Source organism: Xiphophorus hellerii, chromosome 8 (genome assembly GCF_003331165.1).
Source record: "Xiphophorus hellerii strain 12219 chromosome 8, Xiphophorus_hellerii-4.1, whole genome shotgun sequence".
In the NCBI taxonomy this organism is placed as follows: Eukaryota; Metazoa; Chordata; class Actinopteri; order Cyprinodontiformes; family Poeciliidae; genus Xiphophorus; species Xiphophorus hellerii.
In genome coordinates, this window is record NC_045679.1 from 2,549,684 (window position 1) to 2,619,464 (window position 69,781).

Sequence of the window (69,781 nt, forward strand, 5' to 3'; positions counted from 1 at the left end):
AGGGCTGTTTAGTGTTTCATTCCTTCATCTGTGTGTGGGAGTGTGGATGGAACAGGTATCCAGGTGTTGTGTCAGAGTTTAGATTGATTGTATTTTAATGCTGATTATTAAATCAGGTTGAGCTTCCAGAAATGTTTCCTTAGTTTCCTGATGTCCTTTTAGGCTTCAGTGAGTTTCTTCAGGTTGTTACTGAGGGATTTCCTTTCTCCTCTCTGTTGGAGCTTTTCCTGTGTTTGGAGAAATGAGTTGTGCTGCAGCAGCACCAACTGTCCTTCCTACATCCACTGCAGTTTCCAATCCAAATGTTGGACTGTTCCTGTCTCAGTGGAGGACAATGTGTGTCTGAGAGACATGTAATGTCCATGTTTGCTGCTGAAAGAGACTGATGGTCTGACCCCCCTCCTCCTTTCAGGGTGGAGCCTGCTGGAGGCCGATTCTTGACACCAGGTCTGAGGAAGTGTAAGTGTGTTTTTCATCTGATTCATGACAACAAAGCAGCTCACATTCAACCATCTTCAAACTGTCACATCACTCATTCAGGAGTCATCATCAAAGTGTCAATAAATGATCAATAACTGCAGCTGGATTGTGTTTGTTCTCTCCATCAGATTCCTGTCAACTCACCATCAACACAAACACAGTGAGCAGAGACCTTAAACTGTCTGAAGACAACAGGAAGGTGACATGTGTGAAGGAGCTTCAGTCATATCCTGATCATCCAGACAGATTTGATTATTATCATCAGCTGCTGTGTAGAACTGGTCTGACTGGTCGCTGTTACTGGGAGGTCGAGTGGAGAGGAACAGTTTATATATCAGTGAGTTACAGAAGAATCAGGAGGAAAGGAGACGGTAGAGACTGTTTGTTTGGATATAATGATCATTCCTGGAGTCTGATCTGCTCTGATGATGTTGGTTACTCTGTCTGGCACAATAAAAGAGAAACTCATCTCTCCTCCTCCTCTGACTCTAACAGAGTAGCAGTGTATGTGGACTGTCCTGCTGGCATTCTGTCCTTCTACACAGTTTCCTCTGACTCACTGATCCACCTCCACACCTTCAACACCACATTCACTGAACCTCTGATTCCTGGATTTACAGTCTGGCCTGATTCCTCAGTGTTTCTGTACTGAGTTTAGTCTAAAGAGTCTAAAGATTTTCCTCCTGTCAGAGAAACTCTCTCACTGTTGAACAGATAGTTCAGTCTCTACAATCTATTTATTGATGAAACAATTCTGATTGAATTCTTGGAAACTTTTTATTCTTCCCGTCCTATAAAGATGGAAGCTAGAATTATTCCAGGATTTTTCCAGGTTTATTCCTCGATCCTCATGTTTTTTCTGTTTTTTTCCAGTCAAAGCTTCACACTGAATATCAAGATGTTGTTTCTCTTTTTTTCCTTTTATTCATCAGATTTCATTGAAATGTTGATCACTTTCAATCACTGATGATTTTCTGTTTCTATTGGCTCCTATTTTTATAAACACTTCAGATTTGAATATAGGAGTTTATTATAGACTTTGTAAATAACCAATGTTGTTCTGATCTCTACTAAATCATAAAAATGTCCTGTAAGAAATATTTAATTAGTTAAATGAAAATAATCAGACTCAGTTATAATTCAGATAATTTTCATCTGGAGGTTTGTGTTGGTTTTATGGGAGTTTCTCCAGATCTACACACAATAGTTAATTTATGGAAGAATTAGGCAACATTAAAACATGTAAAGTGATTTCTTGTTTAGAAAAACTGATTGGAAAATATTGTAACAGATTTTTACATTCTATTATTATCAATAAAAGCATTTCAATGTAATTTTTTGTCAAGTGTTATTTTTCTTTTTTTGTTACTAAATATTACAAATTTTTTCCATAATTTAGTGTTAATCTATTTTTGTTACATCATTAATATTTGTAATTCTCCTTCCATTAAACTGTTGCTGCTCCAAACTGACCAGATCAAAATAATGTATCAGCAAATAAAGTAAATGTTAACAAATTAGATTTATTGCATAAATCATTTATGTAAAGTAAGAAAAGTTTAGGACCCAGTTCTGACCCTTGTGGTTTTCCACAGGTAACTTCTAGTAAATCAGAATTCATATTATTTGTACATTTTGATGATTTGAGTAACTTTCACCCAGGAATGTGAAATGAACTTCACAGACGATATGAACATGGACTAAAACTGGGTTGTTTACAGGTAAGAAACAGAAGCTGGAAGACTTGAATTGTGGGAACCCTTTAATCCTCATAACTTATAACTATTTATAAAAATTACAGCAGTTTTTGTGAAAAAATAACACATTAAATCCCAAGAAAAGTTAAATGTGTCTCATTTTGTTCATGTATCTACGGAAGAGGATTAGTGCCCCCGGAAACCCCCCCAACAATTCTGACTTTAATCTTTTGAGATCAAAAGTCAGAATTTTGAGATTAAATTCAGAATTCTTAAATTTTTTTAAAACATAGGCCCTAATATTCTTCCGTATGCATCTCTCTAATTGATACAGAAAACACTGCAGCACCAGCTGTGCTGCTTTGTTCACTTGCTGTCTACAGTAGACCAGCGCCCTCTGCTGGTGTATTTTTGTTGATTTCTGTCTGGTCAGCGATGGGTGTGGGCAGCAGGGTGGTGGGAGGCAGCAGGAGGCAGTTATTGGGCAACACGTTTCCCCCGCTGGTGGACAGGAGGTTGATGTCGCTCCACATAGCGTCAACCTGCTGCGTCTGCCTCACTATCAGCTCCTGGTACTGCCAGATGGCGTCCTGGTCCATCCGTCTCCGGTGGTCCTGGAACTGCTGTCTGCCCTGCAGGAACACAAACCAGACGTTAAGAACCGAACCAGCACCTTCCTGGCTGGATCTCAAACCTACCGCTAGGATAAAAGGTCAAGAAAACCCAAAATCAAAGCATAAAATCGTCATTTTGGTCGCAGATGATCAATTTATCAAATAATAAAAAATGTTGTCTTTGAAGATTCAATTTAAGGAAAATCTGGATATTTTTTCACCAATACACTCTTTGGGTTTCCATACTTCAGAGTGATGTTGGCACGCCAATGGCGGCCATCTTGTTTGGCAAACATGTCCTCCTCTCCCAGCTGGAGGTTTGGACATTTTTTGAGTTTCATGCCTCTGGTAAGGCGCTGACCCGTTACGTCAGAGATCATTCGACAAAGTGTTTCCATCTCGCCTTTAGTGCATGAACTCTTTTCCAGAAAAGCCCAAATCTACATCAAGCAAGTGTAAAAACTGAGGAAGTTATTTAGATTTTTTAAAGTTTGAATCAACCTTTTCTAATGCAATATTTCAAAATACGCAGAAAAAAACATTGAGAGAAACATGGCTAATATGGTAAGCTGTTACCTTGTACTTGCCCACAGTAGCTGTGCTTCCATCATATTGTCATGCAAATCTTGAGTGACTGAAAATTTTCATAGTTTGTGGCTCTGGTAAGGCGCTATGTCAGAAATTATTCACCACATGTGTGTCCATCTCCCCTTTAGCCAAAAACCATGTCAAGCTAGTGTGGAAACTGTTTTGCAAGATGGAGGAAGTTATTTTGAATTTTCCCTTTTTCATCAACTGTTTCAGAATGTGGATTAAAAGTTGGTGCTGGAAACCCAGCTAATGTAATCTGTGTGAGAAACTGACTATTTTCTTCTGCCTGGCGTTGAGTTTGGGCTCCAGCCCTTTCTTCTGCTCCCACAGACTCGTCATGTTGAAGAGATGCTCGTTGCTGTTCTTCATCTCTGCCGTCAGAGCCTCCAGCCTCTCCTCTATCTTGGCCTGAATTTTACAGCAAACGTTAGCAGAGCTTGTCTTAGCAGTTTCAGTTCCTAAATGACAGAGATGGTTCTGTTTCTGGAGAACTTGCCTCCCATTCTTGCACATCCTTGGCTTGAACTGATTCTAAGTGCAGCTTCTCCTGCTTCAGCTCCTCCAGCTTCCTGCTGCCCGTCATCATCTGCAGAGTCTCCAGATCCACCAGCCGGCCGAACTTCGTCATCTGCAGCTCGTTGAAATCCCTCTCCAGCTCTGCATCGACACGCCGTTCAGACTGATAGTAAACATGTTTCTGTTTCCGGAGAGCTAAAGAGCTCACCTTGGATCTTGCCGTTCTTGTCCCTGCCCTCATTGACCAGCTTGTTCCTCTGCTGGCGAGCCAGACGGTGCAGGTTCCTCTCATCCACCTTCTCCGCCTCCAGCTGGTGGACGCGCTGCTGCAGCTTGTGCAGCTCGGTGCGGTACAGCACCAGCGCCTTGCTCAGGTCAGAGGGCATTGAGTCGTCGACGAGATACGCTATCTGGTTAGGAAAATTAGAAACAAGTACAGAAATAGAATGGAGAAAATGGACGAAGAAAATGATTTAGAAGTTATCACAGCTAACTAAAAAAATTTGTCGTGCTGAACTTAAAGAACTAAACTTAATTATTAGCTTTGCTAAAGCTAAAGGGCTACACCTACATGGTAGTTAGCAGAAGCTAATGCTAAAGCAACAAGGCCGAGAGAAGCGGCTCCATCATCCATCGCTGCTGTCAGTGGATGTTTTTTGTGCGTCAGATTTATCAGCAACATAATATACCAGAAACATAAAACAAAGATTCTGCTTGAACCTTTGGTATGTGAAAAAAGCAATTAGAAGAGTTAAAATTTTTAACGCATTAAATCTTTGCAATTAATTAATCAAAATTAATCTGTCCCGCCCTAAATCTATTTATATTATTGCTGTTTTGGTTTTATTTTTTAAAAGCTTGTTAAATAATAAAAAATATTTATTCTACTGTATTTTTAAAAAAATAATCTGTTTTCTTTTGACTTGGATGATTTTACCTTTTCACATTTTGTCACATTAGTGCTTAAATATGAAGTGGAAGAAAAAAAAGAGCACCACTGGGTTTTTTTAAAATCATTTTTCAAATAGATTTATAAAACACTTTTTATCACATTTTACTCTCGTAGCTCTTAATAAAACTGTCATAACATCATGTTTTCTTGGTGAATGAAGCTTCTCTTCACCTGATGCAGCCTGAGAGGAACCACCACGTCCAGTTCGTTCATTTTCATCTGCTTCTCCTTGTTGATGAGCTCCATGTCGTCCTCCAGCGCCTTCCGGCTGTTCTTTACCACTTTGTTCTGCAAATACAGAAACCAAAACCCGACGGAAACACCGAGACGATCAGCAGAGCGTCGCAGAGACGCAGCAGAACTGAAGACAGCCGTCGCTGACCTTCTTCATGACCAGATCGTTCTCCTTCCTCAGAGACTCGATGAGCCTCTTCTCCTCCATCAGCAGATCCTCCACATCCAGCCGATGCTCCCGCAGCTCCAGCGTGCTTTCAAACAGCTCCTGGTCGCAGCCTGAGGCGCACAGACACACAACAGGTAAGGGCGGAAAATAAAAGGTTGGAAGAGTTAAGGTTTGGAAAATCTGGATTTATTTTCCACCGATGAACTTCTTGGGTTCACGGCGATGTCAACGCACTCAGGGCGGCCATCTTGTTTGGCAGCTTATGTTTATTTGGACTTTGAATTCAGCTCAACTCTACAATAAAGTGTTAAATTTTTTTGTATTATAAAAAAAGTCATATGTACAACAGCGAGTTAGTATTGTAGACAGAAAAAAAACAGAGGGGTACATTTCTGCTAAAACAAGAAAGTTTCTGAGCTCCAAAAATGGAAAATTTGCTAGAATGAACTCAAAATTTTGGACCAATCTCAGAAATGTTCTAGAAAAAACTGTATTAAAAGTTGAAAATGTTTAACTTTTGTAGACAGGTTTTACATTAAATAAATATTCCTGCCAAAAAACTCAGAAAACAAGAAAATTGTTGAAAAAAGTTAATTTCCGAGTTTCAAAAGTCACATTTTTTATCTTGGATCTCAGAAGTTTACATGTTTTTTTTCTGTAAGATTTCATAGACTCATCTCAAAATTTGTGTTTTTTTTGGCAGAAGTGTCTGGGTTTGCTCAGTAACAGCACAGAACCCGCTGAATGTGACCTTCTGGAGGTTTTTGAAACGACTCGTTTTCCAGATACACAAAAACATTAATTTATTGCCAAAAAATTAATCAGTGTGTTTTTAGAAGCAGTTATGACCCAAATTAAAGTAAAACAAACATGCTAAATATGAATTTTCACAATAGGGCCCCTTTTATCTTAAGACTTTCTTCTGGTTTTGTCTTAATTCTGTTATTATAACTATTTTCTTGTAATGAAACAGAAATTCTTGTAGCCCGGCCCTAAAACTCCATCTTACAACTCTCAGAAATAAAAGCCACTTTTTGAAGATATTTCCTGTCATTTCTAATTTCATTTTTAGAAAAGAAATCGATTAGAATCATAAATCTGATTTGATATGAGAAACGGACGGAGTAGAGAAAGACCAGAGGTTGTTTTGCTGCTGACCGATGGGACAAACGGTGTCGTCGAAAGCAGCTCCGTCCTCCTCAGACTCGCTGTCGTAGTCTTCATCAGACTCGCTCTCAGACTCGGAGCTCTCGTCGCTGTCTTTCTCTTGTCCTACAAACAAACCAGAGTTAAGATGGACGCCTGATCAAAACGAATCCTGCAGGTTCATCGTTTTCCATCACCTTCCTCTCCAGTCGTCTCCTTCTTCCTCACCCGCTTCACCTTCTTCTTGAAGACTTTGGTGAGGAAGTCCTGGAACGGGTTGTTTTCCCCGAGCGACGCCTTGAAGGTGGCGGCCAGCGCCTTCTCTCTCTCCTGCAGCCTGGCGATGTTTTCCCTCTTCATCTCCAGAACGTCGCTGTATTCGTCCAGCTTCGACTGGCGGAGCAGAAACAAAGTCCAGACACTGAACAACTCTCTGCTTCAGGTAACTGACTCACCTGGGAGGCAGAGTTAGTGCGTTAATGAGTTATTGTGAGTTAGTTCTATAGACAGAAAAATAATGTGTTAGTTAATTTAGTGAGTAAATAGTGAAAATGAGTTTGAGCCAGTCGCTGAGTTAGTAATTTATACTGTGAGATTTAGTGTGAGTTTATTAGAATAATGGGTTAGTTAGTGAAATAATGTGAGTGAGTTAGTTAGTTATTGAGGTAGTTAGTTAATACAACTTATTATATTAAGTAAATTAACTTAAAATAATTTAGTAAGAGAGAGTTAAGGCAAAGACAGTATTGTGTTATGAGTTTGGGAGCAGTTAGTGTAAATTTGTTTGAATTGTTTAGCTAGTGACCTAATTTGTAAGTGTGAGCAGTTAGTTAGTTAGTTAGTTAGTTAGTTAGTTAGTTAGTTAGTTAGTTAGTTAGTGTGAATTGCTTTAGGGTAGTTACTGAAAATGATTTAGTAAGTGGATTAATGTGTTATTTATTGGTTCAGTGTAAAAATGATTTAGTTAGGGACTCAACTGTGTGAGCTGGTGACTGATAGGTTAGTAATTAGTTAATGTGAGCGGTTAACAGGTGAGTTAGTTTTAATCTTAAGTTAGAAGTTATTTAGTTGGCAAGTGAAATAACTGTAAATTAGTTGAGATGTTTGTGGGTAAGTTAGTAGGTTAGTGAGTGAGTTAATAAATTAGTTTCTTAGTGTGAATAATTTACCAGGTGAGTTTATTAGTTATTGATCGAGTTAATTGGGTCATTAGTTAATCAGTTACCGGTTTGAGTTTCTGATTGAAGTAGTGATAATAAGTTAATTACTTCTACTTGGTTTAAATATGTCAGTTGATGAGTTAATGTAAGTTTGAGCAGAGAAACAAATAAGAAGCAGGAGGCATAAAAACAGTTTCAATAACTGTATAAAATATAAACGTAGCTTCTGGTTAAGAAAATAAACTTTGGGTGTTTAGGTAATTTAGATTTATTATTTTAATGTTAATAAATCAGTTAATTTAATCAAGACAAACATTTTGAGGCAACGACTTTGCATTTATTTTTACAGCTAATTAGGTTTTACAGTAGAATTAAATTATGTCAGTACAACTTACTGAAAATTATCAGACTAAGATATGCAGCTTGCATATATTAACATTTTTAAATTATGAAAACATATATATTTTTTAGTTTTCATTAAGTTTTTAAAGTGAGAAGTGGGATCAGCGTGGTTGTGTGTTTCCTTCACCATGATGTTCATCTCCTCCAGCACGAAGCCGTCCAGCTTGTCCTGCACAACGCCCTCCCTCTTGTCGAACTGCTTGAGGAGCAGCACCTCCTGCACCAGCGTCAGCAGCCGCAGGTCGGCCAGCTTCAGCTGGCTGTCCAGCTGCTGCTTGTTGGAGTGCAGCTGCAGCAGCTTCTTGTCGAACCGGCTGACCGAGCTCTCCATCTGAAGGAAAACACACAGAAGTCAAACACCCTGCTCTGTTCTCCACTCAGAGGAGAGTTATTAAAGATGGACCTGGTGGAGCAGACAGTCCTGCTCATGCAGCAGCCACATCTTCTTCTCCTGCTCACTCTTCTCATCCTCATCATCAGTGGCCTCTGCTAAAGCCAGGTGGAACTCCTCCTCTTCCTTGTCCCTTTCTCTCTCCTCCTCCAGCTTCCTTTCTTTCTCCAGCTGCTCCAGTAAACCCTCAGAGTCGTCCTCCTCTCCCAGATGCAGAGTCTTCATTCTGTTTGAGAAAAGAAACATAAATAAACTGAGAAGATTGATTCAAATGTAATCTGAAAAAGAGAGGAAAACAGATTCTCCTTCAGTTTGAAATAAATCAGCTTTATGAGGGAGAAACACATTTATTACTGCATTTTAATTGTATATTTCATTCAATTTGTTCACCAATAAGAAACAAACATTACAGACTAGCAAACAGAGATATTCATCTAAAAATAACCAATTAGATAAGCAAAGAAAACAACAAAAATAGAAAATGTAATGGATACATTCAAGGAAAAGACAAGATTCAAAACTTCTGGTAATTGTTGTTATTTAGCTGGACTGAGAACAAAAATGTCTCTTTGGATTCTAAGGGTTGCAGAACTCTGGTGTAGCATTTAGCATTAGCAGTGCTAATACTTATAACTACTGCTTTAGTGTTAGCACTGCTAACATTTTGTTAGCAGTACCACTGACACTAATTTATTTAGTTGCCATATTTTATACTCTCCAGACTGGAAATATGAACATCCTACTTTGTGCTAAATATTATAAAGGGGACCTGCTATGAATAATTTACATTTTGCATGTTTTTATGCTTCCATCTGCGTCTCAACTGATTCTAAAAACAATCCAAGCGCTTAAAAAAATCACAACCAGCCGTTTTCTAGGTTCATGTTTTTTGGTGTCTGGAAAATGAGCCCTCTGAAAAGTCTCTCGACTGTAAGAACCCCATCCGTTACCTAGCAACCCAAGTTTGGTTCCAGCATGTTTGGTCAGCTGGTTTTACCACTGTATGCTCTGCATAATGGCTACTGGAAAAGACAAGTGTTCTTTTGTTGACTTTCCATCCAGAAACAACTTGCTGCATTCTTGTTGGTTGTGCAGGAGGCTTCGCTCCAACTTTTGAAAGATGTACAGTTGTATAATTGCAGATCTGTTTGCAGCCATTTTCATGTGTGATTGTAAAAATAAGAGTTTATTTGGATTTAAAGTCACAAGATGCCCTAAAACAACTAAAATCTCATTTTCTAATAATAATTTTATGCAGAAAATGTAGTGAACATGTTTTGTTTACCCATAGACTTATCCTAACCTGTCCAAGGAAACATAATAGGTCACCTTTAAATATTGTTTATTTTCACGGTGCCCTCTGGTCCCCCTTTAGATCCAGCCCTGCTGCGTACCTTTCCTGTCTCAGGACGCGGTATCGCTCCAGCGTGGCCTGGCTGACCTGCAGCTTCTTCTCCGGCGTTTCTTCAGGCAGCATGGAGACGGACGGGGGAGACGGCAGGCGCAGGTCGGCAGGCAGAGCATGATGGACCTGGTGGAGCTGCCGGGCCTGAGCCTTCGTCCACGACACCAGCTGGACCTTGATGTCTCGCACCTCCACGATCTGCTCGTTCTTCTCATTCTGCTTCTCATAAATCTGGGGAAAAAAGCTCAGAATCAAATAATGAGCTGAAATTAATGTTAAGAATAAAAATAAATCATTTTGTAAAAAAAACCATTAAAAAATTAAAACTTAAAAAAACCAGCCCTTATTTTAAAAAACTTATTGGGATCTCAAAAAATTTCAGCAAAACAATTTTTCAAAATACCAGAGGAAAAGTAGGGGTTAGATTTTTTTAAATTTTGATTCATGAGAAGGGAATAAATTATTTTTGACACATATGTAAAAGAAACATTACTTTTTTAAAAATGTGATTTTTTTAATAAAATAATTTCAGATCAGAAAAAAACTTGCCTAAATAGAAAAATACAAGGTTCGTAAACTTTTCTCACAGTGAAATTCAAGCACTTTTCTAAGTTTTCAAACTTTTACAGAACCTCATTTTGGAGATAAAATGATATGTTAATATATAATATTTTTTATTTAAAAAAGGTATTCTTTTTATTTACCTTTTCATTTTAAATAATACAATTTTGGGGAAATTTAAACTATCTATAATAATTTAATACTTTATCATATTTTACTATTTAAGTTCAGTAAATAGTAAAATAAATCTGTTTTTGGGACAAATGAAACCATGGTTTGGCTCATAAAGCCTGAAACGGTGCATAAAGATAAAGTTTGAGCGTTTTTGTACTTCCTCGTTCAGAACCACCAGCTCTCTCTTCTTCTGCTCGGCGTTCACCCTCAGCTGCTTCCCCCTGATGAAGTCCCTGATGTTGTCTTTGTCCTCCTGAATGGCCTGAGCATGCTGTGTGTCCATATAGTCCTCCTCCGGCTTGTCTGCATAACTGGGACACCAAAAAGCTGATTTTTCATCAGTAAAACAAATATAAATCCAATGATTAAAAGGGGCAGCATTAGGCACAAAGTGCCATTTTGTAGCATATTTGAGTAACTATGTTACCTTCAGTTGTTATAAAAATGCTGCATATATCAGATATGACTGAAAAACAATTGACTTTGTAATTTAATGCCTTGAAATTGGGCCTCTGTCTCTTTAAGAAGCTCCTGCTCCTTCTGAAGCTCTGCCTTCAGGACGTTATCCCAACATCTCTCCTCTATTAACCCTTTAACAAAGTTTCTACCAGCGTTTCTCTGAGCAGTAGCTCCTATAATGAGCTCAGCAGGTGTTTGCTAATTGCTGCTGGCTAGTCTGAAGGAGCTGAATGGGGGAGGAGCTGAGACTCGAAGGCGGGACGACGTGAATCGTGGCCATGCAGATTTAAGGATTTCTTAAACATGCATGAAAGAATCAAATGTTATTGATGGGGAAATAACATTAGAACATGATGGGAAGCTGAAAAATGTCGATTTTATGTAATACTGCCCATTTAAAGTTGTTTCTTCCGGCTCTGCAGTAAACAGACGGAAGCAGAAACCTGATTTTTGACTCACATTCGGGCCCACTCCTCCCTCCTCCTCAGTATTTTGGCTCGAGCTTCCTCTGCTTTCTCTGCAGCCTTTCGGAGCTTCTCTTCCTCCCGGTCTCCCAGTTTGATCTTGGCTTTGGTCAAGGTCAAGGTGGGCCGCGGTATCGGCTTCTCTACAGGGATAGAGCGCGTTACTGCAGGCTGAAACATGGAGATATAACCATCAGCCTGACGCTACCGACCCTCTGGTGGACGCACGTCTCTGCTTGACTCCGATCTGAGCTTCCTCCGCTCCGGGAGAGCTTCTATGGCTATGCTGACCCTGCGCTCCACCCGAGGATTTTCTTCTGGAGTTAAAGGCTTTGGGAACTCTGGGAGAGGGTACGTTGTGACTTTGTGGTTGCTGTGTATCGCAGAAACACTGATGAGGTCGACCTGCACGGACCTGTCAGACCTGAAACACACAGACTTTTAAAATTTAGGTGTTTTTATATGTGATTTGCTGCATCTAACTGTGTTTTCAAACTGATCTGGGATTAACATGGCAACGTTTGTTACATTTTCAGCTGCTGTAGTTCACATTCACTCTGCTCTGAGTCAAACAAACCAAAACCTTTGAACAACCTGTTCCCCTCCTCGCCTGTGGGGGCGCTGCTCCAAGAACCACTCAAGGAAACAACACAAATACTTCCAAAAAAGACACTGAACACAACTTCCTTATTCTTGAAATGGAAACAAATGGAATGGCGTCAGATTTTAGCAGTTGTTTCTCAAGCCCTTTCTCTCGCTGGCACCATGACAGCACATTTGCTTTGGTTGCATTTACCCAGAATGCACTGCTCTGTAGTCCACTTCCAGTTTTTGGAGCAGTCTCCAGTCCGCTTGGTGTTCACATGTACATTAAACCACACCAAGAGTTCACTTCAACTAAACCCAGACCAAAGAGATTGATTACGAATTCACACCCCACAAAACAAACTGGACTTTCTTAGCAACTGAACGGGAGTCGGATTAAAGCGAACTGAACTGAGCTGGTGTGAACGCAACCTGAACTCTTTAAGAAGACCAAAGTTGTTTGTTTCCCGGTGATTTTTCCAGGATGATTTGTGGTCTAACAGCCTGGTGCTGGTTCTGTTTGCGTACCATTCCTTCGGCTTCTTCAGCGCGATGATGCAGCGCCCCTGCTCCCAGGCCATCTGCTTCCGGACCTCCACCAGCCTCAGCGCTATCTGGTTCTCTTCTTCTTCGTAGAACTGCCGGTCCACCACCAGTTCCTGGACAAACATAAACCCAGGCAAATGCACAGAAACAAACTCCAGTAAATCAACAACACTGCCGTGGAAACAGGTTTAAAGCTGATAGAAGATGCTTTCTTGAACGGGTTAGGATAAGTCTACGGCCTATTCAAAACATGCTCATTAATTTTAACTTTGCACAATTGTATATTTAGATAATGAGATTTTAGTCTGTTAAGGTCAAAATGAACTGTTTTGCAGCATCCCAAACCCCAACTTACAAGTAAAAATGGCTGCAAACAGATGCGCAAATTAAAATCTGAAAAGTGTGGTGTGCATTTGTATTCAGGCACACTTAACCCAAAATAAAATCTAAATTGGTCATTAAAGGTGATATCTTTATATTTCTGAGATAATTGTGACATTTTTGTGTACATTTGTTTAGTTCTGCGATATCTTGACCTGAAGCCGTCTCAGTGCTGCCCTCTTTGTGTTGAAGGGTGGTACTGCAGCTGAATTCTGCTGCTGGTTCCAGTACCTGTGGCTTCAGCAGGATGTGCTCAGGCAGACTCTCGTTGTCGCTCTGGATCTCTTTGAATGTCTTCTGAAGCTCCAGCAGGTGTTTCAGCATCTCTGCTTCCTTCTGCTCGGCCTCCCGACGCAGGCTGTCTTTCTCGGTCTTCTGCTTGGCCGTCTCGATGCTGGGTGGAGTGAAGGTGGAGGTTGGCTGAGAGACAAACAGCTACCACAGCTTCTTCCAGGTTTAAAACTCAGAAATCAAGAACATGTAAATAAACGGAGAAAACAGCACCGACTCCTACTGCTGCTCTGTAGTTAGAGGGTTAATATGTGAGCAATAAAGCTATAATAATATGCTAATATCATAAAGTTACTATTCTCCATTATTATTATTATTATTATCAATTATTATTTCTTATAGAAGGAATGTCCTGTGTGCCAAAACAGCAGCAACGTTAACAAAACTCAACAACTGTAAAACTGAAACCATGAGTGAAAGGTTTGCTAAAAGATCCCTTCCTGAAGCAGAAGCTGCACAGGAAGGTGTGGAATAAAAAATGTAATCCTGTTGAGGGCAACATGTTATGTTGTAGCACATGTTGCGTCACAGACTCATGGCGACTATCAAAATGGCTGAATTTTGCACTTTAGCTTCCACTAAATACCATGCTGTCATGTTTCCACCATAATACTGCTGGTATTGCGCTTTACCATTAGCTTCTATTAAATACTGTGTCGGTATGGCGCTTAGCATTAGCTTCTGCTAAATACCATATTGCTATATAGATTTGGCATTACCATCCATTAAATATTGCATAGGTATAGCATGTTAGCATTAACTTCTGCTAATTACTATGATGGTAAACACTTCAGTATTAGCTTCTGCTAACTATTGTATTGGTTTGTGTTTTAGCATTAGCTTTCACTAAATACCATGTTTGTTATAGTATTTTAGCATCAACTGAACTAGGGCTTATGGATAGCGCTTTATGGTTAGCAAAGCTAACTTTTTAGTAAACAGATCCCAATACTGGGAGCCAGTAGCTAAAAACCTATTCAGAAAAACAATTATCCAGTCAACCAACCCATGAAAAAAGAGAGCATGATAAACAAGTTAAATTATACTCACCTGTAAGCTGCTGGGTCTTCGATGTCCAGAGCAAACGGCTCGGTTTCCACACCCGCCTACATTTTACATGAAAAACAGCAGCACTTTTCATGTTGACGTCCTTTATTTCATGGTTACATGTTCATTCATCAGATTGAGAGCAGAGTATCAGTAAATGCAGGATTTCAGCTTCACTTTATAAGAACATCATGAAGGGAACGTGAACCGACCCGAGGTGAAGGAATCTTGGCCACTTTGTCCAGAGTTTTCTGCAGCTCTTCAGGTGGAAGCAGGCAGAAGGAGAAGATGTTCCCGTCGTCTCCGGCCGTCAGCACATACAGGTCGTCGAAACTGCAGCGCAGGTGTCGCAGATGTCCATACTGGTTGTCATGGACGCTCAGAGCCCAGTAAGCCTTCATAGAGGTGAGGTCGTAGTCTTCAGGCTGCAGAAAGTAGATCCTGATGGCGCCGGACTGCATGCCGCAGAGCATCAGCTTCCTTTCAGAGCTGGAAAACATGAGGGAATACCATCATAAACACTAGAGCAGTGCAGGAAAATGTCACCAAATGGATGCTGTCTGGAGGATGTAGGAGGGCAATGAAGGTATTAAAATGTTTTATTTGGGACAAAAGCATGTTTCTAATTAACAGAGCTGAGGTTCTAGAAGGATTAGGGTAGGGTTAGGGATACCCAGAAGGAAACACTTCTGCAGAACAGGGAAACATTTCATTTGACTACAGGTGTTTTTCCACCTGATAGTCCTACCGGCTCAGGATCAAAACTTCATCATCTGTTCCATCTGCAGCTGCTGTGGTTCTCTTTCTCTCTGCTTTGAGTCAAACCAACTAAACCCTTTGAGCAACCTGTCCCCTCCTGGCCTGCAGGGGCGCTACACCAAGACCCACTGAAGGAAACAACAAAGAAACCTCTGAAGAAGACACTTGTTCTCAATATTCTGGTAATGTCCAAAACACACAATTTCACAATTGTGGCGTTTCTAGTTAAAGCCATACTTGAATATGTTTGTTTACATAATATGTTAATAAAAAACAAGCAGCGCCATCATTCACTTCCACTTCCTGTCGTCGTCTTCTTCATCCTTTCTGCCAGTAGTAACTGGCTGATCATGAGACTCGTGATTCAGTTTTATGAGATACAATAATTTCAGTACAGCTGAAAAACCCACCTCATCCTACCACCAAATTATTTTATTGAAAAAACGTGAGTTTATTTGGAATTGGTGTTTTTCCATAAAGCAAACTTACTTTCATAATTCCAATTTTCACAGTTATATGGTCAAAGGAAACAGAGACACTGAGTATTTCTTCAAAAAATGTAAATGCCAAAAAACAGCTGCGTGTAGAAGCCCAAAAGGAAGTACAAAAAAGTACCAACTGTGATGAAGCGTGAAGTAAAACCTGACCTGAAAGTCATGGAGCAGAACGGATCGTTGTCAGCGTCGTTGATTTGTAGGAAAGCGAAGGGTTCGTCCTGTCGCTGCACAGCATCATCATCCTCTTCCTGATCCTCTAACAGTTTGCAGTGATACAGGAAACCTGCGTCGAAGCCTCCCTGCAGGAACAATTAGATGCTTCAGGTTTCAGCGAGTCAAGTTAAGACTTTTTAAAACCGTTTTAATGCCACCTTGAATAACATTTTCCCAACAGAAAAGTCATGAGAGCAAAATACATCAAATAATCCTGCTACAATAAAATTGAAAATTTATTTAAAATAAACTTACATTTTAAACGAATTTAAGACTTTTTAAGGTCTTAATTTTAGATGCAAATTTAAGACTTTTTAAGGACGCGCAGACACCCTGGGTTTTTAGCATTTTACTGTCGCTGAAGCATCTTCAGTTTGACTTATGAACTGTGGATAAAGCTGACGGTTTGTTTCTGATTTTATCCAGAATAATTAAAATATGAATAGTTTCGATCCGTTTGTACCATTGAGAGCCAGAACTGTCCCGGCTGTGAGTAGAAGCCGCAGCAGAGAGGACTGGGAGGCTTTGGGATGAAGATGGGAGGCAGCTCTTCCTCCTCTTCCTCCTCCTCCTCCTCTTCTTCAGGAACCGTAATCCCCGCCTTCTTCAGCTCTTTAATCTTCTCTTCTCGCTCTTTCCTCTTCTTGTCCTTCACCGCCTGCCGTCTTCTTATCTCCTCGTCTCTCTGAAAACAGAGCCGGATCAGAACTGCCCTGCAGTGGATCAGAACCGCCCTGCAGTGGATCACAGCGGCGAACGGTTAGTTTCCACACCTTGATTTTGGACTTGATGCTCTTGAACCTGAAGGAGCTCCTGGGCAGGTTCTGGAGCTGGAAGGTTTTGGTCGACTCGTGGTCCTCCGGGTCGGGGCAGGGAACCTCCACGGCGTGGCCGGACTGACACAGGATGAGCAGTCGGTTCTCGTTCTGAAACAGAAGCTTTCATCAGCAGGAGTGTCCAGCTGCAGCAGAACGAGGCGAAGGAGCTGAGACCTACGTGGAAGTGAGGAGACCACTCCAGGGCTTTGACTGGACCAGGGACCAGGATGAAGCCGATGGGGCTGTACTTCTCACTGACCGTGAAGAAGAAAACGGTGCAGTCTAAACTCTGAACAGGAAAGAGGAGATTTAAAAAGATTAGAACTGTAAACATGCCTCTTTATTCATCCAACACAGAGACCTGAAAACGGATTTAAAGGATCTGACATTCAGGAACTTAAATGACCTTAAATGTGTACAAAGTGATTGTTGACATCTAAGGTTACCTGGATGGATTCCCACCAGCTCTGTTCAGTCCACTCTAAAGAAGCAGGATGTCACTTTTATTAAAAAATAGATATTTTTATATATCTGTCAAAACTGTCACCATGTCGTGACAGTTTATGAGTCAGAATCTGTGAAAATTTGCTCCATCTTCTTTGTTGTTATTACTATCTTAAGAAATGCACCAAAACCAACCAATCAGAGCCAGGAGGCAGGTCTTAGCGCTGTCAATCACTCTCATGTTTGTGCTGCTAAATGTGTTAATGGTGGAGAAACAATTTACAGTTACAGGGAAACTGTTTATCCTTCGTTATAACTAGCCTTAGCATTCATAATATTATTAGGATGCTTTGAAGCAGAGCATCGGCGTGGAAGGAGAACAGCTCTGTCTGTATGTTTTCTGTTGGCAAGTCACCCAAACTACAGACACGGTAAATAAATGTTTGCGATTATAATTGCTAAGATCAGGGGGTTTGAATGCTTTTGAGCTGTATTTTCTATATTAAATTGAACAGATTATTTTTAATCGTCCTGATCATAATTTTTAATCAAATCGCTCCATTTCTCCCTGAAGTCGTCCTGCTGACCCATCAGGCACCACGTTTGGCTCCGTCTGGACCGACTCACCCCTGTGGCCAGGATCTCTCCGTTTCGGTCGTACGCCACGGCGGTGACGGGGGCGTTGTGAGGCTTGAAGGCCTGGTTGAGGCGCAGCTCGGCGTCCATCACGGGGCCCCGGCTCGGCGTCGGCAGCCGCTGCGGGTTGAACAGCTCCAGCATACGCACCACTCCGTCCTCAAAACCCGTCACCAGCAAACCTCCGCTCTGGTTGACCTGGGACAAAACAGAACCAGTTACTGAAGGAGCCGCTTCTCTGGCGGCTCTAGCACTAATGAGGCCCCGGGCGGGCCCCTCCTTCTGCTGACCCCCTACAACACCCTGTGACATATTTCAGTGACGTATTTATTTAAATTTAATCAAATAAATAAAATAAAAAATATTGACCCCCACATGGAAATTAAAATTTATTTTAACTTGGTGTTATTCAAGATTCTTCTAAGAGTTGTTGATGCTGATGGCTCCTGTAGCAGTCTGTATTACAGCGGATCTGAAGAACCCTCTGACTGAGGACACTCATAAAGAGAGTTGTCTATACCCTGCAAAATCACAAAATCTTATAAAGTATGTTTTTGTCCAGTTTCTAGTGTAAATATCTTAGTAAACTTGAATTAAAGCAAAACTAACTTTCAAATAACGTTTCAGGAAGAAATACAGCTTATTTTAGGTTAATAATGTTTTATTATGGATTTTTTAAAGTTCTATTTTCATTGGCAAATTATTTCCCTTATACCATGGGAAAATATCTTATCATAAATTAAACAAATTATCCAGTACATAAAAAACCCTGTCCACTTAAATTATTGTGGACTTCAAACAAGTCCCTGTGTCTTGCTGAAAAGCAAAGATATTTAATCTTTATCTCTTATTTTAAGTGTACGATATTGGTACTAGAAACTAGACTAAAAGCACTTGATAAGATTTTAGGGGTTTTTGCAGTGATAATTTGATTGTTTTCTATATTCAGCTTCTTGTCCATCTCTAATCTACCTGACGACTGCTGAGTCGTCTGAGTCTGATTCATGCAGGAAGTCTGAAGTCAACAAATGAATGGTGAGAGAACAGACAAAACCTTTCAGTCTCACTAACTGTGATTTTTACTCTCCCCTTCCTAATGCTGCCCTGAGCCACCGCCCATATCACCCACAGATAAAACATGATAACTCTCACCAGCGGTGGAGCCCAGCAGACCATGGTTCCTCCCTGATTGAAGCGGCTTATTGCAACTTCTTTATTAGCCACGAAGTCAAACACTCTGACTGAACCTGAAGAGAAGAGAAACGAGCAGCTAAAGATTCTGTTTGATAGTTTTTGTGTTTTTTACGTGTGTTGACATTCGGTGTGAAGGAGAAGCGACGTTGGGCTCACGGTCCAGAGTGGTGGTGGCCATCAGGTGGGATTTCTTGGACACGTCCATCCCCTGGATCACCCCGGCGTGGAAGGAGAACAGACACTCTGGATCTGCAGCCTACACAGACAGAAACTGTCAGGATTCAAGTTTCAAGTTCAAATTCTGAAGAATTAAAATAAAAGTTCAAAAAGTTTTTATTGCAGATATTTAAACATAGGTTTGATTTAGAAGGAAGGAAATGGCTGGATGGACTGCTTGGGACCACGTACTAAAATGTTGGCTGTGCTAACCCTAAAGTGCTAATCATAAACTTTAGTTCTGCTAATGCTAATGTGCTATACCAATGTGGTATATAGTGGCGGCTAATGCTAATGTGCTAAATTCTCATAGTTTCAGTTTCATAGTTGTTGAGTTTTGCTGTGGGGCTTCAGTCAGAAAACATTTAGGACATCAGGAGATTTTAAAATGTTTTCGTTCTACATCGATGCTTTCTGAGTACAAGACAACCCCTTCAAAATAAGAGCATTAATATAAACGTCTAAATACTTAAACAATTCTTAACAGTTAATAAGCAAAACTCCAACACAGACACTGAACTTTATTCAAGTGGAAGTTCACAAAACAGGCAACAAAATTAGCACTTTGGAATTTAATATTGAAATGTATTTAGATCAGGGGTCTCAAACTCTAGTCCTCGAGGGCCGCAGTCCTGCAACTTTTAGATGTGCCTCTGCTGCACCACCTGAATAGAATAAATAGGTCATTAGCAAGGCTGGGAGAACTTATCTACACAAGGAGGAGGTAATTAAACCATTTCATTTCAGTGTTTTGTACCTGTGGCACATCTAAAAGCTGTAGGACACCGGCCCTCGAGGACTGGAGTTTGAGACCCCTGATCTAGGGGAAACTAAGAGCACTAAACATTTTTAAAGTTAGCAAAACACTAAATGTAACGTTAGCTCTTCTTTTAGCACAATGGATGGATGGATGGATGGATGGATGGATGGATGGATGGATGGATGGATGGATGGATGACGAACTCACGGTGTTGGTGAAGGACAGGTCCAGTTTCCAGATGGTTCCGTTGGAATCCTGTGAAGCAGCAGAGACATAGAGGACTGAGTGGACCTGAGTGTTGCTATGGTTACCCTGGTTGCCACAGCTGCGCGGTCAGACCTGAGCGAACCACATGAAGGAGTCGGGCACGCAGGTCCGGACCACGGAGGTCAGGCAGACGTTGTAGCCGACCAGCAGCTCGTTGATGGGCTCCACCTCGAACCTGCTGCTGCTGCTGTCGCTCATGGTGGCCATGTTGATCTTCTCAAAGTCCCAGCTCTGCAGTCAGAGACGCAGCGTCACCCGTCTGATCCCCCCCTGACCGGGTTTACCTCCACGCCCGTTTTACCCGCACGGCTCCGTCCGCACCGAACGTCATCAGCTGCCCGTCCTCCAGGGTGAAGGGCTGGACCACCCCGACGTGGCAGCTCCGCCCCTCCTTACGGGTGATCTCCACCCGGATGGTGTTGCCCTCCCACAGCAACAGGTTGCCCCATTCTGTGCCTGAGATCACCTGATAGGGAGACACACTCTTCTTGAAGATGGTTTCACCATCCTAAATAATTTATTTAAACATGTTTATTACATTTCTTGTACAAAATCATTCTTAGATAATGAGATTTTAGTTTACTCAGTTCTGCATTTTGATCTGCTTTACGGCACCTTGTTGCTTTAAATCCAAATACACGACTGCTTAACATTTAACTGTACATTCTTGAAAAGCAGAAATGGAGCCTCCTGCACAACCAACAAGCATGCAGCAAGTGGTTTCTGGATGGTAAGTCTACAACAAAACAATTGTATTTTCCAGCAGCCATTGTACAGTGCATAAAACCAGCTGTCCAAACAGAACTCAGCTTCGGTTGTTGGGTAACGAGCTGGGATCTTACAATCAGGAGGTTTCTGAAATGGCTCATTTTCCAAACACCAAGACAAAGAAAAAAAAAAATCTTAAAATTAACTTATTGCCAAAAGTGCCTGGATGGTGTTTGTAAGAGCTTGAGCTGTTTTCAGGATCAGTAGAAACCCAAATGGAAGAACAAAACGTGCAAAATGTGAATTTTTCATAACAGGTCGCTTTTAAGGAACCAAGGCAGAATTCCAGGATCTTCCAGGAGCGACATCCTCACCTTTCCATCTGGAAGTTCCACGTAGCCCTCAATGTCGGTCGCTGCGGTTTTCCCAAAATGTCCCATAATTCCTTGCAGTTTGAGACCTGTGAAGGTTTCCGCCATTTTCCAAAACCTGACAGAAAGAAACAAAGCAACAAACAAATCAAACGTGTTGCTGGGATTCTTTCTGTCTCAGAGGAAAACAGAACAACTTTCTAATCTGAACTAAATTCTTTGTTTTCTTATTCAATCAATCAATCAATCAATCAAATTTTATTTGTATAGCACATTTCAGCAGCAAGGCATTTCTCTTACCACAGACTGTGGATCTCTGCGGCTCCTCCAGAGGAATAAATAAATAAATGTTTATATATTTAAATATTAATTTAAATTCAAATATGTATATGTAAACATTAAATATTATATATATTAAATATTAATATTTAAATGTAATTTTTCATTTGAATGTAATGCATAAAGTTAATTTTAACGTTAATATAAAAAAATATAGAATGCTATTATGAAAATTAAAACAATTATCTTATATATAATATATTTAATTTTGAACTGAATAATTGTGTTTTATTTAAATTCATATTTATTTATTTTGGTTTCCCTTCCTTTTATTTCTCTAAGCATATTTCTATTTGCGTTCTTTTGTGTGGTTCGGAAAACATTAATCATAAAACATGTTGATTTCTGATTTTTCCAGTCATCAAAATCTGAAAACTTTATTGAAATCTGTGAAAATGTTCCTGCATCAATTAATCTATTCATTTTCTATAACTTGGTTTTTAAATATTCGCATTAGATTCTGAATTATTTTTGTTTTTCTCGTTAAAATAGCCTGTGTTGTCCTTTGAAAGCCGCCTAGAGGCAGGAAGCTGAACTGCGCTGTGAGCGGGTCGGGTCTGCTGCGTACTTGATGTGTCCGGAGCCGGAGGAGGTGAGCAGACCCGGGTTGTGTGGGGAGAAGCTGACCCGGTAAACCTCCTGGGAGACGGCCTTGCAGCTCAGCATCACCTCCTCCTGCCTCCAGTTCCACACCGTCAGCATGTAGTCGGGGGCGCCGCCCACGCTGGCCAGCAGGCTGCCGTCCGGGTTGAAGTCCACGAAGCTGAACATGCGCTCCGTTCCGCCTGGACACGTTCACACTGAGCGCCGCCACAGGGAGGATTATGGGAAAGTATGGACATGTTTACCTCTGAGGATGTGTTGCGGCCTTAGTGAGGGATATCCATAGATTATGATGAACGGATATTTTCCTTTCTCTGCCACAGCAAAGAGCTGTCCGGCCGGATGAACCTGCAAACACACAGAACAGATTTAGTTTGGGTTTTTATACGACAGCGAATCAGGGATGTTGTAGATAGAAAGAAAAAGAGTAAAATTTCATCAAAAAACTCAGTCATTTTGAAATTAATCTCAAAAGTTCTTTAGAAAACAATTTTTGAAACTCAGAAAATGTCCAGAAGAAAAAAAAGACTGACTTTTGGAGTTCTGAAATTTTCTTGTTCTTTCTACAAAATTTCTGAAATTATTCTTAAAAAAAAAAAAAAATTTCTAGTAATTTTTTGGTATTTCAAACTGACAGATTTCTTTATTTTTTTTTACAAATTTTTTTAGATTAATCTCAGAACAATAACCCTTTGAGTAGTTTTTTCTAGCAAATTTACAACTTTTGAAATTTCAAACATTGTAAAGTTGTAACCTGAATGTTTTTCTAGAAAATTTCTGAGATTAATTTCAGTTTCTGAGTTTTTTCCAGCAATTTTTTTACTTTTCAGGCTGAGAAATTTCCAATTTTTTTCTCGAAAATTTGAGAGATTAACCTAAAAACTTCAGACTTTTTTTTCTACCAAATTCTAGATATTTGGCATAAATTTAGTCCTGTTTTTTATATCTATAATGGCCCTAATATTTTCTGTATTTCACAGTATTTTAGGCAGTGAAATCTGTAACTGGGTTCATGACTAAAATAAACGATTCAATCGTTAGTCCTGGGAATCCTGAATTGATTCATTTCACTATAAAATTTAAGATATTAAAAGCAGAACCATGTGAAAATGTGATTTTCTTTCTGTTAGGTTAAAACAGTTTACATCCATAAGAAAGTTAACGTGCTGTATTCTAGTTTCCTCACGGCGATGCCGCCGATTCCTCCGCCGCTGCAGGAGCGCAGGTACGTCTGCTGCCTGGTGGAGATCTCCAGCACCACCAGCAGGTTTCCTGCGATGAACAGCAGCGTCGTCTCGTCCAGCAGCCTCAGGTTGGACCTGCGACCGCTGTCGTAGCTGAACGAGTGACTGGAGGAGCGAAGGAGTCAAGGAGGAGGACAGGAGGAGAGGAGAGGAGAGGAGAGGAGAGGAGAGGAGAGGAGAGGAGAGGAGAGGAGAGGAGAGGAGAGGAGAGGAGAGGAGAGGAGAGGAGAGGAGAGGAGAGGAGAGGAGAGGAGAGGAGAGGAGAGGAGAGGAGAGGAGAGGAGAGGAGAGGAGAGGAGAGGAGAGGAGAGGAGAGGAGAGGAGAGGAGAGGAGAGGCTCCAGATGGGTTCACATGATTCCTGAACATTTAACCTGGAAAAACTGGACAGTTTAGTGACAGATTTAAATATGGACTCCAGGAAGGAAGGAAGGAAGGAAGGGAAGGAAGAAATAGAGGAAAGAAATAAGGAAGGGAAGAAAAATTTAAGAAAGTAAGAAAAATAGAGTTTTTTACAGTAATTTCTTAATTATCTAGAAAAATGAACCAAACTGGTGTAAAATAGCAGTCTGTGTGCAGTTATAGTTATTGTAATAGTTGCTGTTGTGGCTGTTTTAGTGGTTGTAGTTTGTTCTGGGCTGAGAGGTGCGGATACGAGAAGAGCAGCAGGTTCTCTGGGATCTCTGAGTCGGGGGTGACGGTGGGTCTGGAGCGGAGCTCCTCGTAGTTGTAGAGCGTGTCTTCAGACAGACCCTCCTCCAGCGTCTCTCTGGGCTCCGGCGGAACCTCAGGCCCTTCAGCATCGCCTCCTGGATGATAGAGGGAACATCCACATTCACGCCAGGTTACAGGAAACAGCACAGAATCCGTTTCTCAACTACCTTCACATCACAATTTTTTCTCTCCTTTGTCAAATTCAAATTTTAGTTTGGATAGCTTTGCTGCATAATAAATTATTCTAGAAAATGACTGAGATTCTATTGGTGAAAATGTATCATGGTCCTAATGGGTCGTTGTAAAACAAAAAGCTTGTGTTGGAGAAGTTCCTAATAGCCATTGTGTTTGTAGTTGTAGGTCAGAAATTCTGGCTTCTGAGTCAGAAAAATCAACTGGAAGACCCTCAGATTTAAGTCTCAGAATTTTCCAAACGCTGGCTTTGAGATCCAATATGGCCGCTCCTGTAATGTGTAAAATCAAAGCTACATGTAGCGCCTGCGACTCTAAACTAAAGAAAATAAAAAGTGGCATTCGCTTGTAAAATGATCTTCAGGGCATCTTAAGGGCATAGCCATATTGGAATTACCATGTGACGTCATTCTCATTTCCGAGTTCTGATTATAAACGGAACGCAGCAGTCATGCTGTGCAATATAAATTTAGCATAATTATGAAGTGTCCGCAGCAATTTAACAGTAAAAAATCAAAACAAGTTAGTGTTTTAGCTTCCGCATTACATTGACGTCATACATTCTGTTGCTTGGTTAGAATGAAGGCGGAACCTTTATTTAATTAAATAAATATGTTGTCAAAATATTTTTTTGTTAAAAGTGTGAAACGGTTGGGACGCTAAGAGGCAGCAACAGGGTCTGAAGTACCTTCAGTGTGTTCCTGTGTGGAGGACGATGTGTTTCCGGCCTGTCCACCTTCTTCATTTACTGAACTTGCGCCTTCATCCGACATGGTCTCGTTCCTATTAGAAAACAAAATTATTAAAATAACAACATTTCAAGATTTCTTTACCTGTAAAACTAAAATAATCTTTTAAAAGCTAATTTATTTAGTCTGTGTTTTTTCCGTCAGCCGTTTAAAAATTATAGATTAGCTCTCGCACTTCTCCCTGTCTGTTAACGCGTTCCCAGGCAACAAAGCAACGCAAGTCCGTGGTTGCAAAGCATTCTGGTTAATGTAGTTCTCTATGAAAAAGACTAACGCATAAAAAACTTACTGTTAAAATAAATAAACCAATATTACACTTTTTAAAAAAATTATAAACACAATGCATAAATATTTTTAGGTTTTAACCTTTAACCAAAATAACGAAGTCTGGTCCTTTCGTACCGATAGAAATAAATATACAAGACCGGGGGGAAGAGGTGGGATTCGTCATTTTCAACGTTATCTGTGCGCATTTTAGAATATTAAACCCCACTGAACCCCACTGAAAACCTCCTGGTTTTTCCACCAAATATTGATCTCTGAACTCTTCCTGAGTTAAAACATTAGTATTGCTGTTTCTAAATGAATATGAACTTGTTTTCTTTGCATTATTATTATTTGCAAAGAAAACAAGTTGCTTTGTTGCCTGGGAACGTGTTAACAAACAGATAAAAGTAGGAAGGGAGCTTCAAATACACTTTTTGTGAAGGCGGACATATTTTGCGACAGCGACAGATTGCTTACGGCTTTGTCGTAAACCGGAACGACAACAAGACGCATGGGACGGAGTTGAAACAACGTGTCGTACAGCTGAACTGTAAGTTATTCATTGAAAATGTGAAATAATTTGTTACTTTCAGTTGTAATGTATCGTAAACTATTCTCTATATTTACACTTATGGTTAGAAAGCGACAGAACGAGCGGAATGTGATTACAGGACACGGTTTTAGTCAAAGTGTTGCTGTTTACCGAGGGATTCCTCAGTCAAAGACGTTACTTACTTCTATGTTACAACACGGTCACAAACTCCAATACTTTATTTTTTTGTCTCTACTGCTTGCTTGATGCCATTTGTTGATAAATATCCAAACGTGTATTATGGATATCGCGGCTTAAAACGGGAAATATTTTCTGTTCAACGATTCGCTGCGGTGGGAATAAAGTCAAAGGACGTGAAATAAACCCTGCATGTAGAGGATCTTTATTCTAAATATTTTATCCAAAAATACTTTATTTATCACTAGAGGAAATTAAATGTTGAAGTGATTCATGGTATCTAAGGATTTCAAAGAGTCGTTGTGAAGGATCTCCTGTAGCAGTCAGTTTTACAAGTCTGAAGAGTCCTCTGATTGAAGACTGTTGATGTATGATAGTTTCATGACTGTCGCGAGATGCTTACAGCTCAGTTTCCAGACATTAGAGACAATATGTACATTTTATTAAATGACAACAAAGTCTATCTGTCAGTATTCCCTGGTAACATGACCTGATGACACCATCAGCTGTTAGCAACCGATTTTCCATCCATCCAACAATTTCTCATCCATCAAATTGACTTTGTGTTTTTAATTTAAAGAATTATCTTATCATGAACTGAAAACTCTTGAAATTAAGCATTTTAAAGGTCTATTTCATTTTTGGAACAGAAAAAAAGATGTAATTTGAAGCTGTTTTTGCTTTTTAAAAGCGCCCTATACCGGGATCTGCTGTAAAACTGAAACCTTCCTGAAATCCAGCATAGCTTGAATGATTCTGTCCTTAAGCTAACAGGCTTATTAAACCAGAACCAGTGAAACATTCCTTCAGTCAACTGTTGCTTTGGATTAAACTGTGTTTACCTGATGAACCTGCAGGTGAGTTTTGTTTCTGTTTTCCTCTCAGTGTTTCCGTGGATCCCGCGTCACCATGGCAGCCAAACCCCAAAAGCCGTTCTCCTCCCAGCCTGGACGAAAACCGTCATTCAAAGGAAAAGGAAAAGGAAAAGGTGAGACATGTGTCAAATTAACAGGAGTTACACTCTTACATTCAGGTTTGACCTTGTCGACTCGTTCCAGACTTGGCGGGGACCAAATTCGGAGGGAAACCTGGAGCGAAAAAACCCTTCAAGCCGTACAAGAACGCAGAGAAGAAGAGCAGACCAGGAAAACCAAACGATGGCAGAAAACCAGGTTTTTCTAAAGCTGAGAAGAGGAAACGACCAGCAGGGGGCGGAGGTGAGTTTACATTCTTGTTGTAGTTGTGTTTTTGTCGGACAACAACGTTCGAGTCGTGTTTGCGTCTGCGATCAGGTCCGCCGGCGAAGAGGGAGAAGAACGGCAAGAAGCCGCCGACCACAGAAGAAGAGCTGAAGAAGCGACTGCAGAAGAAGAGGGAGCTGAAGAACAACCGGCAGCAGGCGGAGAGGAAGGAGATGTTTGACATCATCAGCCGCTGCAAAGCAGTATGGGGGAATCTCCGGAGGTACGGTGTTCTTAGAGAGGAGGTCAAAGGTCAGCTGGGTTTCCTCCTGATTCCAACTGATGGCTGTTGTTTGGGCCAACAGGAAGAAATGTGACACAGAGCAGAAGACGAAGCTGATGAAGGAGCTTCATGGACTGATCCGTGGGAAGATAAAGCAGGTTGGTTGGTTGAAAAAAAACAAAACAAATAAAAAAAAATTAATGGAAGATAATCACTAAAATAATTGCAAAATTGATCTGACAAATTCTGTGCAACACGTCTTCATCTCCTTCCAGTTGAAGACTTGAGACTCGCAAACAGCAGTTTCTGATTTTGCTTCATATTTTTTTACATTGAAGTTTTATAATTGGGACGACCAAAACTGTAAACATATAATGACACAAAGTTCATCTAAGTCCTGAAAATAGGTCATATTTTATGGCAATAACTGATTTGAAAGGGTCAAAAACGGCGGCCATCTTGAAAAATGACTGTTATTCTGAAACTCAAGTGGCTGATGGGAAATATGGAAAACATACGACCTGAGAGATGGTCATGCTAACGCTGCTGCTCAGACTCAGATTTCTGTCTCCGTTAACGTTGTTCTGATGCGACGGCGCTCCTGTGCCTGCAGATGGCGTTCGCCCACGACTCGGTCCGAGTCCTCCAGTGTTTCATTCAGTTCGGAAACCAGAAGCAGCGATTTGAGGTGTTTGAGGAGCTGAAAGGTGGGCGCCGGTTCTGACCCGCTGCAGCTCTAAAATAAAATGAAATTAAATAAAATAACCGATCCACCATCCTCTACAGACAGCGTCCTCGACATGTCCAAGTCGCCGTACGGGAAACATGTGGTGAAGAAGCTGCTGATGTACGGGTGAGTCAGATTGGACCGTTCGGTTCTCCCCCGGTTCCGACTGAATTAAAACCCCCAAAAACCCAACTACTTCTTCTTCTTCTTCTGGTTCTCCTTCCCGCTCAGGAACAAGGAGATGGTGGCCGCCATCATCCAGTTGTTCGGTGGTCACATTCGCAAGATGCTCCGCCACGCCACCGCCTCCACCATCGTCGAGTACGCCTACAACGACAAGGCGATGCTCGCTCAGAGGCTGATGATCACCGGCGAGCTGTACGGGAACACCTACGCTATCTGCAAGGTCTCACACACACACACACACACACACACACACACACCCACACACACACACACACACACACACCCACACACACACACACACACACACACCTGGCGGTCAGCAGGGAGCTCCAGCTGTGCTAACTGATCCTCTCTGCTCGTTTTCCAGTCGTTGGAGCTTAACACCATCGAGAAGGTGTTGGCGGCGAACCCGGAGAAGCTGGAGAACATCCTGGAGGAGACCAAGCAGGCCATCGTGCCGCTGGCGCAGAAGTAAAAGCATATGCACTAAAAAACAACAGATTAATTTTAGTTATTGGTTAGAAAACGAGCAAGACTGACTGTTTCTGCGTCTCTCCAACAGAGAACAGGTCATCAGGCATTCTGTGGTCCATAAAGTCTTTCTGGATTTCTTCCAGTTTGCACCTGAAAAGCAAAGATCGGTGAGTGCCGCCATTTTCCTGTAAAAACCTAAAAATATTTTTGGTGTAATTTCTAGTGCAAATATTTTAGTACACTTTAAATGAGACAAGATTAACTTACAAGTAGCTTGTCAGTAAGATATAGGAACTTATTTTAAGTCAGTAGTTCTTTAATATTGATGTAAAAACTGCCAGTTCCACTAGCATATTATTTCACTTATAACATGGGAAAAATACCTTGTTTTATGTGAAATAATCAGCCAGTAGAATTAGAACTTTGTCATCAATATTCAAGGGGACCTTATGTTAGATTCACATTTTGCACATTTTTGTACCTCCAATTTTTTCTCTACTGCTTCTAAAAACATCTCAAGTGATTAAAACAGCCACGCAGATGTTTTCTGGCAATAGGTTTATGTTTCTTGGTGTTTGGAAAATGAGCAGTTTCCAAAACCTTCCGAACGCAACATCTCAGCCCGTTACCTAGCAACCCCAGCCGGTCTTACCACCGTATGTGCTGTACGATGGCTGCTAGTTTTGTTGTTGAGAAACCACTTTCTGAATTCTTGCTGGTTGTGCAGGAGGCTCCACTTCTGCTTATCGAATATGTGTGGTTGCAAGTGTAAATAAAGGTCTTGTGGGTTTATTTGGATTTAAAGTGACAGAGGATGGAAAACAGATTATTCTGAAAGGATGAAAATAAGCAGAACTAAGCAACTAAAATTTCAATATCTAAGAAAGATTTGTGCAAATAGGTCACCTTTAAGAAATTATTCACTTAAAACAAGCTCCTACATCTTACTGAAAAGTTACTTGTAAGTTAGTTTTGTCTTATTTCCAGTGTATTAAGATGTTTGCATGATGTTGGATTTAATCTCTCATGTGTTCTGCCTGCTGTGACTCTGAGCAGGAGATGATCGAGTCCATCAGGGAGTCTGTGGTCTACATGGCTCACACTCACGACGGCGCCCGGGTCGCCATGCACTGCCTGTGGCACGGCACAGCAAAGGTGGGTCCAGATGTCCAACACCTCTACTATTGTTACATAAACACAGTTTACTGTTTACTGTTGTTGTTATTATTTGGGATTTCACAATATATCTGCATTTTATGCATGTTTGAGAAATCCTTTAATCTCCATGGTAACTATTCAGCTGTGCAAAATGGTGGACCTGGATGCTAACTAGAAACAACCAATCAGAGCCAGGAGGCGGGTCCCGTTTCTCTGCTACGCTGCAGCTAGCATAACTTGTTGTGAATGCTAATGCTATTTAGCATAGCCACTGATAAAGGCGGAATAAACTGTTTTCCTGTAATACTGAGTTGTTTTTCCATTAACACAATTAGCAACAAGTACATGAGGTTGATTGACAGCGCTAAGTCCCTCCTCCAGTTACAAACTGCAGCTTTAAAGGATTTTCTTTGTTTTGCAGGACAGAAAAGTCATTATAAAAACCATGAAGACCTACATGGTGAAGTTCGCCAGGGTGAGTTCATCGTTGCTGCTGGTAGTCGAATCAAACCATCAGCTGATGATGATGATGATGATGATGATGGTGGTGGTGGACTCTTCGTCCTGCAGGGGGAGTTTGGTCACATGGTTCTCCTGGCGATATTTGACTGCGTGGACGACACCAAGCTGGTCAAGCAGGCGGTTCTGTCGGTACGACCGGGTTCACATTTAGTTTCACTTTATTTTGGTAAAATAACAAGATTACAAAAAAGACAAGAAAACAAAATATGACTTTGCAAAACAATAGTTTACTAAATAAAATAAACAGTAAGAATCTCTTTTCCGCTCTTTTGCTACAGTTTGTTTCTATGTTTTTTCCAGTAGAAACAAACGTTTGTCTCGTAATCAGCCGTTCTAAACGGGTTTGTTCCTCCTGGACGAAGCTGAATCGTTGCTCTGCTTCCTGCAGGAGCTGCTGTCCGTCCTGCCGGAGGTCCTCGGAAACAAACACGGTAAGAAGGTTCTGCTGTACCTGCTGAGGCCCAGAGACCCCACCCACATGCTGCCGGACATCGTTAAGCTGCTGGAGCAAGGAGACGGCAACGCACACAGGTAACCAGCACTTCCTTTCATTTCACAATAAAAGCTTCTGATTGGTCTCTAAAATATAATAAAACTTTAGTGAGATTAAACCAACGTGACCAAATCTCAGTCATTCTTCTTTCTGTCAGTTTCTACCTTTATTTTCTTCTTTTCCTCCTTGCGTCCTTCCTTGGATTTTTCCTTCCTTTCCTCCTTTGTGTCCTACCTTCCTTTCCTTCCCTGGCTCATTCATTTCTTTGGGTCCTTCTTTTCTTTCCTTCCATCCTTGGATTTTTCCTTCCTTGTGTCCTTTCCTCCTTTTTGTTCTTCTATCCTTTCCTTCCTCATGCCCTTCTCTCCTTTCCCTCCTTGGCTCCTTCCTCCTCTGCTCTTTAAATTCAGGATAAATAAAAATAAACACAAAATAAATGACAGCGTGTTGGGAATATTATGGGATGTTAGAGTCTTGACTTTAGATTTTTGGACTTTTCTGCTCGGCTTCACAGATTTTGTCTAAACCTTTCACAATAAAAGCCTCTAATTCTTCCCAGACAGGAAGTAAAGTTCTGGTTTTAGTCAAACATTAAAACTTGGTCCAGTTCAGTGACCTCTAATGACCTCAGTGACCTCTAATGACCTCTGCCTGTTCTGGTTCTGCTCAGTAAAAAGGACATGGCGACCCGCCGGCGGGAGCTGCTGGAGGCCGCCTCCCCGGCGCTTTTGGACCATCTCCAACTGAACGCTGCTGCCATGGTAACGAACAAGGCGGCCAGCGTCACCGTCAGAGACATCCTGGCGTCGGCGTGCGGCGACCTGCGGCCTGCCATGACGGCCGTGGCCCAGCTGGCCAATCAGGAGCTGGTGCAGGGAGGAGTCGAGGGCCAGGTGAGGGGAACCGGTTTCAGTCCCATTTTCTGTTGCTATGGCAATGGTGACATCCCATAATGGGAGGAAACGTCCGAGCTTTATTGGGTCGACCAACACAAAGTGCTGCATCGCTCTGAGGTGGAAATTAATAAAGTTAATTTTGCAACTTAAAAACCTGAAAATAGAGACATGTTTATAAATGGAACCACTTTTACTCTGATTCCACCAAATAAAAACCAGTAAAACCAGTTCCAACAGGAAGTCTGTCCTCCTTTCCTTTATTTACTTCCTTAAGTCCTTGCTTCTTTCCTTCCTAGTAACTTTTCTCCCTTCCTTCAAAGTGTCCTTCCCCTCTAGTATCTTTCTTCCTGTTGTGCTTCCTTTCTTCCATCCTCTCTAGTGTCTTTCTTTCCTTTCTGTTGTCATTTCTTCCTTCCTAGTATGCTTTTTTCCTCCCTTCCCTTCTTTCTTCTTTTCTCGCTTCCTTTGCAGTGCCCTTCCTCTGTAGGAGGAGGAAGGAAGTAATCTTCTTACTTTTCTTTCCTACCATGCTTCCTTCCTTCCTTTTTCTCTAGCATCCTTCCTTTCCTTCCTTTCTTCCTTCCATCCTTCCTTCCTTCCTTGGAACATGTCAGAGTTTCTCTGAGAGTTTGGTGAACTTTATAAAGTTTATAAAGAAATGTGCTGAAAGCAGCGTTTCCATGGAGACGAGGTTGATAAAAAAACAGCTGTGCTGAACTGAAAGGTAAAAAGATCATAAAAATCAACAGGACAAAACTGGAAAATTGGTTTTAAAAATCAACTCAATGCTCAGTCGGTTTATTATTATTGTAAGCAAAACGGCTAAAAAGAAAACAAAACGCGTGGAGTCTGAATAGTTTCTTCTTTCTGTTGCTGCAGCTCCACCTGGCCGAACACCCAGCAGGACACCTGGTGCTGAAGTGGCTCATAGAGCAGGACGCCATGTTGGCCGAGAACGGCAGGGAGGGTAAGACCAGCAGAACGTCTCTCTGTCTCCTCTGATGTCTCTGTCTCCTCTGATGTCTCTGTCTCCTCTGATGTCTCTGTCTCCTCTGATGTCTCTGTCCTCTCTGATGTCTCTGTCTCCTCTGATGTCTCTGTCCTCTCTGATGTCTCTGTCCCCACAGAGTGCTTCAGCAGGATCCTGGTGGACACGGTGGGGACGGAGACCATGAAGAGCTGGGTCAAGGTCAACCGGGGAGCCATGGTGCTCTGCAGGTCAGCTCTGCTGGTTTACTCTCAAATTTAACAACATCTGTCTGTAAAATGAGTTTTTATTAAATTTTTTTTTTTTTTGTTGCATTTTTAAGTGGTTTTATTGTTGAATAATCCGTCCATCAGTTATACCTGCATATACTTTATAAAAAGGAACAAAATCAGCTTCAGTAAGTTCCTCACAACTGTCACCAGATAGGTGAGCTATGTCTAAGCCTCACATTGTTCCATATAATAAACCTGTTTTACCAAAGAGTTAAAAACAATTAGCTGAAGCTCATTATCTTTGCAAGACATACTGAAGGGATTATGGAGAACATCTGGAATGTGTGAACACCATCAGAAGAAACTTTATGCTCACAAACAGCTGAAATGACTGGTGCCTTTAATGTTCTTAATTTAGGACTTTTTAATGTGTTGCAGGAGTCTTGTGTTAATGTTTGTTTCCTTTGCTCAGCCTTCTGAACAGCTGTGACGGATCTGTGGCTGCTGAGGTGAAGGCGGCACTCACCGCCATCATCCCTGAGCTCCGGAGAATCAGCGACCATAAAGGAGCCGAAATCCTGCTGCAAAATCTGAACAAGTAGACGGATGTCTTCAGGTTTTTGTTTTATTACAAACGGACTGCAGATGTTCAAACGTTGCTTCGTTTGGACCATAAGACGTCCAAGACGTCGAGGACGACGTGAGGAGTGGACAGAGTCGGGAACATTTTGGAGAGTTCAGCCATTAATCCTGATCTGCTTCACTGATTTAAAGGATGTGTCGTATAAAAATGACACAAATTCACTTTTTGGTGGGTTTTGGAAAACTTCATAACAGTGGAGCATGAAACCCAAACCTTTCAACGATAACACCAAGACTGCCCAGTCAGCACACACCAGTTTGTGGACTGGTTCAGTCTCTGTTTTTTGTTTTTTGGTGAAATATTGTGATAAATGTTATTAACTGAGAAGAAAATAAAGATTATTGAGATATTCTGGTGTTCAGAGTGCTATTATTATTACTAGTGTTGATTAAATATTTTACAACTCAAAAAGTTTCACCTGCTTGTGTAAAAACATGTTGATTTCTCAGGATGGAACAAATACACAACAAATGACTGAATATATTTAAAAACAAACATTTATGGCACAGCTTTGAAATTACTTCATTTGGTTTCTGCAGGTTCAATATTTAAATGCTGACCTCTGCAGAAATATGTGCCACAAATCCAAAGTGAAGTTTCTCTAAAATGGAATGAAAAGGATTAAAAATTGTGTAGAAAAATTATATATTTTTATTTTCTGTTTATAATTTAATGGTACTTTCATTTACAAAGAGAGAACATTATTAGCTAATATGCTACAGCCAGAAACAAGAGCTTCATACTAAATATTTAGTTAGCAAGCTAAATGTTTTGCTTGGATATAAATTAGCTTCAAACTAAATATTTTGACTTTAAATAGATGCCTCAGCTAAATATCTTAATTATTTAGCTTCAAGCAATTTTAGTTAACCAACTGAATAAGTAGCAAGCTTAATAGTTAGTTTGGATATACATCCATCTTCCAACTAAATATTTAGTTTGAAACTGGAAACTAAATATTTAGTTAGCAAGCTAAATATTTAGCCTCAAGCTCAATTCTTAGCTTCAAAGATAATATTATTTTGCTAACTAATTGTTTACTCTGAGCTAAATATTTAGACTAAAAACTAAAGATTTTTATTACTAAGTATTTTTTCTAATTTTGCTAAATAGTTAGCAAGCAAAATATTTAGCCTCAAGCTCAATTCTTAGCTTCAAAGATAATATTATTTTGCTAACTAATTGTGTTTACTCTGAGCTAAATATTTAGACTAAAAACTAAAGATTTTTATTACTAAGTATTTTTTCTAATTTTGCTAAATAGTTAGCAAGCAAAATATTTAGCCTCAAGACTAAATATTTTGCTTGCTAACTAATGATTCTTGATTTGAACTACTTATCAAGCTAAATTGTTTAATGCTAAATATTAACTCTAAGCTAAGCATTTAGTTGTTTAGAGGCTAATTATTTAGCTATAAGCTAAACATTTTGTTAGCAAGCTAAATATTTATTTAGTGTAGTTATTTAATATTTAGTTTACATATTTAGCTCCAAACTAAACATTTAGTAATGAATAAGTAACATGGTGACAATATGACTTTGAAAAATTGACCACCATTTTTTTCTGTTATTACAAGCTAAAAAAAAACTCAAATTATTGCTGTTAACTTTTGGCTCTAACGGCACTCCATACTCCATACCACCCCAGCTCATTGCATTTGAGCTTTTGGTTTTTTGCGTGCGTTTGTTTTCTCCAGGCGGGTACAGCTGATGGATGGAGGTTCGGTTTTTGAAGTTTAGTACCCGCCCTCCACTCCGTCGTCGTTGGCGACCACGAACCGTCGCCCTCCTGGTTGCTTCGGCTGAGCGACGTCGTCGCAGCAGTCGGCGAAGCGCTTGGCGGCCCTCTTGATGAAGCGGATCTTCCCCCGCGCCCTGCTGACCATGGCGAACTCGTGGGACTTGAGCTTGGTGTAGTAGTCGGAGAACTTGTTGTAGAGGATGGAGATGGGCATGCCGTTCAGGATGACGCCGAACGAGATGCAGGCGAAGGCGAAGACGCGGCCCAGGTTGGTTTCCGGGAGCATGTCGCCGTATCCCACCGTGGAGATGCTCACCTGGACCAGCAGACAGGAGGAGACGTCCCGCTTTACTTTTATTTCTCTATTAGTCCTAAGGAGACGTTTCTACAGCTTGAAAAGTATTTTTTAAATAAATTTATTATTTTTGGATCAACAGTCTTATTTAAACAATTTCATTTATTAAGGGAACAAAGTTTCCTTGATTACTTCCTTCCTTCCTTATTCCCTCCTCTCTTCCCAGTTTTCTTCCTTCTTCCATTATTTCTGTCCTTCCTTGTATTGTTCCTTTCTTGCTAGTCTCATTTCATTCTTCCCTTAATTTCTTCCTTCCTTTCTCCTTTACTTCCTTTATTCCTTGCTCCCTTAATTCATTCGTTCTGGTTTCTAGCCTCCTTCTTTCCTTCCTGGCTTGTTGTCTAATTAATTTCTTCCTAGTATCCTCCTTTCCTTCCTTCCTCCACAACTTCTTTCTTTGTTTCCTAATTCCTCCCTTCTACCTTGCCTTAATTCTTTACTTGCTCCTTCCTTTGTTTCCTTCGTCTCTTCCTAGTTTTCTTCGTTCCTTTATTCCTTGCTTTCCTTCCCTGTCTTATTCTTTTTGTGTTAGTGTCCTCCTTTCTTTCCTTGTTTCTTCCTTCCTTCATTGTCTCCTTCCTCTCTTCCTGGTGTCCTTCCTTCATTCCTTGCAAGTGTTTCCCTCCTTGTCTCATTCCTTTCTTCTTAGTGTCCTTTCCTTCTTTGTCACCTAATTCCTTCATTCCTTGTAAAAGTTCCTCCTTCCATGTCTCCTTCCTTATTTCCTTCCTTCAATGCCTCCTTTCCTTCTTCGTACAATAAAAACATCCTGTAAGTAAAGCGACCTCTGCTCTAGCTGGTGGCAGCGACCTAATGGTCTAGTCCAAGCCTTGTGGAGCGGACTCACCGCGGCCCACCACCAGGCGTGAGGCATGGAGGTGAAGTTGGTGTTGTAGACGTCGTGCTCCACGCTGTACACCATGGCTGAGAACATGAAGATGCCCATGGCGATGAAGAGCAGCAGACAGCCCACCTGCAGCGACACGGCAAGACGTGAATCACCAACAACAACCAAACCAGGTCTGGTCCTCACGTCATTTGGATCCGGACCTGCTGGTAGCACTGCCTCAGAGTAAACCCAAACGCTCTTAACCCAGTGGAGTGACGGGCCAGCTTCAGGATCCTGAAGATTCTCATCAGACGCATGATCCTCAGAACCTGACCCACCTTAGGAGGAAAAACACACAGAAGATCCAAGATTCAAAAAAATCTGGAGCATCAGCGGAGGACACCGCTAACTAAAAGGTTAGCTTTACTAACGCTAAAGCGCTAATCATAAACAATAGTTCAGCTAATACTTAGCGAAACACCAACACAATACATTTAGTATTTAGCTGAAATTGATATCAAAGTGCAACACCAACCCATTATTTAGCAGAACCTAACACTAAATCGCTACACCAACACTGTCTGTATTTTACTGAAGCTAAAGCTAAAACGCTACTCTAACACAATATTTAGTGGAAACTAATGCTGAATTGCCACACAAACACTGTTAGCAGAAGCTAACGCTAAAGGACGACACCAACACAATAATCTTTAACCGATACACCAACAAGGTATTTAGTTGAAGCTAACGCTAAATTGCAACACTAAAATTGTATTTATTAAATTCTAATGCTAAAGTGCTAAACCAACATGGTATAAAGTGGAAGATAATTCAAAAACATTACACCAATTATTTAACGCAATGAAATATTAAAATGCTTTACCAACACGGTATAGCAGAATCTATTGCTAAAGATTCAATTCAAATTATATCTATTCAATACATATTATATAAAATATGTTATATCAATTATATATATTCAAATTATATCTTATATCAAACTTTATGTAACTGAAAGTTTACAAAACACACAAGTAAATTAGCGCTTTAGAATGAAGCTACATGCGCTAAATGTTTTCAAAGTTAGCTAAAGTGCTAAAAGAAAATTAGCTCTGCTGTTAGCGGATTAGTGTGGAGTGCTGTTACCTTGCCGACGCGTGCGACAGTCTCGATGTCCCCGGCGTGGCGGTGGACGTCCTCGTCCTCGAAGCACTCCAGCAGCATCTGCAGGTAGTGCGGCAGGATGGCGACCAGGTCCACCGTGTTCAGGACGCTGCGCATGAAGCACTTCAGGTCCGGCGTGGAGACCAGCCGCAGCAGGTACTCCAGGGTGAAGAAGGTGATGCAGAGCGTCTCGATGCCCTCGCCGTAGAACCGTCCGCTGGGCTGGCCGGACGGCGTCTGCAGCAGGTCAGAACCACAGGTGAGCCAGAACCGGTTCAGAAACGTTTCCTTCTGGGTTTAAATACCGTACCTTGTACTGCATCTCGTCCACGGTGTTGAGCGTCATGGCGACCAGGGAGACCAGCACGAAGAAGGAGGAGGCCACGCCCATCAGCTTAGCGGTGATGGAGGAAAACGGTTTCTCCGTCAGATTCCAGATCTTCCTCCGGGTCGGGCCGAAGGTCATGTGATCAAACATGGCGTCGCTTTCCTCCAGCTCCAGCTGCAGGGCAGAGAGACTTACTCTGTCAGGATCCGACCGTTCATCCAACCGTTCATCCAAATGTTCATTAAACTTTTCATCCAACTGTCCATCCATGTAACTGTTTGTCCATCCATCCATCCATCCATCCATCCATCCATCCATCCATCCATCCATCCATCCATCCACAGTAATTCCATTATGATTTTCTGTTTGTATTCCATGATGAATCTTCGAAACTTGAATCCAAACCTCCAAAGCTTCCAGCCTCAACAGATCATAGTTGATTTTTATTCAGATTATAATGTGTCGATCTTCAACACTGTAAAATATTTAGTTGTGTTTCAACAAGCTAACATCAACAAAGCTGGTTCTGTTAGACATTTAAAATGTAAAAATCAAAACTCTGATATTTTTATCAAATAATAATCAGGTCTGACTTTGATTAATTTGATTTGCTCAGCCTCATAAAGAAATATAGTTTAATCCCAGTTAAATCATGACAGGTTGGATTTTAATGTTTTTTTGTCTTAATGAATGAACTGAATAAAATCTGCTGTTTGTGTTTCCTCTGGTTATCTTTCTTTTCTTTGTGCTTTAATTTGTGCTGCTGGGGAAACAAAGCGATGCTGTCAGTGAGGGAAACATCTGCCTGATTCTGGGCCAAGAAGCAGATTACTCTGCTGCCCATCTGTCAAGACGACGGCATCATGTGGGTCAGATGGACTCGGGGTCAGGCAGCAGATTACTGACTTAAAACCTCAGGTGGAAAAAATCACCAGCAAAAATAAAGACGAATAACTGGAACATTATTCTGTTCATACTCTTATTTTACGGTTCTTTAAGGTTTCCTGCTGTTTATGGTGATGACAAAGTGACACTTCCTCTCTTTCTTCAAGTGTTTTACACATTAAATATCCACTGATCTTTATTAAATCCTACAATTATTTCAACCTAAGCTAAAGCACACAAACGCCAACATTATTTTTTGCTAAAATCCGATCTTTTTCGCCTAGTAATTCATACTAATAATTAAATATAACCACAATCAGACTTACATGTGAATGCAGGAAAGTAGAGTAATTATGGGCGAAACCGTTTATGGATGGATTTTAAAGTTATTGTGACAAGATCAGAAGAAGACAAAGGAAGCAGTTGAGACCCAAATAACCCAAACAATGTGCAACAGGTGAATCCTGCACCGTTAATATTGTTTTAAAAAATATTTTCAGATTATCTCATTTATATCAAGACATTTTTCCCTTGTTATAAGTGAATAGTAGATCTAGTACTATGGTACTATTACTATTGTTTCCTGTATCTTGCTGAAAAGTTACTTGTCAGTTAGTTTTGTCTTATTTCAAGATACTGTATGTACAATAGAAACTTGACCAAAAATTCTTGGTAACGTTGTGTTTTTGCAGTGCAGCTGCTGCCAGTTGTTGCAGTTCGAGGAGGTTCTGTTGGACCCACCTCGGCCAGCAGCTCCTTCTGGACCTTCAGCTGCTCGTTCAGCTCGTCCTGCCGCTCCTCAAACGAGATGCGGCAGCAGCGATGCGTGTATTTGATCCTCACGCCCCAGTAGTGGATCTCCTCCAGGAAGTGATGCGGACACAACTCCTCCTTAATGCACAGCACTCCGGTTCTGTTGGACCGGTGAGAACCAGCTGTCAGAGTTGGGTAGTAACTATAGTTACATTTACTCAATTATGTTTCCATGAGACACTTTTTGAGCAAATTTACTTTAGGAGTATTTTTACTATGCTGTATTTGAGTAAAGTTATTATGAAGTATTTGTACTCCTGACATTTTGGATTTTCTACCCACTGACTGAAAAACGAACACGTTTAAACAAAAACTCACCAGAAACAAACATCTGCAGCTTTTTTGTTTTTGCTTTTATAAATTATTGTCATTTTGTTCCTTAAAATACCTAAATTTTCACTAAACTTTATATTTTGATCTGTCTGATGATGTAATTTTTAAATATTGAATGATTGATAATTCGATGAGTTACTCCGTAATTGAGTAAACCTTTTTACCAAATACTTTTTTAATCTTGAGTAAAATGTTTGGATACTTTATGCGTTTCTGCTAAGTGTAGATTTATAACAGGCGTTTTGTCTTTCATCTGACCTGTAGAAGTTGAAGATGTTGTGGAAAACTTTTGGGTCTCGGTCGAAGAAGAACTCGTTGCTCTGGACGATGTAATCGTCACAGAGGTCCAGCTTCTTGCTGTGGTCCGTGTACGTGGCCAAACGGCCGATCCGGGTCTTTGGGTAGCGGGCGGCTAATCTGTACGGCAGGAGGTAAACCTGGGAGAAGAAGATTAAAAAGTTCATGAAAATGTTGGAACAACTGAGCTTTTCTGAGTCACAATCATTAAATCAAAGTATTTTGAACCATAAAACTGCAATTTGCACAGGTAGAAGATTGTAATTCAATTGGCAAATATGGGACTACAGAAGTGCCAAAAATAAAATACTGATTACGCAAAGAAATGATGAAATTAAAATTATACATTAACATTAAAAGTGAAAGTAAATTTAAAAGATGATTTGACTTAAAAAATAAATAAATAAAAGAATCAAAGAAAATAAAAAAAATAGTCAAAATACAATTTAATCAATTACTATATAAATAAAATAAACTAATTTGAACAGAATAATTAAAGGTGATGCATTACAATACTTTAAACTTTGGTTTTAAATAATGTTATATCTGTAATTTTATCTTTATTATAAAATTTTTTATTTTACTTTGACTTTTGTAATTTTTCTATTAGTTTTGTAACAACAATAACTAATAAAATTATTTGTATCAATATATCAATAATAGTAGCAGTAAGCCTCTGCGTAGCAATAACACTTATTACTATTATTGCAATAATAATGATATTATTAAAGATAATTATAGTTTGCTCAGTTTTTAAGTGGACAGTAGGTAAGCAGCGTTCCTGCAGGATTTTCTGGAAGTACCGTTCCTCCAACGTTGATGTTGAGGGTCAGGTGTTTGGTTGGAGACATCAGAACGTGAGACGGCGACACCGGCAGCCGGTCCTCCACCTCTTCGCGCTCGTACTCGGCATAAAGGTCGTAGATGTCTCTGCTCAGGTCCTGCATGAGGGGAAACATTCAACAGGAACAAAACAAAACTGCAGTGAAATGTTCATCCTTACAGAATCATGAATAAAACCAGTGAACTGGTGGAAACAACATAGGTTAGACAAACCTTTAAATACCTGCAAGCAAAAAAGACTAAGTGGTATCAGACTAGTCAGATTATTCTGTCGATTAATTGATTTGTCTTGTGATTAATCAATTAGCCTGATGAATAAACGATTAGTATGATTATTAATCATTTAGTTAGGGGTTAATCGGATAAACATCGGCACATTCTTGTAGCAATGGAAGCATCAGTAGCTAATAAATCCTTCTAACATCAACATGAAAAGTTCAGCACTTTCATCGCCATGTAAGGCTGATCTGTTGATACATTTTCCCTTCATTAATTAATAATTGGTTACTACAAGATTATTAACAGGATCATTCTTTTGGGTAAAATTGATTTAAAGACAAAGGTTTTGTTTCTCCATCTCAGTTGCAAAATGTTTATATTTTTTCTACAGTTTTGACTTCATTACAGATTTGTGTTCTTTCAGCAATTGGCCTTTTTTGAGTCTATATTCTACAGTTAACAATCGATTACTAAATTAGTTGACAATTATTTCATTTGTCTATTAATCATGATTAATCACTTCAGCTCCACCCTCACTTATTCCATACAAGGTCATTGCCACAAATAAAACAGCTGCATGTGCAAATTAGGTCGATCTTTATCTCATTTGACTATAAAATATCTCAAGAATGCCAATGTTTGAGTTTCCCAAAACATGAGAAAACAGAAAAACAAGAAACATTTAAATAAATCAATAAATACGGGAGAGAATCAGGGCCACTGAAGAAAAAAAATCTGACTTTTTAAACTAAGAGGTTCTGAGGAAAAACTTTACATTTTGAGACCATAATGTTTTTCTGCAATTAAAAGCTTAAAATTGATAAATAATTTTAAAGAAAAAAACTGATCACCACAACAGTAAATCTAACCAAGAAATCTGCAAAATTCTTTGTTTTCAGTCAAATTGAAAAATAAAAACCTGAAATTTTAACAGGCATTTTAAGAATTTTGACATCCAATCTAAGGTTTTGCTTTTCCTGCTTTAGAAAAGAAAAAAACTAAATCAGCAGTTAAATGCTAAATAAAATGATCTGACCTGCATGGAGTTCCATGGCTTGATGAAGGAGCTGATCAGGTCCAGGTGATCGATCGGTTCCTGGAGCTGGTGGTTCTGTCCGCCGGGCTTGTAGCTGCAGAACAGACTCCTGCTCCGAGCCCTGAGGTGGTTCAACACGCTCATCACTCAGAGCGGACGCTTTCCTACAAACATCCAGTAAACCAGACCAACAGAAACCTTCAAAACATCCTGTCCTGAAATCATTTCCTCTGCAAGCATATCAGACGCGACACTCAGAGAGAAGAGGCCGACTGAGATGATCTGGGTGCTTAAAGTTTTAAATACGGTACTGTTATCCTCTTCTGTCTGTTTCTCTCTCTCTCTCATCCCACCATGTCATCACAAATCTGATGGATTTACAGAGATCAGGAGCTAAACACTTAAATCTTTGAACACTTTATAGGCGTCATTAAGCACGAGTGAAAAAAATGTGCAGGTATGAGTCGAAGGTTCAAATTTGGGGTTTTTGTAGCTTCTATGGTGCTACAAAAGTGTCCTAAAAATACAGAATATAATACAAAAAAAAATACATAGTTACTTAAATGTCTCAGATTACAGAGTATTAGGGCCACACTAAGAAAATAAAAATAAAATGAAGTCAAAATTATGAGAATAGAGTCACAGTATAATGAGAACTCATAGGTGTTTCCCTGCTTCTGTACACCTGGAATAAATGAATAGGCGATTAACCGACTTCTATAGCAATTACAGGAATGCAATATGAATAAACTGTGCTGGAGTTCGGACTCATCAAAAACATGCAGGACAGCGGTCCCTGAGGGCCAGGGTTGGGGACCACTGCTATATGTCGTATCCACAGACAGGTTTGCTGTTGGTTGGATGTCTGCTCTCTTCTCTTCCTCCTCTGCAGGTGCAGCTTCCAGGTGCATTTCCCTCATCAAGGAGCAGTACTTAGAGGAGAGGATTCCCAGAGCCAGACCCCAGATGGTTTACTACTAGTCGTGGTACTACTGCGGTTGCTCTGCTATCACAGATCATTTATGGTCTCGCTTATCTTTGATCTCATCCTTCCTCATAGGTCCTCAGTGCTCAGCTTCCACACTGATTTTCCAGTCCTATGGATTTCTTCCTGCAGCATCTGCCTCTCGTCCTCCTCGCTGCTCCTGTTCGGAGCACCTGTAGCTCATCTACAGTCCTCACCTGCCTGTCCACCCACCAACTGTCCGTCTCCTCCAGCCAAGCAACCTATTCACCCAGTCCAACAGCAAGCAGCCAACCACCGGATCTGTGGATGCTCTGCACCCCATCTTGATCGCCTCCTCTGCTTCATAAAGTAAGATCCAGACTCCCTCCTACGCATAACCACTTATCTTATCACAACCTTTAATCATCTCCCTGTCTTCCAGTGAGGATCTGGTGTTGATTTGGTGTTCGCCCTCCTGCAGAAAAGATAAATGAAAACTTTTTTTCTGTTCAATAAAACATGTAACCAAGCTGTCCCTGTTGTCTGTAATTGTTGCTTGTGCTAGAGTCATCCAGGACCATGACACTATATGTTTTAAATCAAAAGATTACAGTCTTCATATGTGGAAAACAAGATGTTGGCTTTGTAAGCTAATCTAGTTATGATTAGGTTACATCTACTTATTATGATGTGAATGGTGATTATCCATATCTTGATAAAGGCATGTTTAGCCCTCCATACACCAGTTTTCCTCTTTAACTAATTTTTTTTGATTAGCTTAGACTATATGTATTTGGCAAAGTTATAAATTAGAGATTGCTTCAAAATAACATTTCTAATCTGTTTCTTTTTTGTGATTTGTTATAGAGCAGCAATTTTTCTATTTTTATTCTAACTGCTCCATAACATTTCATGTTAAGAGTTTTTAATCTTTCTTAAAGGATTGTTTTTGCTACACGGTGAGTAATTGCCATAATGTTGAGCAGATTTGTAGAATTAATCCCTCTGTTTCTCCGGAATTAAATTGTGCTCATAATCTGATTAAATTTTCAGATCTACTTTCTTTTCTTTCAACAAATCAGAAAAATGTTTTTTGCACATGAATGTATTTGATACAACAAGATGAATGTGCCAGAATCAGTTCAATTAACTGATATAAAAATCACTTTAATCAAATTAAATGAGATTAAAAGGTTTTCAGTTGAACAAGTCATAGTATCATGAAGCTTCTTTTCTCTATGTGACAGATTTCAACATCTCAACTCTTAATCCCAGTTTGTGACATTTGGTCTCCAAGCAGTCAGATAAGTGGAGATTAATCTGCATGGCAGGAAAACTGGGATGATGAATGGATGAATGCAGCTCTGCCACTAAATAAAAACAACTCATTGGCTCTCATCCAGTCTCAACACACTATCCTAATGTTTGAAAGGCGTTGCCACGGCGACTCCAGTCGAGACGTGGAGATTTGATTTCCTGCAGGAGATTAAAGCCAAACACAGACTGGAGGAAACGCTCACAGTTCTTAGTGGAAACAGACTTTACTCAATTAACAGCAGAAGCATTTGATTTTATTATTACTTTTAATGGACCAAATTCATGATGATTTTAGACTAAATTTGAAAGTGTAAATATAGGTAATCAGCCATAACATCAATATGTTGGGCCAAATTTTTATATCCCTGTATCTGATATTTAGACTAGATTGTTTCAAGTGGAAAAGTAGGAAAACTGCTGTCAGGTCTAAATACCTATTAAACAAACACAGGAAAGACAAGAGAGTTAGATTCTTTGTTTCTCGCGAGGAGAGCAGACAGAGATGTGCTTTCAGTTACAAATCTCCAACCGCTCTGAAACACATCTGTCTGTTCCTCTCTTTTATTGCTCTTCGGAACCCTCTCACACTGAGCACTGCAACTCTATGGGGTGGGGTCAAAGCATTTTAGTTGCAGTGCTAAAAGACAATCACTAAACTAAACACATGTTATCTACAATCTAAATCCTTCTTGCTCCAGGCACGGCGTCGAATAGGACACGTTGTATAGCTTCAAAGCTGGCACAGAGCAGAGTTTATTGCAGGACTGTAAAACTCTGCTGGGAGCAACTAACTGTACAGGGGTGGGCAATCCTGGTCCTCGAGGGCCGGTGTCCTGCAACTCTTAGATGTCTCCCTGGTCCAACACACTTGAATCCAATAGCTGAATCACCTCCTAAGTGCAGTCAAGTTCTCCAGAGTCCTGCTAATGACCTCATTATTTGACTCAGGTGTGTTGAAGTAGAGATGCATCTAAAAGTTGCAGGAGACCGGCCCTCGAGGCCTGGAGTTGCCCACCCCTGATAACACCTCTGTCTCGTAGGAAGTCCTGCAGGGCAACAGCTGCTGAGAGTAGCTGTCACCTCTATTTCCCAGGGAAGTCTCAAGAAAGAATCAAAGTTAATTAACACAGAAACATTATCTAAATGTAACTACAAGGCTACATGATACAACAAATATTTGATAATTACTAATAATACAATTTACCCAACAACTGCATTCCTGTATCATTTTTTAAATGTTGATGTTGAGGGTGGAGTGTTTGGTCAGAGACATCAGAACGTGAGACCAGCAGCCGGTCCTCCACCTCTTGGCTCTCGTACTCGGTTTAAAGGTCAGAAATGTCTCTGCTCAGATTCTGCATGAGGGGAAACATTCATGGGGTCAACGTTCAGCTTGGAGGCAACAGGAACAAAACGAAGCTGCAGTGAAACATTCAAGCTTGTAGAATAATGAGTAAACCCCAATTAACTGGTATAAACAAATTTAGTTAGACAAATCTGTATTTAAATGACTCAATGTTTTTGATTGATTAATGCATTTTTCTGATGATTAATCGATTGTTGTGATGATCAATCAGATTAAAAATTGGCTCATTCTGAAGATTTTTTTAATTAACCACGTTAGCCTTTCTTATACAGTACTATGCATTGAAAGATGCAAATAAACATAATCAAATTACTTTTTAAATAAGAAAATAAAACATTTTATTGCCTAAAATATCATAACATTCCTCTACTGAAAGTTTGATTTTGTAGCAAAGGATGCATCGGCAGTAAAAAAAAATAAATAAAAATGTTTCCAACAACATGAAAATCTCCACTTTCTGCTTGACTTGTCAATACAGTGTGGGGCTCATTTGGTGATAATTTTTCCATTAATTAATTTGGTAGCTCAAGATGCTTAATAGATTTTTGCTAAAACTGCTACTTCAGGAGTACTGGGTAGAACAGATTTACAGACAGTTTTTTTTTCATCTTATAAGCAAAATGTACATATTTTTAAACTTTATTTCAATCTATCTGGAAAGACTCAGAGAGAAAAGCATCAGTTAGAAAGATTTATTTGGCATGAAGTTCTTTGGCGCTCAGACACCTGCAGAAGCCATGCAAGCTGAGAATCGCCATGAGCTTGGATGGTCGGCTCGGGGCAAAGCTCAGGGTAGTCTTCTTCCCCCCAAAAGAGGGTGCTGAGCCGAGGCCTTGGCCGGCCGGCTGGTGGCACGGCTGATGACCGGTTGACTAATGAGATTGCCAAGGTATCCGGAACCTGCAGGTTGGCAGAGCCTTGTTAGGCTGATGACCGACCAGCTGATGGGGCCGGCTTGGGTAATGGGGCCTATGCGGAGTAGAGCTGGGCCTGCAGGCTGATGGAGCCTTGTTAGGCCGGCGGATGGCCACGAGTGAGGCTGGAGCGGATATTGCAGCCGGTGTGGTTGCTTGAGCCGGGACTGGCAGGCTGAGGAGCCTGTTGGGCCCGGCCAGATCTCCTGGGCGTGGAATAGATTTTAAGAACAGTGAGTGCTTACCCGTAGACAGTGAACATTGGGCTTCGAGCACAGCTGGAAGGTCCGGTCTGATATAGGAGGAGAAGGCTGAGGATGATGAGTGGCCGAGCTGTAAGAGGGAAGCTGAAGGAATACCCTGAATGGCTGCTGACATGGCTGCTCCTATTCTGAAGGAGTGGCCTGAGAAGTGGCAAGGGGGGAGACCGCATAATGCTAGAGTCTGCCTGAGATGATAGATGAACCAGGCGGCGGTCATGGGGAAGCCTTCGGGGGTAAGAAACAGAGGTATAGACAAGGGGCTGAGTTTATGCCTTCTGCATACGAATTTAAACATTGAGTGGAAGGAGCAGAACGAGCTGCCTAGGTGCGCGATGGAGATGGTGCACAGGCCTTTCGCTTTAGAGTGCTTAATGAAGAAGTCATAGTGGTCGGGATAGAATTTAAGATCAGAAATGGTTAGATCTCTAGATGGGTTAAATACTTTGGCCGTGGATGTGAACTCACTCAGTCTTAAGAATCCGTAGAAGGCGAGGAGGAAGGCGCTCAAGAGGAGTGCTTTAACATAGGGAGAGAAAGGACCTCCACGGAGAGCCGCTACGAGGCTTCTGAGTACGGGGAGCGTGATGGGTTTTCTACTGTCAGGAAGATGGAAGCAGTGTTTTGAGATTCCTCTGAGAAGAAGTCTTACTGCGGGGTTAGAGAAAAGGCTGGATGACGTGCTAGGCTGATATAGCTTGGGATAAAAATTTATTCCTGCCAACAGGTTGTGAATGTTTGAATTGACGACGGTTGAAACAGTAAGTGATAAAAGCAAGAACTGAAGTTATACTGATGGCACTAGTATAGCCGGGGACGTGCCGAGCTGTAATGATAAAATTGTCAGTTACGGCCTGCCATGTGATGCGACGGATGAAAGGCATGATCAGTTTAGAGGATGATAGGATGAGAAGCTCAGATATCCAGGAGGGGCTCAGAGTAGAACCACTGCTCCTTTATGTCGAGAGGAGCATCCTTCTAGATGCATCTCTGGTGAGGTGCTCCGGGCAAGTCCCACCAGGAGGAGGCCCAGGGGAAGACCCAGGACACGCTGGAGGGACTATGTTTCTTGGCTGGCCTGGAAAAGCCTTGTGTTTCCCCCAGAGGAGCTGGAACAAATGGCTGGGGAGAGGGAAGTCTGGGCCTCTGTACCTAGGCTGTTACCCATGCGACCCGACCTCAGATAAATGGAAGAAGATGGATGGATGGATGGATGGATGGATGCACACACATACATACACTCACATGCACGATACACATAGCATAACAGAATACAGACAGTAATGTTAGCTAGTTTGGTTAGCTAGCTAGATTCAAGAAACATGCTCTTTCGCACCCCCCCCATGCCCACACACACATAATGGATGTTGACATTGTCCTTTATTGGCATTTCATCATTGCTGTTGTAAAATTGTTGTTGTTGTCATTTTGTTTTAAAAATGTTCTACAAATTGTTCTAAGAAGATTTAAAAAGTGAAAAATTAAAATATTTCAAAAATGAAATAATTCTTGTGTGAAATAAAACACAATCGAAAGTATTATACAAAGCATTATTTTGAATAAAAATGATAAAAGTAGAAAAAAATACATTGATTGTAACCCTGGTCAGAAAAGACCCAGTCACGGAAGACTATATAGTCAGTCACTCATGCATCAGAGGGTTAATCTGAGAGACGAGCTCCAGTCTAACACTGCAGTGAGGATTAAAACCGGCCAGACAAGGTGAGGGATGGAGGAGAGGTCACCATCAGGAAGTTTGAACCTCTGCAACAAACTGCATTTTACACTTTCTGGGATTTTTTCTGCACGGTGAAAACATTTCTGCAGGTTCTGAGCTTCAGGTAGAAGTTCTGAATGAAACGGAAAATATTAAGATTTTCCCACTCTATGCTTCAAAGCATTGACATGTGTCCTTCATGGGATGGGAATGTTTTAATTTAGATTTCTGAAAAGCAGAACTGACAAATAAAGAAATCTTTTTAACGTAATATTTAAATTTGAACAGAAACAAACACATGAAGAATTATGGCAGCAAATTTACAAAACGAAGATTTGAGATTTAAATCTGATATGTTTAGCGGACAGAAACAGAATGTTCAGTGATTTACGAAAACTGTCCAACATTTCAATGAACTATGACTGACAAATAAAAGGAAAAAAAGAAGAGAAGCAACATCTTGATATTCACAAGGAAGCTTTGACTGGAAACAAACAGAAAATGTGGATCCTGGAATAATCCTGGAATCATTCCAACTTCCATCTTTAAAGACCTGGAAGAAGAAAAAGTTTCCCAGGATTCAATCAGAATTGTTTCACCAAGAAATAGATTGTAGAGACTGAACTATTTGTTCAACAGTGAGAGAGTTTCTCTGACAGGAGGAAAATCTTTAGACTCAACTCAGCACAGAAACACTGAGGAACCAGAGTACAAGACCATAAATCCAGGAATCAGAGGTTCAGTGAATGTGGTGTTGAAGGTGTGGAGGAGGATCAGTGAGTCAGAGGAAACTCTGTAGAAGGACAGAATGCCAGCAGGACAGTCCACATACACTGCTACTCTGTTAGAGACAGAGGAGGAGGAGAGAAGAGTTTCTCTGTCATTGTGACAGACAGAGTAACCATCATCAGAGCATCTCAGACTCCAGGAATGATCATTCCCTCCAAACCAACAGTCTCTACTGTTTCCTTTCCTCCTTATTCTTCTGTAACTCACTGATATCTCAACTCTTCCTTTCCACTCGACCTCCCAGTAACAGCGACCAGTCAGACCAGTTCTACACAGCAGCTGAGGCCAAACATCAAATCTGTCTGGATGATCAGGATATGACTGAAGCTCCTCCACAGATGTGACATTCTTGTCATTGTCAGACAGTGTGAGTTCTCTGTTCACTGTGTTTGTGTCGATGGTGAGTTGACAGGAATCTGATGGAGAGAACAAACACAATCCAGCTGCAGTTATTGATCATTTATTGACACTTTGATGATGACTCCTGAATGAGTGATGTGACAGTTTGAAGATGGTTGAATGTGAGCTGCTTTGTTGTCATGAATCAGATGAAAAACACACTTACACTTCCTCAGGCCTGGTGTCAAGAATCGGCATCCAGCAGGCTCCACCCTGAAAGGAGGAGGGGGGTCAGACCATCAGTCTCTTTCAGCAGCAAACATGGACATTACATGTCTCTCAGACACACATTGTCCTCCACTGAGACAGGAACAGTCCAACATTTGGATTGCAAACTGCAGTGGATGTAGGAAGGACAGTTGGTGCTGCTGCAGCACAACTCATTTCTCCAAACACAAGAAAAGCTCCAACAGAGAGGAGAAAGGAAATCCCTCAGTAACAACCTGAAGAAACTCACTGAAGCCTAAAAGGACATCAGGAAACTAAGGAAACATTTCTGGAAGCTCAACCTGATTTAATAATCAGCATTAAAATACAATCAATTTAAACTTTGACACAACACCTGGATACCTGTTCCATCCACACTCCCACACACAGATGAAAGAATGAAACACTAAACAGCCCTGCTGCTGAAAACCTGCTGTGGCCTCACTGTAATATCCAGAAATGTTGGATTGTCCTGCTGTTGCAATCAGAGGCCAAGAAGAAGCTTCAAGTTCTTCTCCTGTTCAGCTCTACGTTCCTGTCAGAGACTTCAGCTCCTCATGAGGAGAACAACTAAAGCCTGGAACAGACTGACACTAACATCCTGACATCTCATCCCTGAACAAAGCTTTGCAGCATCAAGGTGACGCTTAGCGCCATATATGGACAGATTTCCTCTACAGGGGGCGGAGCCTGGATTGGAGGAACCAGCAGCAGCTTCCAGGAACAAACCTTGGGAACCTCTGGAGGAGAACATGGAGATGAGATTCCTGCTTTAATCAGTGGATTCATTGATAGAAAACATGACGACTGAAATATCTGAGAGCTGCAGCTCCATTTTCTACAGATCTGCTGGAACATCAGATAGAAATGAAGAATTTCATCATTTCACATCAAATCTGTTCATCTTCCACAGAAACAACTGAATTATTGACCTGAACTGGTTCTAAAGGTCTGGATGGTAAAAACATCCATTGTTTTTATGTCTCATTAGTTTCCAGGAAGAGTTGAAATGTTTCAGAAGCTTTTATCCAGCAGCTCAGTAAAGATCTCTCCTCTTTCCAACCTGATTTAGTCCATGAAGCATAACATCTCTGCTGCTGCAGCAACAGGAGGAAACTTCTCCAGCTCTCAACTTCTACACTCTGACTGCTTGGAAACAGATCAGGGAGGAACAGCCTTTTCTCCAGGCTGCCTCCTCCTGACTCTAGCGCCACCTACTGGCTGTTCACCAGAGGTGGAGAAAGAACTCAAACAATGTACTGAATTAGAAGTACAAATAAACAGACAAAAATGTTCTCTAGTAAAAGAGCCACATTAACATTTTTACTTGAATAAATATTTTTAAATATTAACAAAATTAAAAATAAAAATTAAATATTAATAATAAACTTCTTCGATACAGAGATGGAAAACTGAGCAGCAACTGAGAAAAGCTGTTACTTTGAGCAACAAGCTAACTATTTAGCTTCAAACTAAATGTTTCCCAGCAGACTGACTAAAGACATTTCTTCCTCTTCCTCCTCTATCAGACCTTCTCTGCTCCTGCAGCAGGTTCCTCCATACCTGAGAGCTTCCAGTCTCCAGTGTGGATCCTTCAGTCCAGTCGACAGCAGCTTCACTCCTGAGTCTCCTGGATGATTGTAGCTCAGGTCCAACTCTTTCAGATGGGAGGGGTTGGAGGTCAGAGCTGAGGCCAGAGAAGCACAGCCTTCCTCTGAGACCAAACAGCCTGATAAGCTGCAGACACACAATTCATCGCATGATGAGAATGTTGATTTAGAACTGGTCATTTTCATGTGATGAAAAAAGTCAATAAATTGTGCTTAACTTGTCAACAAATTTAAACAGTAATAACACAAATTTCATCCTGTGGGTAATAAAACTCAAATTTCGTCATGGATCAGAATAGAAACATCCTTCATTGTTCCACAGAAGGAAGTTCAGGTTTATCAGTATGAAGTTTAAGGTAAATGGAAGAATCAAATATTCAAGACAGGGTAAAAACAAAAATTGGGAGACTGTAGCATCAGAAAACCTTTACAGAGGAATAATAATGCTGTACGTTTATTAAAAACAGCATAATCAGGACAAAACATGTCCCACTTGTTGCACATTATATCACAGTCCCATGCCGGAATTCACTGTGTTCTTAAGAGCAACCCATTCTTTCACAAATGTTTGTAAAAACAGTCTGCATGCCTAGGTGCTTACTTTCAAACACCGGTGGCCATGGAAGTTATTGAAACACCTGTTTATTACCCTTTGGATGGTTGGTCAAATACTTTTGGAAATCTGTTTGCAGCTAATGGACAGAAATATGGCTTCCCTATTGAGAACATTTTACCTGAGAGTTTCCAGGTTGCAGTTTGGACTCTCCAGTCCAGCAGAGAGAAGCTTCACTCCTGAATCCTGCAGGTTGTTGTTACTCAGGTCCAGTTCTCTGAGACTGGAGGACTGGGAGCTGAGAACTGAGGACAGAGCTTCACAGCTTCTCTCTGAGAGGTTACAGCCACTCAGTCTGAGGAGACAGAGAGAAAAATCTGTTATTAAACTCTTTATTGAGATTTATGTTTTTCTTTCCAGTCAGTTATGTTCTTCTTCAAAAGATTGAATTAATTTGCAACTAAATCTGCTATTGAAATACAATTGGTATAATCTCTGATATCGGTCAATAGACAGAAATCTGGTTTCACCAGTATTGCGAACATTTTACCTGAGAGTTTCCAGGTTGCAGTTTGGACTCTTCAGTCCAGCAGAGAGAAGCTCCACTCCTGAATCCTGCAGGTTGTTGATACTCAGGTCCAGTTCTCTGAGACTGGAGGACTGGGAGCTGAGAACCGAGGACAGAGCTTCACAGCTTCTCTCTGAGAGGTTACAGTCACTCAGTCTGAGGAGACAGAAATATTTATTAAACTATTCTTCAAAATTTATATTTTTTCCAATCAACAATGTTTTTCTAGGAGAGAGATGGAAATATCTTGTTTTACACAGGTATATGTGATTGTCGTAAAGTGGTTCATTTTATAATTAGTCCTCCAGCCTTATAGGTCAGAACTACAGGCAATAAGAAGGTTGGAAAGAGAATTATAAAATTACACAATAAACGAAATGAATCCAATTTCATTTTTAACATGAAGAGGAGTTATTTTGCTGCTTTAGTATTCAACATTATGTCCAACTGCTGAAGGAAGTCTGTTTCTCGTTTACGTGTCCCCCACCAATGGGACATTTTAAATAGAAAATGCATTAACATAAAAACTGAAACTTGAATATTTACCTCATCATTAGCAGATTTCTATCAAAAATAAATGCAATGACAATCGGTGTCCTTACAGAGCTTTGTTGGAGGCTTTAACCACTGGCAGAAGCCTCAGAAGAACCTCCTCTGAAGCAGAGTATTTCTTCAGGACAAACACATCCAGATCTTTTCCTGATGACACTAAGATGAAACCCAGAGCTGACCACTGAGCAGGAGACAGTTTATCTGTGGAGAGACTTCCTGAACTCAGAGACTGTTGGATTTCCTCCACTAGAGAACGATCATTCAGTTCATTCAGACAGTGGAACAGATTGATGCTTTTCTCTGCAGACACATTCTTACTGATCTTCTTCTTGATGTACTGAACTGTTTCCTGATTGGTGTCTGTGCTACTTCCTGTCTCTGTCAGCAGACCTTGTAGGAGTCTCTGATTGGACTGCAGTGAAAGTCCCAGAAGGAAACGGAGGAACAAGTCCAGGTGTCCATTAGGACTCTGTAAGGCCTGGTCAACAGCTCTCTGATGTAGAGACTTTATGCTAAGGTTATTACATAATGAAGATGTTTGTGTTTCTTCCATCAGGTTGACTCCAGAGTTGATGAAGGTCAGATGAACATGAAGAGCAGCCAGAAACTCCTGAACACTCAGATGGATGAAGCAGAACACCTTGTCCTGGTACAGACCTCTCTCCTCTTTAAAGATCTGTGTGAACACTCCTGAGTACACTGAGGCTGCTCTGATATCGATGCCACACTCTGTCAGGTCTGATTCATAGAAGATCAGGTTTCCTTTCTGCAGCTGATCAAAAGCCAGTTTTCCCAGAGACCCAATCATCTTCCTGCTCTCTGGACTCCAGTGTGGATCTGTTTCAGCTCCTCCATCATACTTGATCTTCATCACTTTGATCTGAACCACCAGGAAGTGGATGTACATCTCAGTCAGGGTTTTGGGCAGCTCTCCTCCCTCTCTGGTCTCCAACACATCCTCCAGAACTGTAGCAGTGATCCAGCAGAAGACTGGGATGTGGCACATGATGTGGAGGCTTTGTGATGTCTTTATATGGGAGATGATCCTGCTGGCCTGCTCCTCATCTCTGAATCTCTTCCTGAAGTACTCCTCCTTCTGTGGGTCATTGAACCCTCTGACCTCTGTCACCATGCCAACACACTGAGGAGGCATCTGATTGGCTGCTGCAGGTCGTGTGGTTATCCAGACCAGAGCAGAGGGAAGCAGTTTCCCCCTGATGAGGTTTGTCAGCAGAACATCCACTGAGGTGGACTCTGTAGCATCAGTCAGGATCTCCTTGTTGTGGAAGTCCAGAGGAAGTCGACTCTCATCCAGGCCATCAAAGATGAACAGAACCTGGAAGTGTTCAAAGCTGCAGATTTCTTTGGTTTCAGGAAAGAAGTGATGAACAAGTTCCACCAAGCTGAACTTTTTCTCCTTCAGCACATTCAGCTCTCTGAATGTGAGTGGAAATATGAACTGGATGTTCTGGTGGGCTTTGTCTTCAGCCCAGTCCAGAGTGAACTTCTGTGTTAGGACTGTTTTCCCAATGCCAGCCACTCCCTTTGTCATCATTGTTCTGATTGGTTGAGCTCTTCCAGGTGGGACTTTAAAGATGTCTTCTCTTTTGATTGTTGTTTCTGGTCTGTGTGTTTTCCTGGATGCTGTTTCAATCTGTCTGACCTCATGTTCATCATTGACCTCTCCAGTCCCTCCCTCTGTAATGTAGAGCTCTGTGTAGATCTGGTTCAGAAGGGTTGGACTTCCTGCTTTAGCAATCCCCTCAAACACAGACTGGAACTTTTTCTTCAGACCAGATTTAAGTTGATGTTGAAAAACTGCAGCAAGATGTTCTAAATAAACACAAAGAGTCAAATAAGGAGCTAAATAAAACAATCTTCTGATGATGATTTGAATGATTATGATTCCATTTGTTCATATATCAGTAAATGTGTGATTTGTCTATAGGTCAAACTTTGTAGAAATCCTCTTACTGTTCTGCAGACGGTCAGCCAGCTCCTCCTGCTTCATCCTCCTCAGGAAGTTCAGTGTGATCTTCATCCCTGCCTCTCTGCTGATCCTCATCTGCTCTTCTCCCTCATCTTCCAACACCTCATCATCATCTTCTATCTGACTCTCTGAACATTCTGGGTAATCTTGACTCAGAACTTTCTTGAGCTTGTTCAACTCGTTCTTCACAAAAGTAACAATGCTGTCCTCCAGCATCTGGAACAGAATAATAGATGAAGGACACATCAGACTGAAATCATGGAGCCAAAACACCAGATGTTTGTTGGACAGACTGACAGTCCTCTGGTCTACAAAATGCAGCATGGAGATTAATGTGAACAGAACCCATGGAAAAATAGTTGTTCATTTACAGACCATAAATGTGGAGTCCAGCTGTGTTTGATGCTGTGGTGTAGACAGACCTCTATGAACCTCTGAGCTCTGCTGGTCCACTCTGTGGAGGAACCAGGAACAGTTAGGAAGTCAAGAAATGTTCAACCAGCAGTGTTCACAGATAAAATTACCAAGAGTTTCACATTAAATGTCCTTGAAGAAGAAAAACAGATCATCTCTTAAACTCAATACAAAGAAGTTAGAAAGAGGAAGATGAAAAACGATGAAGTCCATAAAAACCAGAATCAGCCAGTAGACATTTTAAAATGTTGGTGCTGAACTTGGACTTCAAACAGTCCACACTGTCAGCAGATCTGATGCTGGTTGAGACAGTGTCCCAGAGCGTGGGGACAGTGGAAGTGAAGGTTCTGTCCACACATGTCTTCAGGACAGTGTAGGACATATATCATGTTCTGTTGACTAGATCTGAGGTGATGTGGACATGGAGAATGTCTGACATGTGGGTGTGTGTACATGTGGGATCCTCTCTTGGGTGTTATAGTGAGGATTTTAAAATGGATCCTGTAGATCCCTGGAAGCCAGTGAGCTCACATTGTATCTGTCCACACAGAGACAATCAGAAGGTAAAGGTCCATGAAGTGATATCTGGATGTGAGCAGTGAACCTGATGATTAAAGTAGTTGTAAATATTTAATGTTCCTGCTGATCCCAGCAAGAATCATCAGAACCTCTGATGGTCCACATCAGCTCAGTTTGGTTGAGTTCCAGCAGATCTCACCAACCACATCATGAAGCTTTCCTTCCCTGCTGAACTGCTCTCACAATGCACACAGGAACCAAGTCCTGATGGACCAGACTGGCTTTACCAGGTATTTCCCTGTGGGATCTGGAAACATGTTCCACTCTTAGTCTGACATGAAGCCAGGAAACAGCAGAACATCATGATCAGCAGCCCAGATATTAAGATATGAAGGTATGTTCATTAGAACACGAGCAGCTGATTTCTGCAGAAAAAGGAATCAAACCTCTCTGTAAATATAACTGGAAACATCTGAGTTCTTAGTGGTTCAGTTTCCACAGTTAGAATAAATAAACACAGCTCACATCTCTGATGATGGAGGTCCAGGAGGTCCAGGAGAATTGATTGTTGTCATGAAGTGTCATTCGGTGAATAGTGACACTTTTAATGCAAAGTTTCTTTAAAAGTTGCATTAAAAGTGTTGATGTTGCATTATTTTGCAAATAGGGACACTTTGATGCAAAGTTGGCACTTTTAATGGACTTTCAATGCAACTTCAGAGCAACTTTGCATTAAAAGTGTCATTATTTCCCGAGTGGCACTTCATGACAACAGTCATAGACATTCATAAAGACTCCTTCATTTTCCTGACAGGTGTTATGTCTTGTTTATGACAGTGTCATGTCAGTCCTATGCACACCCCATCAAATAAAGTGTTACCCTTAGTTTACTTTATATTTTTGTATTATTTACAGAGTTTCTTTGTAGGTTAATAATTGTTGATTTTATTTATTTTTTTGTTGTATTTTTGTTATTTGTTTGTTTCTCTAAGTGAGACAGAAATAACTGTGTCCATTTTTTTCTATTAATATAGGGACTGGTATAAGACCTTGATACAATTGATGGGGGCCTATGGATTTTTTTTTACCATAGCAGGAGAAGCAGCATAAAGCAATAAAAAGTTTGATTTTGTTATTTATTTGACAACTGGAAAAATAAAATATAAAGATCAACCATCAAGTGTTGGACATTGGACATCTCTTGCCTGCGTATGAAACTTCATCCCAGTGCAACAGTTTTGGCTCATTGGTGGAACTTATTAGATGTTTGGTTTAATAAACAATCCATTAAAGGAATTTTATTGGATTTTAGAAAAATCAAAATTTTCTACATTTTTCATTTAGAAATATTAAGTTGATGCAAAATAGGAGAAAACACAATTAAATGTTTGTAGTGTAAAGTTCATGTCAACATAATTGTTTATGTAAGTGTGTCCTGATTAAATAGTGAGTTTATTCTGGGTTTCTTTTCCCAGTTATTCATCATTCATCTTATGTATGGTATCAATAACTGGCCAGTAGGGGGCAGTATCACTACCTGAATGATGGCTAAACGGATCTCAGGGGAACATCAGATCAGATATTGAGACGTCTGTAAACTAAATTTACCTGATTATTAATCAGAAGTTCTTACATTATTTTTTGCAGTGCCAAAAATCCACTTGGACTTTACTACCTCCATGGTATCATGTTACCATGGAGACATCAGTGTCATTGATGTAATCCATATGAATGGAAAATAACCTAAAATTCTGTGTAATGTTCTCATAATAACAGAACTTGTTATCGTCACATGGCCACAATAACAGATATAAACTGAACAGTTACAGCAGTTAGAAACAGCTCACCTCTCTGATGGTGGAGATCCAGAAGATTTAAAGCCAATGAATGCAACCTTTGACCCGTCGCTCTTAAAGGACACACAGCTGGGTTCTGGTTCTGATTCTGGTTTGAATCTCTGATGGATCCTGACAGAAACATGATGATTAAAACTTAATCAGCAAAGAGGAGCAGCAGCAGCTTCATCACCACGTCTGTTCTGGCCTGATATAGTGAACGCTGTGTGAAAAGGGCTGTGGACAGTTAGAGATGGTGACCTCACCTCTGACCTTTGCTCTGGCTCTCATCTTCCCCACACAGAGTGGTTTTAGAGGGAGGGACTCCCTCCTCTCTGTCCTCACACTGATCCATGCTGCTGAATTCACATCAGCTCACACACACTTTCTACCTTCACCTGCAGAGGAAACACACATCATTCATCTGCACATCAACTCTGATCATCCTTTACATCATTAAAGCTGGAAAAAGATCAGCTGCTCCTCCTCTGATTGGCTCTTCTTCTCTGCTTCATATCAGTGTCAGGTGAATGCAGTCAGACAGCAGAGAGGCAGAGGAAGCTGCCATCAGCTGCTGCACTTCTACTATCAGTCCACTAGATGGAGACATGGAGCAACATTTACATTCACTGATTCAACATGAACAACAGGAAGTATTTTAGTTAGTTAATTAGTAATTACAATAAGTGTGACCTGAAAAAGTGGATTATCTGCTCCATCAAAGTTCAACTAATTAATACTGTAATCTGACTGAATCAAAGACATTTTAAGAATAATATTTCATTTTGAAACAAAGCAGGAAGAAACTGTTGTGTTTGACATTTTCTTGCTGTCAAGAAACTGTCTCAACTGGAACTGTCTCCAGGAATAATGGAGTTTGATTCCTGGAAATAAAATCATGAAGCAGTTTATTTAAAGAACAGAACCATCAGCTGTTCATCGTGTTTTTCTTCCACTTTATCAAATATTTAATAATCCTGTAGATTAACTTTCAAACAGCAGGGAGAAAAATCTTTGAGCTGAATTTAGAAGTGAACATTTTCTCCAAACATCAGAGAACAGAAACAAGTAGAAAAGTTTCTGTAGACAAATTTCAAGTAGAAACACTTACAGTTTGTTCAAACGATCCAAAGAGTTGAAGAAGAACATCTGACTGAGACCCAACAGAACCGCAGCAGAACCAGACTAATTCCACACCTGTACAGAGACACAATAAAACTGGACTTTTACCTGACATAAACCACATGACTTCAAGGTCAAGGTGTTATAAATGTTGAATAACTGATCATGTGACAGCTCACCTGGTTTGTAGTTTCTTCTTTCAGAGCAGCAGAAGGTTTGCTGTAAAATCAGAGGCAGGTTGATAAAGTCTTCATGAGGAAGGAGAGAAGTTCTGATGAAAAAGTTTCATGATGGTTATTGATGATAATGCTGCTACCACTTGATTGTTTTTCTTTGTGCTAATCTTTTATGTTCTTAAGTTTTTTTAATCTTGTGTTGTCATGGTTGTTATTTATGCAACATAATTTGAGGAGAAATGAGTCCAGAGAAAAGAGCAGCTGGTTGATTCCTGCTGCAGTAACTGGTCTGACTATAAATACAGTCAGAATATGAACAAAACATTAAACAAACTAAACTGTAGTCCTTAACATCACCACATTACTGCAGCTAAAACCACACATTGTTCTAATGTAGATTATTCCTAAAGCTCCTATATAATCATTGATCATTATGTTAGTGTGGTGAGCAGAGTGACGACAGTCTCTGTTTAAAACCAGGATCAGCTGAGGAGGTTCTGCTGATCCAGCTTGAAACATTGATTTCATTTCAATCATCAACCTGAATTCAAAGTCAGAGTCAGATCAAGCAGCAGAGAGGTGGCAGCTTGTTCCAGACTCATTATTTACACATGCAGCTGTTTTCCAGCTGTTCTCCACAGTTGGAGGGAGGGGGGATGTTTGGGAGGAGAGAACCTGAACATTCAACCTCCAGGTTTCACAGCTGGATTCTGACCTCAGCAGCTGGAACAATGACATAGATGAAACCAGTGACTCCTGAAAAATGGGATGTTTGGATCTGAGCAGGTCTGCAGATTCCACTGACTGGGATTTATTCAGAAAATGTCTCAGAGCTGAGAAGAGCTGAGCTTCTTTAGACTGAATGCTGGGAAATCTGCCCTCCTCCCATTCAGTGATGTTCAGGTTCTGAACATTAAAAACTATAATTAATTAGAAACATCAGGAATTTTCTCCACTAATAGTGATAATAATAAAACCAAACATTCTGCTGTTAACTGAATAAAGTTGCAATCTTATATTTTTAAAATTGTTGCTCTTTATAAGAAATAAAACTGATTAAACTTGTTATTTTGAAGCAACAACCATTTATAATTATGTTATTGGCAAACTAATATAAAGTAAAGCTGATGTATGGAGGAACAAAAGTGCCTCAGTCATGATAATCACCATTCATATCACAATTATCGCCATAACCACATGAGCTAATAAAGCTAACATCTTGTATTCCACAAATGTAAAGATTAAAATTCTTAGATTAAAAATATGTGGAAAATTGTATATTTATGTCTAGTTTTATTTTCTATGGCAGAGTTTTCGGGCCACACTAAGGAAAAATATACAATAAAATTACAATCTACTGTAAGTGTGTCTGTTTGGTGAGAAAATTATTCTAAGTTAACATCTACTGATCATGTTACATTAAATGCTTGTGAACTCTCATCTAAAGAACCTGTTTGGGTTAAAGACACACAATGTTTTCCTGCAGCTGCTTGGGAACCAGACTGTCTCTCCATGTTTTGGATCCTTATCCTTGATTTAAAACCTGCATGTTGACTCTGCCTGTTAGAGCTTTTCATTCTGAACTGCTTCATTATTGATTGTCTTGCAAACTCTCTGTATTGTGCACATATAAACCTGATTGAGTGATTTCATTTAGCAGAGCTTGGAAATTAATTTTTTCCACAACAATTTGGTGCCAATCTGGACACTCGGCTCCAGCCTCAAACTTGAATTAGGATTAAAGAGAGACGAGGGCTGCTGGTCGGCTCCACGGCTCCAAAGCTGAGATCAACAAATTCAATCCACTGTTATCTGGTGAGACTCTCACTCAGGTAATAAATTAACTTAAAAACTATAAATTTTAGAATCTAAAATAGTAAAGGATCTGATCAACCTTTCTCCCTGAGGATTGAGATTGATCAGATTAATAGAGATTACAAAGATAAAGAAAAATAAATGCAAAAAAATCCATTTAAAAAATTTGCATTCTAAAGAGGAAACCCCACTAATTCAGAAGAATTGGTCTGAGTGGTTCCCTGTTTTTTTCTCCTGCTCAGGGTGAATTGTTTCACTATAAAATAATGAAATATTAGAAAATAATGTGCATGGTGTGGATGAATGGATAAAAAGTGTCATTTTTCCTCCAGGTGGTTCATTGAAGCTGTTTTGAAAGGAAGAGAAAGAGAATTAGAAGCAGAGGAAGTGAACTGAGGCAAAGAAATCAAACAAAGAGTCTAGTTGATCTTGAGAAACTCGAAGAAAGTTTGGAAGGTTGGATGAAAGAGAGAGAACGAAGAGAAAGACAGAAAAATGCTAAACAAATGGAAATGCATCTATTTCTGAACATAAATCTTTAGTTGATAAATTACAGGCCTCCATCTAGAAAAACAACAAAACAAACCCTAATTAATTTCTTTTGCTTCTTCTTCTTCCCTCTGTCTGAGCCTTACTGAGGTGCATCTGACCTCTGACCTCAACTCTTCAACCCCATCCTCCCATGGACCAGATGATGTCCCTCTCACACCACCGGCTGATGAAAGAGATCCAGTAGATCCAGTGGATCAAGAAGATCAGGAAGATGAAGAAAACCTTCATCACCTCCAGCCACTGAAGTGTCTGTTGATCCTAATTTTTTTAACACCAGAGAACTGATGAAACATTTCCACTCAGGGGACGACTGTCAGGTCTCCTGTTGGACATTTGGACTGAAACTGTGTGTGACTGAGCTTTAACAACCTCCGCTGGTCTGCTGTCCAGTATCAGCGTAGAGAAAGAAAGGATAAACATGATTCAAAGCTGTGAGAGGAGAAGACACCACTCTGAACTGGTGATGCTTGTTTCATCTGTGGACAACATGGACATTGACTGAGGGACGATCTGGACAAGCCAAAGATCCAAGACCAGAACCAGTTGGACTGACAGGGAGCCGGAGGAGAGAGACGGGGAGGATTTAACTGCAGCGACGCCGACAGCAGGAGGGAGAGAGAGAAGAGAAAGAAGACATTTAAGATAAGTTACACACACACAGTGCAACGAAGACTGCTGGCTTATTAACCCCGTTCACATTTAGAAATTCTTTAGCGAGTAAAGAATGATTTCAACAGACTGACAGTGTTCCTTTTTCTACATTTTATCTGCTTTCAGATGGGAAAATCTACATTTTCTTGTTGCGTTTTTGAATAATTTACACTACAGTTATCTATACCTTCACTGAGCAAATGTAAGATTTTTGTGGGATTTTCTAGAAAACTCATGAAATTGGTTAAATATATCATAATAATTTTTTGTTCTTTGTCTAAGATTTAGATTAAATAAATATATTAAATGTCTCTATAATGCTAACTTTAGGCTGAAACAATAAAATTAAAATGTGCATAAAATCAAAAAGTGAAGGGGTTAACATAAATAACATGAACTGGATGTGGAGATTTTCACTAAAATTACTAAATCTGATTTGACAAAAAGCTTAGATAACTCTATGTTTAACTTTATACATTAATTTATAGTTATAATTAGGATAATTTACTTATTACCATGCTTTATATTACATGATCAAATATAATCGATTATTCTGATGATTAATTGGATTAAAAATTGGCACATTCTGAAGATTTCTCTTTTAACCATTTACATCTTTTTAGAGCTGTATACATTAAAAGGTACAAATAAACAAATATTTAAATCACTTATTAGAATATATATGTTTTTTCCATCTTTAATCCAAAATGTATATATTTTAAACATTCTAACTTCTTTTCTGCAGTTCCAGGATGAGTCTTTCTTCATGACTCTTTAAGGAATGAGAAGCTCAGTGTTAGGAAAATTATCCTCCTGTTCATTTACTCATGAGTTTATTTTACAAGTTATGTTTTCATATTATTCTTTTCATATTATTCTTTTATATTATTACTCTCATATTATTCTTCTTTTTATATTTACTTAACTTCTCTTTCTTTTGTAGTATGTTATTAACTTTGTTTAGGATGTTTGCTTAGAAGCTAAAAACGTTAAACATTCATGTGTTATTAGTTCCATATGTAACTGATTAGTTGTGGTCAGCCACATGCCCTTATAAGGGCATGTCCATAGGAGGTTCCAGAATGTAAAGACGGTTGGTCAATTCTCTGTGTGACTGTGTGAAGAGAAGCCCAACCTCCTTTTTCTATACAATAAAGAGAAATGCAAAGAAAGAACTGGTAGAATTGAGTCCAGACAGTGTTTGACAGCGATTCGTCGCGTCTGTTCTCAATTCTCCTATTCTGCAGAAAAGAAATCAAAAGAAACCTAATCTCTGTCTCTGGCTGGTTCTTTGCAGGTTGTGACAAAATAAACCTATCATTTTTGGAGGCTCGTCCGGCATTCCCAACATACCCGCCGCTGACAGACGGAGGACAGACGCGCTGAAAACTGCCGGCAGTCAGGTTCTTTAACCTGAAAGTCCCGGGGGGTAAATTCCCCGCTGGGCCAGTGTCTTAGGTCAACCTCTTTCAGCCAACGGCGGATTGACGGGACTCAGAACCGAGACAGAGCAGGAATCAGCCAAGTAAGTAAATGTGTGGTATCCGGGTGGTTTCAGTCCCCCGTTTGATGTAAAGTGAAAATGAATAAGGGAAAGTATAAAACACACGCACGAAGGGAAAGAAACCTGTGAAACCTTTAAAAACACAGTGGGAAAGCAAGTGGTGGGTCTTGTTGGGGATGTGTAGCAAGAATCCTCCACTCAAATCATTTATTGAGTTGAGTCGAAGTGAGGATTACCACGACAAGAATTTAACCACCACCCCACTTCCAATCCCCCGTTCTGTAGCGTCCACCCTAGGTGTCATAAAGAACGGGACGAAAACACTGTAAAAAATGGGTTCTTCACATGGGAAGGTGAAAAGTCTTAAAGGGGATGAAAAGTTTATGTGTGAGATGGAGCCAGGTAACTTAAAATACCTTGCCAAATGGGAAAAAAAAAGTACGGAGTAAATGGTGTATTGAAAGTGGAACAATGGAAGGACGTGGTGTGTAAATTAGAAACAAGTGTTAGTTCAAAAACTGGTACCAGACAACAGAAAAAATTAAAGGAACTTGTAGTTGCACGTAAGTGGTTAACCCAGGCACAAAATAGACATAATGCGCGTGCTAAAAATAAATTAGGCCGAAAAACCGAAGCTTTGTTTGTTAGACCAGAAGATAATGAAACTCAACCTCGAGCTCAAGTATGTGCACAAAAAACCCCACCCCCAGCCTTTGACCCAAAGGAGGACGCTCCTGAGGCATTAAGGGGGGTTTCAACAGGCCAGCCTGCAACACTAGAAAAACAACAGGAAACTTTGGGTCCCTCTCAATCTACTCGCAGTAAAACAACCCCAATAACTGCTAAAATCCATGTACAAATGGAAAATCCTCCTCCATATAATTCTTCTAAAACTCCGGGTTCTTCTAGCTCATATCAAAAGTTGTACCCTTCACTGTCTGAGCCATCAGAAGAGTTATATCCGATGGTTCAGGTTGCAAATCCTAATCCGGGAGAGGAAAATAAACAACCTACAATACTAGTTTTCCGTCCGTGGTCTCTTGAAGAAGCCAGAAAAGCTGTAGAAGGTGTAACTTCTCCAAAAGAAGATCTTGATAAATGGATCATGGATATGGAAGGGATTTATAATTCTTATGGATTAAATGGATATGAATTTGGCCAAGCCTTGCAATCTTCTTTAGGGAAAGATTGGGCAAAAGTCCGGGGCACTTATACTGGATACTCAATCCGTTCTCCAGGAACTGCTTTACCATACCAAACGACTATGGGAGGTGAATTACAACATCAGTGGGATCAAGTTCAACAAAAAGCTAGAGAGGTTTTTGCTAGGCATGCAGATTATTCCCACCTTGGTTCAATTAAACAAAAATCAGGGGAAGATGTCGATGATTTTAAAATCCGTTTTGAAAACGAATATAAATTTCATAGCGGCATTATGTTCAGTGATCACAACGGCTCTCCTTACCAGCAACAGTTAAAAAATATGTTAATGTCCGGGTTTCTCCCACACATTGCTAAATGGATTAGAAAACATCTGGTAGCATTTAACACCTCCACCGTTCATGAGTTAATGGAGTATGCACGGCATGCAGAGAAACATGCAAAAACAAAGGGAGATGCACACATCTTCTGGGCAGATTCCACCTCTGACCCAGAGGAAGTGTTTTCATTTCAAAGCACCCGACCCCCTCAAGGAAATAGAGGTGGTTTTCAAGGAAATAGAGGTGGCCCTCGGTCTAGGGGGTTGTCTCAGTTAAGAAATAGAATACCACAAATAGAGGAGGGGTGTTGGATTTGTGGGTCACTAGATCACTGGTCAAAAGAATGTCCTAATCAGAGACAGGCGCCACACCAAAGGGGGAGGAGGAGAGGTCGCAGGGGCAATTCACGACCTTATCAGGCGTGACTAGATGAATCAACTGTTAAAAACGAAGTTCAGACTCAAGTTGTTAATGTGTATGGGACAATGGAACTATTAAATGCATTAAAAGAAAAGCCGTATATTGTTCTGACTGTCCATGGTCAGCCTGTGACTTTCTTATGTGACTCTGGAGCTTGTAAAACTTGCGTTAAAGACAGTGTAGGACTCAAATCCTCCAATACTCCTATATTTGTAAAATCAGCAAATGGTCAAACTTCACAGGAGTGGATGTCACGCTGTATTGACATCTGTGATCCTCAGACAGGAAAAAGGCTGCACGCCCCTGTTGTAATTTCACCTAGCTGCCCAATTAATCTCTTAGGGCGCGATTTGATGGGAAAATTAGGCATTGCAATTTTCCCTACAAAGGGAGGAATGAAAGCTGTAAGAGTTGAAAATGTTATGGCCACAGTAACTGAAAAACCAATGTATTATGCTCTGCAGCTGCCATTTCTTAAACAGATAAGTGAAAAAAGTGAACTCTTAATCAAAGCAAAAGAGTCTCTGTCTGTCCCTGTTGATGAAACACCGTTAGCAGAACTAGAAGTTATCATGAATGTGTGTTTAACAACAGATGACAGATATGCAAAAAAGTTCTTAAAGCAGGAACCAATGTTGGTGACTACTCAGTATTTATATACTGACGGAAACTCATTTGCAGCAGCTTCTGTGCTTCTGCCCACACAACAGCTATCTCTTTATTGCCTACCAGGGGTCCCACATCTATCTTTGTTTAAAGCTGATGACACACAAAGCAGAGACACAGGTCCCCGTTTAAAAGCAGCAGAAATGGCATCTGATTTTCTGCCTTGTTCTCAAAAATTAGGCTGGACGTACAGTCCGAGTACACAGCTTTGGAGAATGTCGTACAGAGTTCTCTTCGATACAGAACCAAAAGTTACAGATTCTCCTTGACTTAATCTAGATTCTACAGTCCTACTATCGCAGTCTGATGAGGATGACCTACAGACTTTGCCTGCTTCATTATGGTCCACAGGGCCAACAGATGTAGGATTAATTACTATAGTGGAACCAGTCACTATTACTCCAAAATCACAGTGTAGGCCCAGAATAAAACAATACCCGTTAAAACCGGATGCACAGGAAGGAATAAAACCTGTTGTACAGGACCTTTTGGATGCTGGAATAATTAGACCATGTTTTGATTCACCATGTAACACTCCAATTTTTCCAGTACAAAAGGCTGATGGAAAAAATTGGCGGATGATCCAAGATCTCCGAGCTGTAAATGCAGCAGTCCAAACTCGAGCCCCAAACGTTCCAGATCCACACACGTTGCTTAATTCCCTAGACCCAGAAAGCAAATTTTTCACCGTGATCGATTTAAGTAATGCTTTTTTCTCAATACCAGTACATCCTGACTCACAATACTGGTTTGCTTTCACTTTTGAAGGAAAAAAGTATACTTATACGCGTTTGCCACAGGGTTTTGCTGATAGTCCAACTATTTTCACACAAGCAGTTATGACTTGTCTGGAAAGTTTTACTCCGCAAAATGGTAGTCAAATCCTAGTATATGTAGATGATCTTCTCATAGCATCTAAAAGTAAAGCAGCATGTAAAGCAGATTCTCTGCAACTTTTACATCACCTTGCATCTACTGGAAATAAAGTTAGCAAATCAAAATTACAGTGGGTTCAACAACAAGTTCGCTATTTGGGACATCAGATTTCTGAAAATGGGAAGGAAATACATGATGAGCGTAAATCTGCAATAGCGAATGCTCCAAAACCTGTAACAAAAAAACAGATGATGGCTTTTCTAGGCCTCTGTAATTATTGCAGAGCCTGGATCCCACAGTTTGCAGAAAAAACACAACTGCTACTTAATCTCATTTATGAGACTCCTATGGCCATGTCTGAGGTGATAACATGGACACCTGAAGCTGAAAAACAGTTCACAGATTTGAAAACAGAGCTTATCTCATCCACAGTTCTTGCGCTACCTGATTACAGGAAGCCGTTCGTTCAAACTGTTGATTGTAAAAATGGGTTTATGTGTTCAGTCCTGTTACAGTCTCATGGAGGAAAATTAAAACCTATTGCATATTATTCCAAACGGCTAGACTCAGTCGCATCTGCACTTCCTTTATGTCTACAAGCTGTATGCTCAGCTGCTCTAGCGGTAGAAAGTTCAGCAGAAGTGGTCTTATATCACCCACTAAATTTATTAGTCCCTCATGCTGTAGATGTGCTGTTGTTGCAGGCAAAAATGTCTTTTCTATCACCTGCTCGACAGCTCTCCTACACAGCACTTTTGCTTTCTCAGCCTCATTTAACAATTCAGAGATGTACTGTTCTTAATCCTGCTACTCTTGTTCCAACTGCTACAGATGGTGTTCCACATGACTGTGTGTTTGAAACTGAAAAATTACAATTACCTCGTCCAGATTTGTCTGATGTGCCATTAAAAACTGGCAATGTATGGTTTGTGGATGGATCTTGTTCCAAAAATTACAAAGGGGAGACTCAAACAGGTTACGCAGTGGTGACCTCTGCTGGTGAAGTAGTTGAAGCCAAACAGATCAAAGCTCATCATTCAGCCCAGGCTGCTGAACTAATTGCTTTGACCAGGGCTTGCGAGTTGGCTAAAGGTCAAGATGTCACTATTTATACTGATAGTCAATATGCATTTTCTACAGTTTTCTTTTTTGCTAAACAATGGGAACGCAGGGGTATGACTACTAGTACTGGCAAATCTGTTACACATGCTAAGCTTCTGTTATCGCTGCTTCAGGCCATACTTTTACCATCTAAGTTGGCCCTTCTCAAATGTGTTGCTCACACTAAAGGGACTGATTTTGTGTCAACTGGTAATCGTTATGCAGATAACACGGCTAAGCTAGCTGCTACAGGCGCTTTTGGTGTGTCAGAGATATATCATGCGACATCACAGGAACTTCTTATTGATCTAGAAATTCTCCTGTCACACCAACAAGCTGCTCACCGTGCTGAACAACGCTCATGGTTCAGTAAGGGTGCTGTTAAGAACACAACAGGCCTTTATATGCTTAACAATAAACCTATTCTTCCTAAAAGTCTTTTTAATGCTGCAGCAATTCTGACTCATAGTTGTTGCCATGTGTCCACAGGTGGGATGGTTCACATAATTCAGCAGCATTTTTCAGCGTTTGGGTTTAATGTATATGCTAAAACTTTCTGTAGAGCATGTACAATCTGTGTAAGACATAATCCACAAGGAAATGTTCGACCAAAGAGGGGTCAATTTCCTAAGCCACAATACCCATTTGAGACTATGCATATGGATTTCATTGAACTTTCTCAAAGTGGTCCCTATAAATATTGCTTAGTGATGATTGATGCTTTTTCTAAATGGGTTGAAATTGTCCCATCAAAACATGCGGATGCACTAACTGTAGCTAAAGCAATATGCAGAACTATCATTCCAACTCATGGCATCCCACAGAAAATCTACAGTGACAATGGTCCACATTTTGTGAATCAAGTCATTC

At 40.4% G+C, this 69,781-nt stretch overlaps 4 protein-coding genes and 3 long non-coding RNA genes across 8 annotated transcripts; 3 read left to right on the plus strand and 4 right to left on the minus strand.

The window, feature by feature from the left end:
• Positions 1–2,221: 2,221 nt before the first annotated feature.
• Positions 2,222–25,199, minus strand: cfap44 (cilia and flagella associated protein 44). Its single transcript, XM_032570136.1, has 34 exons — positions 24,928–25,199; positions 23,989–24,142; positions 23,277–23,439; positions 22,336–22,438; positions 22,056–22,272; positions 21,152–21,266; positions 20,371–20,535; positions 20,142–20,300; positions 20,010–20,057; positions 18,983–19,082; positions 18,785–18,879; positions 17,624–17,830; positions 16,731–16,841; positions 16,508–16,660; positions 16,198–16,419; positions 15,672–15,820; positions 14,478–14,754; positions 14,269–14,324; positions 13,159–13,321; positions 12,529–12,659; positions 11,628–11,839; positions 11,411–11,558; positions 10,650–10,803; positions 9,747–9,988; positions 8,365–8,578; positions 8,089–8,292; positions 6,597–6,792; positions 6,412–6,525; positions 5,233–5,363; positions 5,022–5,138; positions 4,107–4,308; positions 3,879–4,039; positions 3,656–3,790; positions 2,222–2,809 (listed from the first exon to the last, which is right to left on the minus strand). Exons 1-34 carry the CDS (start codon positions 25,010–25,012, stop codon positions 2,555–2,557), a joined length of 5,358 nt encoding a protein of 1,785 aa, XP_032426027.1. The 5' UTR covers positions 25,013–25,199; the 3' UTR covers positions 2,222–2,554.
• Positions 25,200–25,733: 534 nt separating this feature from the next.
• On the plus strand, positions 25,734–34,098 carry pum3 (pumilio RNA-binding family member 3). 2 transcript variants are annotated; one of them, XM_032570251.1, is made up of 18 exons: positions 25,734–25,805; positions 26,871–26,973; positions 27,044–27,202; positions 27,278–27,449; positions 27,532–27,607; positions 28,063–28,156; positions 28,236–28,302; positions 28,408–28,582; positions 28,730–28,833; positions 28,925–29,003; positions 29,893–29,991; positions 30,416–30,469; positions 30,565–30,645; positions 30,905–31,047; positions 31,680–31,902; positions 32,785–32,872; positions 33,033–33,123; positions 33,578–34,098. In XM_032570251.1, the coding sequence occupies exons 2-18, from the start codon at positions 26,895–26,897 to the stop codon at positions 33,705–33,707; spliced, it is 1,914 nt and encodes a 637-aa protein (XP_032426142.1). In that variant the 5' UTR covers positions 25,734–25,805; positions 26,871–26,894; the 3' UTR covers positions 33,708–34,098. The 2 variants fall into 2 exon arrangements, with proteins under 2 accessions (XP_032426142.1, XP_032426143.1); XM_032570252.1 differs by having other exon boundaries at positions 26,871–26,967.
• Positions 34,099–35,461: 1,363 nt separating this feature from the next.
• On the minus strand, positions 35,462–40,819 carry kcnv2a (potassium channel, subfamily V, member 2a). Its single transcript, XM_032570388.1, has 7 exons — positions 40,455–40,819; positions 39,792–39,963; positions 38,148–38,339; positions 37,820–38,074; positions 36,895–37,011; positions 36,692–36,817; positions 35,462–35,805 (listed from the first exon to the last, which is right to left on the minus strand). The coding sequence occupies exons 1-7, from the start codon at positions 40,658–40,660 to the stop codon at positions 35,485–35,487; spliced, it is 1,389 nt and encodes a 462-aa protein (XP_032426279.1). The 5' UTR covers positions 40,661–40,819; the 3' UTR covers positions 35,462–35,484.
• On the plus strand, positions 35,644–39,130 carry LOC116724686 (uncharacterized). The gene is made up of 2 exons (XR_004340242.1): positions 35,644–35,757; positions 38,943–39,130. It is a non-coding gene; the product is annotated as an uncharacterized LOC116724686 (long non-coding RNA).
• Positions 40,820–42,307: 1,488 nt separating the features above from the next.
• On the plus strand, positions 42,308–44,070 carry LOC116724670 (uncharacterized). Its single transcript, XR_004340226.1, has 2 exons — positions 42,308–43,906; positions 43,980–44,070. It is a non-coding gene; the product is annotated as an uncharacterized LOC116724670 (long non-coding RNA).
• A 5,722-nt stretch (positions 44,071–49,792) lies between these two features.
• LOC116724897 (NACHT, LRR and PYD domains-containing protein 3-like) lies at positions 49,793–57,029 on the minus strand. Its single transcript, XM_032570677.1, has 8 exons — positions 57,000–57,029; positions 55,837–55,995; positions 53,840–55,263; positions 53,220–53,393; positions 52,851–53,024; positions 52,070–52,243; positions 50,466–50,512; positions 49,793–50,316 (listed from the first exon to the last, which is right to left on the minus strand). The coding sequence occupies exons 1-8, from the start codon at positions 57,027–57,029 to the stop codon at positions 49,793–49,795; spliced, it is 2,706 nt and encodes a 901-aa protein (XP_032426568.1).
• Positions 57,030–58,892: 1,863 nt separating this feature from the next.
• Positions 58,893–59,937, minus strand: LOC116724657 (uncharacterized). Its single transcript, XR_004340213.1, has 3 exons — positions 59,849–59,937; positions 59,659–59,744; positions 58,893–58,945 (listed from the first exon to the last, which is right to left on the minus strand). It is a non-coding gene; the product is annotated as an uncharacterized LOC116724657 (long non-coding RNA).
• Between the last annotated feature and the right edge of the window lie 9,844 nt (positions 59,938–69,781).

Excerpts from the sequence above, each read along its gene's own strand:
- cfap44 (XM_032570136.1), bottom strand. The coding sequence starts at position 25,012 with ATGTCGGATGAAGGCGCAAGTTCAGTAAATGAAGAAGGTGGACAGGCC. Across the intron at positions 24,143-24,927 it reads CACACAGGAACACACTGAAG|GAGGCGATGCTGAAGGGCCT; the intron begins GTACTTCAGACC and ends TCTATCATCCAG. Across the intron at positions 6,793-8,088 it reads TGGAGGAGATGAACATCATG|TCGAAGCTGGACGAATACAG; the intron begins GTGAAGGAAACA and ends CTGCTCCGCCAG.
- pum3 (XM_032570251.1), top strand. The coding sequence starts at position 26,895 with ATGGCAGCCAAACCCCAAAAGCCGTTCTCCTCCCAGCCTGGACGAAAA. Across the intron at positions 28,157-28,235 it reads GGTGTTTGAGGAGCTGAAAG|ACAGCGTCCTCGACATGTCC; the intron begins GTGGGCGCCGGT and ends CATCCTCTACAG. Across the intron at positions 30,470-30,564 it reads ACATGGTGAAGTTCGCCAGG|GGGGAGTTTGGTCACATGGT; the intron begins GTGAGTTCATCG and ends TTCGTCCTGCAG.
- kcnv2a (XM_032570388.1), bottom strand. The coding sequence starts at position 40,660 with ATGAACTTTTTAATCTTCTTCTCCCAGGTTTACCTCCTGCCGTACAGA. Across the intron at positions 38,075-38,147 it reads TGGACGAGATGCAGTACAAG|ACGCCGTCCGGCCAGCCCAG; the intron begins GTACGGTATTTA and ends GACCTGCTGCAG. Across the intron at positions 37,012-37,819 it reads CTGTCGCACGCGTCGGCAAG|GTGGGTCAGGTTCTGAGGAT; the intron begins GTAACAGCACTC and ends TTTCCTCCTAAG.
- LOC116724897 (XM_032570677.1), bottom strand. The coding sequence starts at position 57,029 with ATGTTTCCAGATCCCACAGGGAAATACCTG. Across the intron at positions 55,996-56,999 it reads ATCCCACAGGGAAATACCTG|ATGCTGGAGGACAGCATTGT; the intron begins GTAAAGCCAGTC and ends ATTCTGTTCCAG. Across the intron at positions 52,244-52,850 it reads TGCAACCTGGAAACTCTCAG|CTTATCAGGCTGTTTGGTCT; the intron begins GTAAAATGTTCT and ends GTGTGTCTGCAG.